The sequence below is a fragment of the Clytia hemisphaerica genome, unplaced genomic scaffold (assembly GCF_902728285.1).
Source record: "Clytia hemisphaerica strain Z4C2 unplaced genomic scaffold, Clytia hemisphaerica genome assembly, whole genome shotgun sequence".
Lineage (NCBI taxonomy): Eukaryota > Metazoa > Cnidaria > Hydrozoa > Leptothecata > Clytiidae > Clytia > Clytia hemisphaerica.
The window spans coordinates 306099-378187 of NW_027103555.1; the positions used below are offsets into that span (position 1 = coordinate 306099).

The window sequence follows — 72089 nt, forward strand, 5'->3', positions numbered from 1 at the left end:
AATCATACATGATCAATCTAAGTATCAATTAGATTCATGCTCCCTGGTCAGTAAAATGTGGTTCTATGCATTCATTTTCGGTATTTTTATTCTGGTCTGTAAAATATTTAGGTACCCCACAACCTAGCCCAATTGGCTACCCTGCTTTTTAGACCAACCCAGCCAGGGTTACCATTTTACCAAATATTCTTATCTGACAGGGTCAACTTTTTGAGCTCCATTTGCCGACGACAATATCAGAATTCTCACAACAATATGAAAAAGAAACGGAAAAAATTGAAGTGCTCTCTCCCTCACTCAGTGATTTTTTACATCTTTTTAATGATAAAAAATCTTCCGCGAGGACAGACCTTGAAGTTACAACACACGTAGAGCCGCTTTGTGTTATGTTATGATAAAATTACAGAGAGTCTGGTAATAGTCGCAATGGAGTGCCGTCCAGTGTGGAAACGATGCAAAGTCCACGCCGAATTGTTATTTGATTAAAGTGAGGTCCACGCCCAAAGAAGTTCGGCTTGTGGAAAGGCGGGCAAAATTGCAGGGGGAGTAAGCCCCTAACAGGACTAGGGCTGAGCCTTGGTGGGGGTTCACAAAGAAAGGCCTGAGATTTTGATCTTCTCATGCCTAAAATTTGTAGAAAAGCGCTTAAATTGCAATGGCAACGACTGCATGGTCGGAATGTGGGGAGGAGAATGCACCAGTCACCTTATTTGCAAGTATTTTCTATTTGATCTCAGAAGCTGGTCCATACCATCCATTAAAAAAAGCTTCTGGTACTTATGGTTTCTCTGGAAATGGAAACTTTTTTGCAGCTGTACACCGGATGCTCTTAGATCGGATGGCCAAAAGTCACCTTATTTATTTTCTCATCCCCGCATCGCTAAAAGTCACCCTGGAAGACAGGGGTTCGGTTATCATCTGTTAGGGTCAGGGTTGGAGCTCGAGAGTCGCCATAAAGGACGGAAGGTCCTCATAGGGGCACTCGTACCCTGTGACTTAACTTAGGATCCCGAAGGGATCCTTGTAGGGGCATTGGTAGGGTTGGGAGTTTCATCTATATATAGAGATTTGTCCGTTCTATATAAGTTCTTTCAAATTGCGGAATTTGGTATGCGACGATGGCACAGTGGATAGAGTATTGGCTTCCGGAACCAAAGGTCTTTGTTTGGCGAGGGTTCTACGGTTCCCATACGGTGCGATGATTTGATTGGACGAAATATGATTGACAGATCAAAACCTAGAAATCTTAGATGGTTAGAAAATAAAAAACAAAGTCTCAGACAGTCAGAAAAGAGAACAATAGGATAAGAGATAGGAAATAAAAAAAAGTGAAGATTGGCCATCCGATATAACATCTACCCTGTACACGATCGTGTTCAAAAATAAAGGCCTGTTTTGTGACATTTTCAAAGTTGGCTGACAATTATGTTAATAAAATGAGTATTTTTGGTGGCTAACCGTTTATTTTTTCACCAAGGATAAGTAGAATGATTAACCTTTCCAATTGTTTTGGAGCGAAATTAAGTGGCTTACTAGGTTACAAGATATTTCAATATAATCTATGAGTCGTTTATGTGGCTGACAACACTGGTGGCTTTTTGAAACCAACCAGTTTCAAAATGTTGCACTTTTATCTGTTTTGAGATAAGGCCGATGTAAGTTACATGTGAGTTTACCGTCGTCAACTTACCCGAAAATAGACGCGGCATGATTTCATTATTCATTATTCATTATTTTCCCAACAGCACCTTATCCACCATTTCTGCTAACCATTCTCTCTCAAAATAAAAAATTTTGCTTCGCTTCAACCCTACGCATGTTTTGCGAACGAAAAATAAAGATTGATTGCTACAGTGGCGCTAGATTTGGCAAAAAACTAAAATGGCCGCCAGGGCGGTTAGGCAGATAGATGGGCGTGACGCCCGCTGTAGTTGTAGGATTGAGGGCGGTCACATTTTCTGTAAAAAATCTTCTTTGTTTACCCGTGTTTACTCTGGGAAAAAGGTCATGCGTAGAGGGAATCCTGCGTAGAGACGATTTTAACAACGATGGAGGTTGTAGTTGTAAAGAAATATAGAAATAATGAAATTTTGAGCAGTTTATCGAAATAATGAAATTTTCATGCGGGTGCTTTTTAGAGATGCGGGCGGCCGACGGTAAACTCACATGTGACTTTCATCGGCCTAATATGATACCTCTAGTTACCGATTCAAACAAACCATTTCCTCCTTTGAGGTGGCTGACAAAATACATATTTGGACCTGGAACCACACACTTTACTCATTTTACCATTTTTTTCATCAAAATATGTTCTTTGTGTAAATACCGATCATCATATAAAATTTCAACGTTATATTTGAAATATTTTTCAAGTTATTCAAGAAATACTATATTTTTGTCAATTTTTGAGTTCACTAAATGTCACACTATTTTTGAACATGATCACACCAATGGTTAACTTTTTTCCTATCATTTAAAAGGTGACAACCATCAGACTCTCTGTAATTTTATTGTAATTATGCAAGCCACCACGTGAAATCTTTAGCTACACGTAGACACCTCGTAGTCCTATACAGGGTGTCCCTAATTAAAGTATCGAGTTTGAACATGCGATTGAGTAGAAAAGTTTGTGTGTGTTATCGCTAAAATATAAGAACGTTCTCCATCACACAGGCTTATTACAAAAGGTAGTTACAACCTATAAATTAATCGTAATGACAAAGAAAAAAGAGGGAGAGCTTAAAATACAATTTTGTGAATACACACATAAAACGTTCATTGATTACGATTTGTTCCTCGCGTCGTTCGTTGATTATCGTTATTTCCCCCTCTTTCGTTGATTATCGTTATGCCACCCTCGTTATGTCCATCCATTTCCTCTTCCATTTGTCCATTCTCGTCGTCGTCTTCAAATCCTTCAGAGAGGTCTTGGCTTTCCGATGGCAGACCGAGGTCCTTCCGTACCTTTCTCCGCTACTTCTTCTCTTTCTCCGCCTTTCTTTTAAATGCTCGCCCTCTTCGAGCTTGTGAGGTCGATATTCCTTTATTTTTTGCGACCTTCCTATAGAATGAAAAGAGTTTCACTTGGGTAAAATTAATACTTAAATCTATATAGCCTAACCCAATTTCAAGTAATTTAGGGGTCAAAGTAAAAGTTGGGTATAAATCCTAAAATACTTCAATTTCACCCTATAGATAAGAACAGGATAAGAGCCGAGCCTCATTAAATCTAATCTTATAAAAAAAGTGCATTCGGTCGATCTTGCTTTTATCGCATTCAATCATGGTCTTTCGCACTCCCTTAGAAATCTCCACCTTTGTTTCCTTTGTGATATTCTAGTGCAATTCTTACAAGTTAAACATTTTTACACTTTCACACGACTCCATCATCAACATTGATGTTGTGGGGGAGGGGTTTACAAACAGCTCTGTCTGGGATTATAGTAGAATGGATAATGTTATATAATTCGAAATCTATCAAAAGTAATACGCAATTGAAAATTCACTGCCAGCTAATTTGAAATGTACTTTAGGGATTAACCAAAGTTGCAAAGAAGCACAGCATTTTATGTGACATTTTGTCCAAACTAAACTATCTAAAGTATTTTGAATTAGTTTTTGTTATCGTAGTCATAAAAATTTTATGTATTTTTATAAAAAATCTCAATGTTATTACCATTGTAAGTATTTCTTATTTTGAATAAAGCGGATAATTGACAATTATCATGTTCAAATTATTTCTGAATCATCTTGTTCCTTTGCCTTCAAATATCCCTATTTTTGGTCAACTGAATTAAGTCATGGTTGATTTTTTCTTCGAGCGATGCTTTTTAATTGACCTAGATTTATACTGCCCTTTTTATTATGGAAATTTTAGGTTTGTTGATTGGCTGAATTTAATCGCACAATATAATTCATTTTAATCTAGAACTGTTAACTTATTCCTCTCTATAATTTACTGGAAGGATTTATTTGTCCAAGTATTTTTATCATTTCAGAGAAAAATACAAAAATGATTGAAAAATGACAAATTCCTTAGCTTATTACAGATTTGAAGCCGTTTTACTGTTATATGGCGTTGACAACTTGTTGAAGTGGTTTTCCGGACACAGAATAGCGATACGATACATCGTTTGAAAACCTATCAATATGGACAATGAGGTTTTCTTCAGTATTGGAGAAAATACTGGATTGGAGAAATGGATTATTTCCCATTAAAATGCTGCGATGCGAGGTATTATTCATTTATTACATTTTAAATTTGGTTTTGATGTAAGAAACTTTTTTAATGTGTATGGGAATGTTACAGGTTACTCTTTCTTTGCAAAATTCTGTAAACATATCTCATAGATTTTTTAATAGAGGGGATGCCAATTTATTGGGGGGGGGCCTTTGTAGAGAGGTACCAACATTGTCCTAAAAAAGGGAAATAGGAATGTAGCCTCGAGACATAAAATAAATGAACAAATCACTTCAAAATCTATTGTTTATCACGGAAAGTAAAAGCTAGGCAAATCAAAAAATATTTTTAATGATTTTTTCAGCTTGATAATCAGGAAGCTGTCTATGCTAAAGAAGTTTCTTTTAATATTGGCTCCTATGGTCCCAAATTGGCATTCGAAATGAGGATCTCTGAACGTGTAAGACCTTTCGTTATTTTACGATTTAGTTATTTTGTAAGGTATGAAGGGGTAGGTGAAATGCATCAAATTGTCAATACTTTTTGTAAGTTTTCTTTAAAGGGGGTAAAAGCAATTAATGAGGACACCTTGATAAAATGGTATTCCGATGGTGGACCGGCGGCCGTCTCCGCTGAAATTCTAAAGGAGATGCATGGCCAATTTCCCATTGGATAGGACTGCTAGTCAGCCTTTGATGTACCGCATCGCCAATCGGAATCAGCTACCCTGTCCGAAGCTTGGAAATAATAAGGTTGGTCCTGCCTATCCCCGAAAGCAAAGGCTGGAGTTCGGGCCTCAAGCTCCGGTGTGACGCGGTCTGGGGAAATTCTGTAATCAAATCCTCCCTGATATTAAAAATTCTCCTGGACTTGGGGAGCTTTAGCGTGTCGAAAGAAAATTTCTACATCAGGTGCCAGATAAATTACTTATAATAAATAAATATAACTGGACGCTGTTTCCTCTTGCTCATCGGTTGACTCTATTGTTTCTCTAGAGCTTTTATGGTTTATCGACGGTTATGTATAGACCATTGATTGGAAGGACATCGCCTTGTTGGATTTGATTGTTAACTTGGAATAGAACTTCAAGAGTGAGGTAATCGAAGCATGCATATTGGAATGTGGATAATGGAAACACTGAATGTTGGAATCTTAGAGCTTTGGTCGTAAGATATCTCTTTTATCTATCATTTTGTCGTAGTTTTTAGAAAATTTTGAATTTCTATTGCATTGAACTAGATATTAGCCCATTTCGATTCCTTAAGAGGAATTTATGAGTTTAAACATTATTTTGAAAATTATACAAAGCTAACCGCACTCTTTGGGGGGTGTCTCTGGCTGAAATGGGATTGCATGTAGTCATTTTTGGGCAAAATATTTAAGTAGTGAGACCCAATTTTGCTACTCAAAAAAAGAGGGAGACTAGGGAAACTAGTGGTTGTTTCGATGAATTTCCTGGTATATAAGGTTCTCGTAATAGTTTACGTTTTTATAATTGTCTTTTGGAAAACTCTCTTAGCATGGGAGGTGTGTTTCTGTAATGCTTCAGATGGTGTGGTAAAAACGAATCTTCGCTAGCATCTTATCAATAAAATAAATGAGATATTCAACATTTGCCATGGTTGTTGTAGCCTGTAAACGCTTCACGGTCGCACCTTTTTTTGGTGACCTCACCCACCACTTCAAAGTATTCAACTGTTCAAACTTTACTTTGGCTTTTGAAGTCAAGTCAGTCATAATTTTCTCAATCAAAGCTTTCAAATGTGGCACAGCGTGTGTATAGTCCGGGAGCCAAACCCTATATCTCCTTAAATAAGCACTTTTGCTTAACCCAAGATTCTACAGGATAAACTATATATTTTTGGAATCCTCAACAATCCTAGCTTAAGAAATGGTCGGTCCCCAAAGTTAACTCCTGGTCAATTTTTCATATTGGGCCCGAGTTTAGGGGGTACTTTTTACCCTTTGTAAGGATTTGTTAAGGAAAATATCTTTCCATGTATGATATAATTTGCTATATCTCATGAATGAATTGACCAATTGCTTTGAAACTTTGCCAAAAGTTTCAAGATACATTGGTGATCATCATTGGCAAAAGATTTTTGCAAAAAATTATTTTTGGGGGTTTACCTGGGGCAAAATAGGGAAAATTTGGGTATTTTCACTGAATTTTGACACTTTATAAGACTGGGACCTACCAAAACAACTTTTAATGAGGCATAAAATTTGATGCGATACACCAGAAAAATTTCTTGTCAACTGTATTTAGTTTCATTTTTGACGCTCCAGGGGGTAAAAATGCCCATTTTATTGAATTTTTACATAATTTGAGCAATTTTCACTGCTTATTTCGCCTAAAATATTTACAAAAATAGATTTAACTTGATCTTTGTGTAATATTCTCTGGAAAATTACAATTCTGACTGGAAACATCACATTCAGAGTGCAATTGGACAAACCAGGGGGTAAAATTGTCCGTTTTAGTGGATTTTTATCAATATGATTTTTGGGCCCATTTGACCCATTAAAAAGTATTAGGGTGTACGAAATTTGATTTTTAACTATTGGAGACATTGATATTTTCTGATAGATATTAGAGGAAAGCAATCTGTGGTTTTCATTATCTGGCATCAGGGATACAGGTGTCAAATCAGGGAGTAAATATGCCAATTTCTAGCTCGCAGTTGCCTGAGTTTGGATGTTTTTTCTTGAGAAGTTTCCTCAAAATCCTAAATTTTTATGATAAAAACCAGCCTTAATAAACTTTAAATTACCACACAAAACCTTCCTCAGTCCTTTTAAAGACAACTACACAAATGTTCAATGCTTTTAATTGAAGTTATGGATACGTGGCTACATAGTTACAGTAATTTAGTGTAATTTTGTCAGCTTTTACTTGCCGAAACGGTCACTACTGCCGGTTTTTGAGTAGAACTTGTTATTTTGAGGAAAGCTACTGTTAAAAAGAAAATAAAATAGCGGAAGAAAAGAGAAGTCACCTCAAAGCATGACCTTAAAGAGGACATCAAGTTCAACTTTCATCAAATATGATTTGGCTTTCTTCGTCAGTCAGGTCGTATCCCGGCAAAATATCACTTTTATTTCTACGTCTTCTAGTAATTATTTATCAAGTACCAGACTCCAGATAATAATTGTACTTAAAACACTGCTAGTATGGACCATTTTTGGGAGGTCCTGAGAAGCAATGCAAGAAATTTCAGAGCAATAGCTAACAAAGTTACGCTTAATCACTGTAACTATGCAGCTTTAACTTCAGTTAAAAGCATCGAAATGTTGTGTAGTTGTCTTTAAAAGGACTAAGAAATGATGGAATGGTAATTTAATGTTTCTTAGAGCTGTTGTCCATCCTAAAAATTTGGATTTTTGAGGAAACTTCTCAAGAAAAACATCCAAACTCAGGCAACTGCGAAGTAGAAAATGGCATATCTACCCCCTGATTTGCCACCTGTATCCCTGATGCCAGATAATGAAAACCACAGATTGCTTTCCTCTATTATCTATCAGAAAGTTTCAATGTCTCCAGTAGTTAAAAATCAAATTTCGTACACCCTAATACTTTTTCATGGGTCAAATGGTCCCAAAAATCAATAAAAATCGATAAAAATCCATTAAAACGGACAATTTTACCCCCTGGTTTGTCCAATTGCACTCTGAATGTGATAGTTTCAAGTCAGAATTGTAATTTTCCAGAGTATATTACACAAAGATCAAGTTAAATCTATTTTCGTAAATATTTTAGGCGAAATAAGCAGTGAAAATTGCTCAAATTATGTAAAAATTCAATAAAATGGGCATTTTTACCCCCTGGAGCGTCAAAAATGAAGCTAAATACAGTTGACAAGAAATTTTTCTGGTGTATCGCATCAAATTTTATCATAACACAAAGTTTGTGCCTCATTAAAAGTTGTTTTGGTAGGTCCCAGTCTTATAAAGTGTCACAATTCAGTGAAAATACCCAAATTTTCCCTATTTTGCCCCAGGTACACCCCCAAAAATAATTTTTTGCAAAAATCTTTTGCCAATGATGTTCACCAATGTATCTTGAAACTTTTGGCAAAGTTTCAAAGCAATTGGTCAATTCATTCATGAGATATAGCAAATTATATCATACATGGAAAGATATTTTCCTTAACAAATCCTTACAAAGGGTAAAAAGTACCCCCTAAACTCGGGCCTAATATGAAAAGTTGACCAGGAGTTAGCTTTGGGGACCGACCATTTCTTAAACTAGGATAGTTGAGGATTCCAAAAATGTATAGTTTATCCTGTAGAATCTTGGGTTAAGCAAAATGCCATTTTTCAGGTTTGGCTCCCGGACTAGTACATAACACTTTCTTCTCGGAAACACATAATAGTACGTTTCACATTTACCACAATCAGCATTGATGTAATTAAAAAACAAGAGCCGTAAATATGCGGATAAATATTTCCTTTGCTATATAAATAGTGTCCCAGAAAATATCCCTCTTCAAGTTGAAGCCATCATGTAATACTGTTTTTATTCAGAGTGATATTCTATCGTAGAAAATCATCTCAAACACCTTATTAAAGCGTTTTATATTGAGTTTTTATCTTTTCCTGAAAAACTGGAAAAACAGCATTTTATATTTATATAAAATCGTGAAGGTCGATAAATTTTTAGATTGTATTAAAAAGATTAAAGTAAATAATTGATGTTATAATGACATTTTATACAATTTAAGGGAACTAATTTTCCTCGGGAAGAGGTTGAGTGTTGATCTGATTTTGTTGTGTTCTTTTTCAACCGCAAAAGCTTTGAAGCTTTCCCACTGTGCATTCCATTCACCATATTCCCTTGTTTCACATGAAGATTTGAAAAGTCCATGATCATCCCTTTTACAATTCAGATAGGGGAAACACATGAACTCACGGTATAAAGACGGGTATTTCATTTTTTTAATGGAACTCGAGATAGATTTTGATATTGCCTCAACTGCTTTGCATTTCCGTTTACTTAAACTAGCCATAACTTTCATTAAAGTGCCACCGCAGCAAAACGAACATGCAGAGTTGAATTTGCTTTCAAAAGGAATGGTATTAGCCCTACAGTAATTTTTGACTTCTCATCTGATCTGAGTCAATTCAGTCTTCAAATGCTAACAAATGGGTCAAGGGAGTGATTTACAGTTATAGTTTCAAAAGTCCATTTTTTTGGCGTCTACTTAGACGTTAACCATTTAACCGGTATAAGAAGAGTGATAAACAAGTGCGCAAAATTGTAAGCTATTTGTCCAACTATCCTTAGACTAGACGTGAAGCTATGAATGCCGTCCTCAGTCGCTTTAGGCTCCCTGCGGTGGCAAAGACTTCCAAGTCGACGTTTTTCCATTCGAGGAGTGCATTTTGGGGTTTTTCTTTTTCTGAGACGCTTAGGCGTTGTTGGTCAAGAGTTGAAGATGTTGGAAGATCTGCTGTACAGTATATGGCCCCCAAAACGGAGACGGCCCCCTAAACGGTGGTCTTCATTTAAATGAAGATTCTGACCTGTAGATTTATCAGAATTAGACGATTTTTGTTTATTTTGAAAGAATGTTGGTCATACTTAAAACTGAGCACGTTTTTGATGGTTTGAGACAGATTCAAAATAACATATTTGCGTCTGAAGGAAATATTATTTTAACACCAAACTTAGATAAAAATTGCACAAAACTTACTCTAGCTCCTTGCATAGTGAAAATAAGTTTTGAAAATGGGGTATAGGAAACTTTCCACACATAATGCCGTTCAGAAAATGCAGATACATCTGTGACTTTAGAGGATGTGTAAAAGATATAGCATCTTAAAGGTCAACCAGTATTTTGGGGCCCTAGAATCAGCATTGACAAAACCGAAAATTCTAAATATGAAAAACAGCAAAAAATCTTGGAATTCCATTTCTATCAGCTTGAGTTAATAGCTTATAACAAAAAATTAACATGATGTAAAAGATTTTTCGCTGAATCAGCAAAAACGACAAATTCTGTCATTTTTTTGCAAAATATAGGAGAAAAATCCCTTAAAAGCTTAATATTTTCAGTTTCAGTTAAGCTGTTTTTCTAAAATTTTCACAGCATATTCCATACATGAATGGAACTATTTTCAAAAGAGATTGCTTTTCAGAAACTTGATTTAGACGTTGTTGAATCAAAATTTTGATTTTGAAAATTTCTAAATTTTCAGTTTGGACTTTGCATCATCGAAAATCTTGAAATATTTTATGAAAATCATAAATTTTACATCCATCGGGTTGTAAATTTAAGGGAAAACACAATATGTTCATAGTTTCTCCCCCTATTACCACTGGGCTTAACAATTTGATTTTAACTACACCTACGTTTTGGGGGCCCCAAATCTGCGTTTTCACAACCAAAGGTATACTGTAAAAATTTTATGAAACAATATTATGTCCAAAATCCTCTAGTTCACATTTCAAAACAATGGTCAAAATTTTGTATTCACATCTTAAAGATATATAAAGTAGAGATATTAAAGTTTTTCGTGCAGCAAAAATTTTTTGTAAAACCTCTTTTCCTCTAGATTTTAAAATTTAAAATTTCTTAAATTTGATTGACGTTTTGGGGGCCCCATACTGTAACAGGAAACGATTTTTTCTTGGTCTTACTGGAATCCACGGTTGTGGTCCTATTGGTCGAAACCAAACTGGTTCGGTTTCGACTGGTTCGGGCTCGACTGGATCTTCTGGATGAAGTTCGAGCATTGTTGGTAAGGCATCGCCCAGGTCTGAATCATCATCAACATAGCCCGTCTTCCCACAGAACACAGTCAGAAATAAAAGGGGGTTTTGTGATATTTCTACCTTCTGTCATATCTGATACCATATCTGGTGGGATTTTGAGGTTACCATATCAAAACTTTGAAGAACTCAAGTATAGAAATTTCTCGTTGTTTTAGAAGAAACGCGAATTTAAGAGGTTACTTCAATCCTGAGTAATACTTAGAAATATGATGTGGTTAAATTGAGTTTACCCAAATGAGGTTACCTCATTCTAAAGCCTACTAAAGCTCAAAATTTAAATATGCCTCAAGTAGGCCTCGTTCTAAGCAAAAACTAATTTGGATTTCTTATAAGCTGTATTTTTGGGGCTAAATTGAGGTTACCAATTCACAATTTTCATAAACTCCTTTATCATCTAATTGGCTTCAAAAAAAGTGGATATTTTGTTGGCAATTGGTTCAAATCAAATGATAAAGGTAATAGAAGCTAAATTCATCATGAAAATTATGACTGATAAACAAAAAGGTTGTATATTTAAGGTTACTCTTGTAGAAAAGCACCATTTTCACTGTAATCCTGTGTTAAGCTAAAGCTAATAAGGCTATTAATCAAAGATCAATATTATTTGTTTTGCATGACTATAACATCAAATCATAAACTAAATCACATCTCAAGATGGATTAGAAGAAATAAGTAGAAGAAATCAGAATCTTTAAAATTCAAATTTTGATGGGTTTTTGAGGTTACTACAATCGACCGAAAAGTAACCTCAAAAATCACACCAAATCTTCAATATTTTTCGCCCCTTTTTTGAACAAGTGTTGCCATGTCAGTATAGAGTATGCTCTCAAGTTTTTAGAGGTTAAAATAGTTTTTACTAAAAGATGTGGTGTTTCAAAGGTTACCCTATAAAAATGATGGTAACCTCAAAAATACCCCATAAAATCTTCCGAAAAATTTATGACAATACCGTGTTAAGACATCGACCCTGGGTGTAAAATTTCAAAACCTAAAAATGATTATTTATGATTTTATTCTAAATTTACCAAAAAGAGCCATTTTTTGACTTTCCAAAAATGTCACACAATTTTTGACTGTTCCACTCTTCCAGCTTCCGTTTCTTTTTCTTAGAAATAGCTTCTACACTTTTTTGGGCTGAAGTTATCAATATGTTTTTGAGTTTTTTCGTGTCGCATAAAAATGCTGTTTAGTCGTAAAGGTTTTGTTACATACTGAACAAGAAAGATTTTCCTTTTTTGTAAGTTGCTTTGTATTTCGATTTGTGCAGAGTAGTACATGTCTCCGGAAAGTCTTTTCGTTTACAAGAAATCTATTGGTGACATACAGTACATGTTTGAGTTTGTTTTTGGTTATGCTTTGTTTTTTTGTGTCTGGAAAGACTTGCTGGACAAGATAAAACTTTATTACAATGTCCACATTCAAGTTTCTCATTGTTCGAAATATTGGAAACTTTCATTTCTTAAATTTCTTATTTAGCTCTAAAAAATAAAACTAGGTCACAGTGTGGATGTAAACCACACTACGACCGCCTTCCATCACGCATCACGGTTGCAAAAAAGTGCGCGCACATTATTACGCCTACATGTCATCTCCAGTACATTTTAGATTATTCATTGAAAACAGATTACAATATAGTCATTTTTCATGTCTCGATTATTCAATTCCGAATAAAAGACATCCAGGGAAAAAAAAGAGAAACACCTGGGTAATCTAGTTAAAAAAAACCGAAAGTAAATGGTACACAAAGTAATGAGCCAAGGCAAAACGAGATTAGTGTACCACTATGAAAGAAACCGCCTCCGGCGGTCGAAAAAAAATTCGCTTGGTTGCTAAAGCTACACTGATAAGTTTTTCTACCTGCATTAAAAAGTGTGCAATTACACAAACAAAAAAACATTTGAATTGCATCCAAGTGTTTGAACGTCGAACGCCTAAAGGGTTTTTATGAAATTGACAACCTTTGCTCTAACGTAGGGTTAAAAATTTGAGGTTAAAATTAAAACTCTATGTTAACCTTTCTAGCAAAAGGTAAACTATCGATTGGGTTTTGTCGATTTGATGGGCTAACAGGATATTCAGCGTGGTTCTGTCTGCGGGACATGTTTCCAGGGGTATTATGGGGTTATCAAATTGTCTAGCTGGAGGTCTCTTTCGACTACGAGGGTTGGATTTGCGTTTCTTGAAAGGTCTCTATTTATAGACCTTCTGCGTGAATGGAGGATTCAATTTTTCTCAGATGTCCCAGGATGTCTTTTCAAGGTCAAGGAGATCTTGGAGGAGATTATCTTTCTCGCTGTAGTCAACCTCAATCCCAGAAGCCTTGAGCTCTGCATTATTTTTCTTTTTAAACGCTTCCAGTGATTTGCCTAATCTGTCCTTGACTGTCCTGATTTCATAAATTTCATCACCAGGAAATAGCTCGTTCATTTTTGAAAAGACATTAAGCCCATTTAACCTTTCGCTCTTTTGTTTGTTTTGTGGTATTAAAAAGTTCACAAGAAAGTGTCTCTTTAAATAGGACAATATATCGTGCATCGTCAAACTTTATCTTTTTCGTTGATGGCTTTGACGATGTTATGTTGGTGTAGGAGGTGTTAGAAGGCTTGGTTATATTAGTGATGGTGGACGTTGGAATTTTAAAAGCCTGATGAAATGCTTAAGGTTTGGTGGTAGCAGGCGTGAACGTGGCGACAGGTTTAGCTGTGATGGTGGTAGTGGAGGAGGCATACATTTCTTTTGGTACAATTTTTCTGTCGGGGAGGAAATTGAGTGGCTTAGTGGAAATAGTAGTTGAAAAAAACGATTTGGCGACAGCAGAAGAAGTATAAGAGGTGGATGGTGGAAAAATGTAAATAGCCTTTTTAATGCGGTGTTGTGGTGACGTGGTGATCTTAATGGCAGGTCTTTTTTGGCAAGTAGGTAAGAAAAGTTTGTTGGGTTGGGTGACATTTTGGTTATTTGTTGTAGATATTTTGTTGACACTGAAAATGATAAAGAAAAGTTTTGACATTAAAACCAGTCAACCGCCAAGTTTATGTAAAAAATATTTGCCTTTTGATGTCTTTTATGTATGAAAAAAAATCATTGTCAACACTACAACTTCTGCTGATAATCAACTGCAGAAATACTTACACTTCGACTCTGTATAACTTTCTTTGACCACCCCCAAGTCTTTGCAAGAATGTTTAGAAAAAAATTTTAAAAATCTACAACTGCGGGTCTATTTTATTCGTGCTTCACTATCGATGTTTGACCCTAATTGACTCTGCCCTTATCGCTCGAGCTTTGCTCGGCCAAAACAAATCATAGATCCTAACTGATTTCTATGACGTGAGATTGGCATATTTCACGTAATAAACCCAGGCTTCAAATTACAACGTATAGGTCAAATTTCACGGGACAGAGCTAGCCTTTGAGAAAAACTCACGTCATAGATTCTGTACGTCGTAGATAGCTTCTTGCTTAGCCTCGCTAATATTAAAACGAGAACATTTCGTATTGAATTCAAACATTTTGTTTCAGACAATAAATTGTTCCTAAAATAAGTTTCTAAAAAGGGAGTTTTGTATTTGATAAATCTCCATATTTTTCAACATCAGAAGAACTTCTTGTAGTTTTGTTTGCTTGACTCATAGTTCCAATAAATCGAAAACAAAACCAGTAAAACAGCAGAATAAATGTATCAAAAAGATTTCATCCAAAGTACAACAAAAAACTTGCAAAAAACTTTCAACAAGCCTTCAAAGTTTTGACACGTCAGCAGAGCATGTCCTTCCTCTACCGTGGTTAGGGTTAGGTTACACCTAATTGATATAGAAACCAAAAAAAATCAAGTAGCTTCCAAAGATGTAGCTAGCTTTCTAAACGGGCACTACCATGGCAAAATAGACAAAAAATCTTATGGTGTCCTATTGAGAAGGGTAGAATTGAAATTCTTGTCGATACCTTGACATACTCAGCTTCCATGCGAGCTTTGGTTTTGTCTCGAAATCGCATGATCTGTTCACTCTTCTTTTTCTTTGCACATAAAATTACAATGTAATCTTCTATTGTACAATGGTACGAAAAGGCAAATGTTGCTGAAAAATAAAAAGGTATAAAAACTCCTTCAGTAAGTTACCAGGAAAATCTTGTCAATGATGTGAACGAAAAGAAGAAACCACAAAAGAATGATCATCTGAAATAGCTGATTTTAAATACAAATTCACTTGACTTTCAAATCAAACTTTTTGAGTTTATACCGGTGGGCTCTTTTTGGTAAAAATGCCACCATTGTGGATTCTGTACTTCAATTTCATCATTAGCTTTTTACAGAAATCAACTGTGTGCCACAGGGCTGTCTCTTTCTTTGTCTCGAATGTCGCTGACTCAGGTTCTTTTTCCTCAGGTTCTTCGTCGTCAAAGGTGTACCTCAATCCATTTTCACGAAGCTGGGTTATGGATTTTTGTAGGTTGTGCGAATTTCTGTTGGTACATAACCATGGGGTAGCTGAATGTTGATGAATTCGTTCTTATATGGTCCTATATCAAAATAAGTAAACATGGTCTCAATTCATTGTGTTGAAAACGTCAACAAACAAACAAGCAAAAAGATTCAGCAAAATAAAGGATAGAAAAACAAGCTTTATCTGATTTAAAGGCTACCAAATCTGTCACCTTCCCAAATGAATTTCAAAATGGCAAACTTTTGAAAAACATAAACAATTACCTAGACAACCTGTTTCAACTTTGACAGTATAAAATCTGTCTTTTTCAGCACTTTCTCGTTTCTGGTTTTCAAAGTGGAAGGCGTTATATCGAGATCACCCTGATCGTAGATCACGTCATTATATTTGGAGTGATTTTATCCGTTTTGTGGGCAACTATGAAGTATGCAACACCAATACTTGTCTTGTTATTGTCATTTTTAGTCGTGGTGGCTGTGCAACTTGATATAAAGAGTTTCACACCAGAAACTCCTTTTAAGGTACTGTCTGCTTTTGATTGAGTAATTTGTAAACTTTCTCCACTTCCGGGAACATGCATCGCACGACAAGCGATGACCTGATCTGACTCATCAATCTAAGAGAAATCATTTAAAAGACATGCTAACCATGGCTGGAACGAACAGCTGAATAATGCAAAACGTAATGCTCTCCTCCGTCTCCTCCGAATGGCATGGGTGTGGTATGGCCTGGAGACGAATATACCACTTCTTTAAGGTAGTAAAATATCAAATTTAAAAAATATCACACCGGGTTTTTTTTTCTTCAAAAAAATCAAAGTCCTAAGCTCAAAAAATACGGCTTAACGGTCTTTCCAACTGGATTGCTTTGACATGGGTGTATAACATCTGTGCCAAATTTCATGCTTTTATCACCATCTGAAGTATTCTTACGTTTTTATGTGCAAACAGACCTCACTAAACAAGCCATTCGTGTAAATGTGTTTGGTATAAAAGCAAATTAAGTAAGCATACCGGATTCGTACTTTCTCCGCCTGCTAAATATTAGAATAATGACACTGATAAAAATTTCCAGATACGAACAGAAACAATTCAATGATTTCCAGTAGGAAAGTCTGTCTGACTTGATTTGAACACTTTTTGGGTGTAGTAAAGCAATGTTACCGTCAATTTTGATATGTTGAATCGTTTTTGAAGGGTGATAAAAGGGTCACGAGCTTCAGAATAACGTTAGGTAAATCTTAACCAATAAAAGAACAAACTTACTTTTGCTAGTTGAACGTGCTGTTGATGGCGGGGTCGGTACTCCTTTTCTTTTGAACTAAAAGAGGCAAGAGGTGATTATATTTTTTTGATTATACATAGGTTCGTGAAAAAAGTAGTGTCGCGCCACTTCTATAATAGTTTACATGGAAATTGCATAGAATTGCATAGAATTGCAGCACTACAAAGTTCTGAAACTTTAGCGTCGCCAAACTCCGCAACGTTGTTAAGTTTCGCAACCTTTCTGGGCCCTTTCTGCTGCTAAAATTGACAACGTTCGCCTTTGAACCAAAAACGGGTTCGCAGGGTGACGAACGAACTTATCAGTACAAAAAATTGCATAGTATCGCAGTCCTGTAATATTCTTCAACGTTGCAGTTTTTCAAAACGCTTTTCACAGGGGCGTGCTTCTATTCTATTATGGCCGAAGACTGACGTTACAGGCAAAACTCTAAACCCCAAAAATAGTTTAAAAAGAGGATTAACGGCCAATTAGCTTAATCTTTGATTAAATTTCGATTAACACAAGACCGTCGGACCGTCGGTTGTTCGAATAAATAGGCTTAAATCTGTATTAAATCCCGATTAAGTAGGCCAAAACTTATCACATGCATTGGTCTTCACTGATTGAGTGAAACTATTAAACATGAATACCATAAAGAAAATTTTCTGTATGTATAGAATGATCTAAATAAGTAGTTTTCTTTGCCTGTATCATCAATGAACGATGAAGAGGTGAAACTATCTAGACCTTCGAAGGAAGGGCGTTCTTCGAATAGTGAGATTACTTAGGTCTCTGCTTCAGTTGCGGGTTTCGTTGGAGGACCACCGCCAGTTCTATTAATGTCTTTTTACTCGTTGTGAGTAATTTTCGCATCAGAGACTTTTTCATTTTACTTTGATGTCTTTAGTGGTCCAATTTGCAACACCGAGAGCATTAACTTCATAAGTTATGTCCTCCCAGAGAGCCTGTTCTTCTACAATCGTTATTGAAGGCGAGAATTTTCCTTCTATCGTGTTCAGGCTAGCGTCAGTTCAGCGAATCTAAAATTGTGCAGATTCTATCAAACACACTTCCGATATGCACGTCATCGACAAAGGTAATAAATCTTTTAAACTAACTAAAAGTCCATCCAGTTTTCTTCCACCCAATACTAAAATACCCTTCTTTTTCATTTTGACATCGCTTACGTCTACTTGCTTGTTTTGCCCTTCTCCGATATCATCCAAAACTCGACCAAAAGTCAATCGTTTGTTCCATACGATGGCGTCAAGTTGACCGTTTTCAATCTTGGGTGGATTGGTTGATCGTAACTCCATTTTGTAAAATGTTCTCCGCCTCTCCAATTATACTAAGTTCCCTTTCCGAAATAATAATTTTAGAGGATGAATCAATCACTGAGTCACCACATAATTTAAGAGCTGACGTTTTGACTTGGAATTTCAGGTGTTATTAATTTAATGGTGTTTCTATGTGCATTCAATTTTTTTCCCAATTCGTGTTTCGATGGGTCCCATGGGTCCCAGGAACACAAAATCAGGGCGGAGGTTGAAATTTTCACGAATTGAACAATATATATTTCTCATTGTTGCCTCATTTAGTTTCTCCATACTACTTGTACCTTTAATCTTACCGTATTTAAGTTCTTGCGGAGTGAATTTATTCTTCATTGTGTCAATTGTTGCTTTAGCGATTGCCTCTATTTCTTCTGTTAAAACATCCTTGGCCGACTTTGCAGCATTATTGACTGCCCCACTTTGGTTGATACCATTCCCAAAGAGTTCCTCCATGTAACCACCAGGCAAGAAAAAGTTTTGTCTGGTATCTTCATTTCCTCTTTCTATGTCTAGATTGTCCAGTTCTTTTTCGACCTCATCGTGATGAAGAACTGGCATTGGTGGTTGATGGTTAGTGGTTGGGGGTTTCTTTCAAGATGCTCATGATTGTATTGATATCCTTTGCTTGTTGCTCCATCACCCCACGCATTCTAACCAACTTCAAAGAAAGTTCATCAATCTTCTCACATGTATTTTTTTTTATCTTTGCTGTTCTGAATGAAACGACCACTACTTCTTGACGAAACAACATAATCTGTTGATTCCGGTGTGAAAGACATACGTGTGAAACTGCTTCGTGTGGTGTTGAAGCGTTCATTGAATAAACTGGAGTGTTGGCAGAAAATGGAACAGTGGCAAAACCAGACAAAGTAACAGTGGCAAAAGAAGACAAAGGAACATTGGTGGAACCAGATAACAAAACATTGGAGGAACCAGACGACAGAACATTGGAGGAAAGGTCCTCAAATTACCATCAAATAGCTTGCCTTTAACAACCTTGGAAAATTGGGCGTCGGCTTCCTTGGATAAGTTGTGTTTCAGAACCACTGCATCATAAATAAAGCCATTTTCACTCTTCTTTTTTTTCCACATTGATGATGTCACGTTAATAAGTAATAAGTAGTGTCACGCCACTTCTATAATAGTTTGGTAAATTACATAGAACTGCAGCGCTGCAAAGTTCTGTATCGTCAATGAACGATGAGGAGGTGAAACCATCTAGGCACCGCCAGTTCCATTAATGTCTATTTACTCATTGTGAGTAATTTTCGCATCAGACTTTAAGGTTTTTCCATTTCGTTTCAATGTCTTTAGTAGTCCTATTGGCAACGCCGGGGGCATTAAATTTCCAAGTTATGTCCTCACAGAGAGCTTGTTTTGCTGCATTAGTTATTGAAGGCGAGAATACCCTTTCCTTCTATCGTGTCCTGGCTAGCCTCGTACTCCTCCAAAATAATTCTGATCTCATCAGCAATAAACTTTTCATCTGGAAGTTCACCAGAGTCTTGATTTTCGTCTGGGTCAGGTACTTCGTCCACGATATGCACGTCATCGACTCTTTTATCCTGTTCACGAGGAACAATGGGCTTAAACTAGGCGAACATCACCTCCACTTTGTCTGGCGAGTCAAACATTTAGATAGGACTAATTAAATAAAGTTCTCACCTTGTTAGAGTAGCAACTACCGTTGGAAACACTGAAAGTAACAAAGGTAGTAAATCTTTTAAACTAACAAAAAATCCATCCAGTTTTCTTCCACCCAATACTAAAATACCCTTCTTTTTCATTTTGATATCGCTTACGTCTACGTGCTTGTTTTCCCCCTCTCCGATATCATCTAAAACTCGACCAAAAGTCAATCGTTTGTTCCATGCGACGGCGTCAAGTTGACCGTTTTCAATCTTGGGTGGATAGGTTGATCGTAACTCCATTTTGTAAAATTTTCTCCGCCTCTCCAATTATACTAAGTTCGCTTTCCGAAATAATAATTTAAGAGCTGACGTTTTGACTTGGAATTTCAGGTGTTATTAATTTAATGGTCTTTGTATGCGCATTCAATTTTATCCCAATTCTTGTTTCGATGGGTCCCAGGAACACAAAATCAGGGCGGATTTTTCACGAATTGAACAATATATATTTCTCATTGTTGCCTCATTTAGTTTCTCCATTCTACTTGTACCTTTAATGTTACCGTATTTAAGTTCTTGCGGAATGAATATATTCTTTATCATGTCAATTGTTGCTTTAGCGATTGCCTCTGTTTCTTCTGTTGAAACATCCTTGGCTGACTTTGCAGTCTTATTGACTGTCTCACTTTGGTTGATACCATTCCCAAAGAGTTCCTCCATGTAACCACCAGGCAAGAAAAAGTTTTGTCTGGTATCTTCATTTCCTCTTTCTATGTCTAGATTGTCCAGTTCTTTTTCGACCTCATCGTGATGAAGAACTGGCATTGGTGGTTGGTGGTTGGTGGTTTCTTTCAAGATGCTCATGATTGTATTGATATCCTTTGCTTGTTACTCTATCACCCCACGCATTCTAACCAACTCCAAAGAAAGTTCATCAATCTTCTCACTTGTACTTTTTTTATCTTTGCTGTTCTGAATGAAACGACCACCACTTCTTGACGAAACAACATAATCTGTTGACTCCGGTGTGAAAGACATACGTGTGAAACTGCTTGTGTGGTGTTGAAGCGTTCATTGAATAAACTGGAGTGTTGGCAGAAAATGGAACAGTGGCAAAACCAGACAAAGGAACGGCAAAACCAGACAAAGTAACAGTGGTGGAACCAGATGACAAAACATTGGAGGAACAGGACGATGGAACATTAGAGGAACCAGACGACAATGGGGCGACAATTTCGCCAGACGACAACGAAACGACGGTTTCACCAGACGACAACGGAATGACGGTTTCACCAAACGACGACAGAGAGTTGATTTTGCCGGACGACGACGGAACAACAGTTTTACCAGACGACAATGGAGCGACAATTTTGCCAGACGACAACGACGGAACGACTGTTTCACCAGACGACAACGGAATGACGGTTTCACCAAACGACGACAGAGAATTGATTTTGCCGGACGACGACGGAACAACGGTTTTACCAGATGACGACGAAGCGACGATTTCACAGGATGACGACGGAGCAACGATTTCACCAGACGACGAAGCGACGATTTCGCCGGACGACGACGGAACGATGGTTTTACCAGATGACGACGAAGCAACGATTTCACCGGATGACGACGGAGCAACGATTTCACCGGATGACGACGGAGCGACGATTTCGCCAGACGACGACAGAGCAACGATTTTGCCGAACCAAGGGGCGACGATTTCACCGGATGACGACGGAGCGACGATTTTGGTTGGAAGGGAGGAAAAGGTCCTCAAATTACCATCAAATAGTTTGCCTTTAACAACCTTGGAAAATGGGTGTCGGCTTTCTTGGGTAACTTATGTTTCAGAACCACTGCATCATAAATAAAGCCATTTACACCTTTTTTTTTTTAAGAAACACACTTTTAAGAAACATGAGGCTCAGAATGCCTAAAAACTAATAAACATGCTGAGGCTGAGAATGAAAAAATAGCATTTTTTAATTCGTTTTTTTAAGAACCTTCCAATCAAGGTTCCAGAAATATACATACATAACAGTTAGAAACACTTGAGAAAGTCAGAAAATCAATATAGAAGATTACCGTATTATCGACATGCGTCCTTCAAGCTTGACAAAGTTTAGAAACATGTAAGAAACATTTAAGGCTCGAAAGGCCGATTTCTTAAGAAACATTGAGGCTGCTTGGTAAAACTAGTTTCTTAAAAAAAAAACGTGTACACTCTTCTTTTTTTCCACATTGATGATTTCACGTTAATAAGTAATAAGCAGTCTCACGCCACTTCTATAATAGTTTGGGAAATTACAAAGAATTGCAGCGCTGCAAAGTTCTGTATCATCAATGAACGATGAGGAGGTGAAACCATCTAGGCACCGCCAGTTCCATTAATATTAATGTCTTTTTACTCATTGTGAGTAATTTTCGCATCAGACTTTAAGGTTTTTCCATTTTGTTTCAATGTCTTTAGTAGTCCTATTGGCAACGCCGGGGGCATTAAATCTCCAAGTTATGGCCTCACAGAGAGCTTGCTTTGCTGCATTAGTTATTGAAGTCGAGAATACCCTTTCCTTCTATCGTGCTCTGGCTAAAATAATTTCCAAAATAATTCTGATCTGATCACCAGTAAAGTTGGTTTTTCTTGGTCTTTTTCCTTCCTTGCCAGTCATTTTGTTTGAATTTCTTTGTTCCTGAATGAGTTTGTTGAGGCTTTTTAATAACTTTTATCTGGAAGTTCGCAAGAGTCTTGATTTTCGTCTGGGTCAGGTACTTCGTCAACGATATGCACGTCATCGACTCTTTTATCCTGTTCACGAGGAACATCGGCTTAAACTAGGCGAACATCACCTCCACTTTGTCTGGCGAGTCAAACATTTAGATAGGACTAATTAAATAAAGTTCTCACCTTGTTAGAGTAGCAACTACCTTTGGAGACACTGAAAGTAACAAAGGTAGTAAATCTTTTAAACTAACTAAAAATCAATCCAGTTTTCTTCCACCCAATACTAAAATACCCTTCTTTTACATTTTGACATCGCTTACGTCTACGTGCTTGTTTTCCCCTTCTCCGATATCATCCAAAACTCGACCAAAAGTCAATCGTTTGTTCCATGCGATGGCGTCAAGTTGACCGTTTTCAATCTTGGGCGGATTGGTTGATCGTAACTCCATTTTGTAAAATTTTCTCCGCCTCTCCAATTATATTAAGTTCGCTTTCCGAAAACTCGTCGTTGCCTCATTAACGTTGTTATTCCACATCCGTGTTTGGTGATGTCTGTAAACCGAGATGCCTAGTGTATCAGCTAGATGGATATATTTATGGATGTATGGAATTTGGATTATTCTACCTACAGCGCGAATTGGCGAAAGAGGATTTGAGCGATGACGTCCATCGTGAAATTGCAGAATATTTTGTTATTAAATTTTTCTCAACTAATAAGCATCTGAAGGTCTATTATCTGGTTTTCCGATGCAGAAAAAAAACAAAAAAGTTGAGATGCATAATAACACAGTGATGGTCTTTCTCTTCACGTTTATTATTTTTTCTCCAAAACTTGATACAACAAAATAAAAATGCTACAAATTTCCTTCCACATGACCAGCATTCTGGTTGATGCAATCATAGTCCGGGAGCCAAATCCTTTATCTCCTTAAATAAGCACTTTTGCTTAACCCAAGATTCTACAGGATAAACTATACATTTTTGGAATCCTCAACTATCCTAGTTTAAGAAATGGTCGGTCCCCAAAGCTAACTCCTGGTCAATTTTTCATACTGGGCCCGAGTTTAGGGGGTACTTTTTACCCTTTGTAAGGATTTGTTAAGGAAAATATCTTTCCATGTATGATTTAATTTGCTATATCTCATGAATAAATTGACCAATTGCTTTAAAACTTTGCCAAAAGTTTCAAGATAGATTGGTAATCATCATTGGCAAAAGATTTTTGCGAATAATTATTTTTGGGGGTTTACCTGGGGCAAAATAGGGAAAATTTGGGTATTTTCACTGGATTTTGACACTTTATAAGACTGGGACCTACCAAAACAACTTTTAATGAGGCACAAACTTTGTGTTATGATAAAATTTGATGCGATACACCAGAAATATTTCTTGTTAACTGTATTTAGTTTCATTTTTGAGTCTTGAGGGGGTGAAAATGCCCATTTTATTGAATTTTTACATAATTTGAGCAATTTTCACTGCTTATCTCGCCTAAAATATCTTTGAAAATAGTTCTAACTTGATCTTTGTGTAATATACTCTGGAAAATTACAATTCTGACTTGAAACTATCACATTCATATTGCAACTGGACAAACCAGGGGGTAAAATTGTCCGTTTTAGTGGATTTTTATCAATTTTTATTGATTTTTGGGCCCATTTGACCTATAAAAAAGTATTAAGGTGTACGAAAGTTGATTTATAAATACTGGAGACATCGATACTTTCTGATAGATAACAGAGGAAAGCAATCTGTGGTTTTCATTGTCTGGCATCAGGGATACAGGTGTCAAATCAGGGGGGTAAATATGCCAATTTCTAGTTCGCAGTTGCCTGAGTTTGGATGTTTTTCTTGAGAAGTTTCCTTAAAAACCTAAATTTTTAGGATGGAAACCAGCTCTGACAAACTTTAAATTACCATTCCATCATTTCTTAGTCCGTTTAGAGACAACTACACAACATTTCGACGCTTTTAACTGAAGTTACGGCTGCATAGTTACAGTGATTTAACGTAATTTTGTTAGCTGTTGCTCTGAAATTTCTTGTATTGCTTCTCAGGACCTCCCAAAAATGGTCCCTACTAGCAGTGTATTAAGTACAATTATTATCTGGAGTCTGGTACTTGATTTGTCAGCTTTTACTTCCCGAAACGGTCACTACTGCCGGTTTTTTAGTAAAACTTGTTATTTTGAGGAAAGGTATTGTTAAAAGGAAATTAAAATAGCGGGAAAAAAAGAGAAGTCAGCTCAAAGCATGACCTTAAAGAGGACATCAAGTTCTACTTTCATCAAAGATGATTTGGCTTTCTTCGTCAGTCAGGTTGTATTCCCCTTAACCCGCAAAATATCACTTTTATTTCTGCGCCTTCTAGCAATTATTTATCAAGTACCAGACTCCAGATAATAATTGTACTTAATACACTGCTAGTAGGGACCATTTTTGGGAGGTCCTGAGAAGCAATACAAGAAATTTCAGAGCAACAGCTAACAAAGTGACGCTAAATCACTGTAACTATGGGGCAAATTGTTTCGCTGCTATTTTTCACATCTTTGCCCCAAGTGCCACCAGGTTCCAAATTGTTTCTACAAAATGTGTGTAAAAGTGGTAAAAGTGCTTACGTTTTTGCCACCTGATTCCAAATGATCGTTTGTGTTAAAAGTGGTAAATTCTCAATCTTCACCAAGCAAAAGTCGAATTTGATTTGTTTCACGCAGTTTGTGTGAAAAGTGGTAAACAAAATGGCAGCTTTCGAGCGCATAAATTTGATTTTAATTTCGCATTAATTATCCGTCGCTATGATGTAATCAAAACAATAAAAATGGGGCGCTTATTTGTAAACAAAAAAAAATTTTGAAAAGTAAACAAAGATAGATAGATAGAGCGTTCTTTATCTGTGTATTCTGTGTAAAATCTTCAAATCAATAAATATGGAATGTTTCCAGCGATTGACCGACGTTGCAACCGTCCAGGACAATCAGTCAACAAAATCTTCGTTATCAACGATCAATGGATCCGACCTGACAGCCTTAGGCTTAGGGTTGAAAATGAATGTTCCAGGATATATTTATAATAATTACTTGGAAAAAGAAAATAAAGAAAAAAAAACAGAAAACAGAAAACGAAAAAAAAATAAGTCATCAAAAGTTGGAGATCCTGAAGTGAGAAGAGCAGTTAAATCCATGAAAAAATCTTTGAAAAATGTGAGTATTTGGAATTTTTTTATAATTGATATTGACAATTTTTTTAAAAGAACAATTCTTATCGAATTCTGGAGGATTAATTTGCCCTGTATAAGATCCTAAAATGGCCGTTAAATAATGTAACTATATCTTCTTGTTTTAGGCCGAGGTACCTCTGAATGAAAAGAAATCTAAATTCAAACGGCTAATTTTCCACAATTCCGATAGCGAGGATGAAGAAACCGAAGAAACTGTCGATTTTAATAGCACGAACGTCAAAATAAACATTGCCACGCCTAAACGCTACATCCCTAACTTTTCTAAAACGCACAAAACGACATCCGCAACACACAAGGCACCATCCTCTACAACCTCGAATCTTTCTAAACCAACACAATCCGAATCTGATCATGATACCGAATCCGACAGTGAGTCTGAGCCTGACGTTCCCATGATCGAGGAAGAGCAACCAAAAGGTCTTGGGCAGTTTGCTTCATGGAGCAAGTCTATCACCCTCGTTTTCATCAATGAATACGAAAAGAATTACGAGAATTTTCATACAGGACGATACCGAAAGAAAGAAGTTTGGGAAATGATCCACCAGGGAATAAAAAGAACGATTAAATCTGGAAATCCGGTACCATCAGCTACACAATGCAAAACAAAGTGGCGAACACTGACAAAAGCGTACAATGGGTAATTTTATTTACTTATTTACTTATTATCTTAGGGGCGCTTAGGGGTATTAAGGCAAGTGGTAAGAAAAATGCTCACCTCCCAAGTTTAATTCTACTCTAGGGAAATTCCGAAAATCAGCCAAATACATTATAAAAAAGCATGTGTCAGTATTATTCGTTAAATTTAGGATATTTATGTGTCTTTTAGGGTGATGATCAACAATCGGAAACAGAGTGGGGCGACGAGAGTCACTTGTAAATTCTACGACGAGCTTAATCAAATACTGAGCAGAAAACCAAGCACCAAACCAGTGGATGAAATTGGAAACGTAGCGCCCTTCAGAAACACTGATTCATTAGAAAACTTAACCAATGATGCGGTGGTACCTACAGAGGAACAATCTGTTGAACAAAGAAGCGCGGAACAGCATCACGAAAGGCCGAAGAAAAGAAAATACACTTCTACAGTAGAGTCATCGACGCGTTTTTTGACGAACTGGCTTGACCAATGGACAACAAAAGAAGAAAAAAAAGAAAAGGAAAGAGAAGAGAAACTAGAGAAACGGTTCGAAAAATTAGAAAAACTAGCAGAAGAAAAAAACAAAATTTTGAAAGGGCTACTACAAGCAATAACGAACCAAAAAGACAAGGAGTTACCTTCGGATGAGGACCATTGGGATGATTGATGATATCATGATTTATTAAACATGTGTACAATTTTTTGAAAATACTTGTTCCTTTCGAAGCATGATTTTATTTTATTCCAATAAGAGTTGTAAGTTATTTCTTAAATAATTTTTTATATTTACAATATGTGAATTAACAAGTTTAATTGTCATTAAAGAATAAGAATAAATAAGTTACAATAGTTAATAATCATATTGTGAAGAAATTATATTTCTCTAACATCGTACAAAAAATTTATTTCAGTAAATTCTAAAAATATTTATTAATTATTGCTCAACTTTTTGAAAATTATTGTCATGTCATGAAAAGTAATGCAAAAAAAAAATCAAGAATCCAAGTATAGCTCTTCAGCAATTTTGTCACGATAAGCTTGATAGTCTTCTAATCTGGAGCCCACTGCGAAACGTGGAACATCTTCAATATCATCAGCGTCATCATGCGCTTCTCTTTCGATAACAACAAAGGAGTTATCTTCCTCGTGGAAAATACAAAAATTGTGTATTATGATGCATGTATATATAAGTTGGTTAATATTTGCAATGTTGTCCATTTCGATGTGATTTAGTCTTTGAAATTTTCCTTTCAGGAGACCAAATGCACGTTCAATGGTTACACGTGTGGAAGATAAGACATAATTGAAATGTCGCTGGACAGGATTAAGTCCCTTTCCCGATTTTTTATAAGGTGTCAATAAGGTTGGGGAGAGGGGATATGCACTGTCACCAAGAATGTAACTTCCATCTGGACACATTGTCTCAGGGCTTTCTTCAATTTGTATCGCTATTCCTGAGTTTTGAAAAACTTTGCTGTCGTGAGCGCTACCAGGCCAACCACAGTAAATGTCAATAAATGCTAACCTGTGATCACATATTGCCTGAAATATAAAATGAATTTTTTTTTTGACTTCTCAGGCAAACTACAGCCTGTGAAAAAATCGATGAATCAAAAGGCACGGTTTTTCCGGTTTTCCCACCTCTTTTTGGCAAAATTCTTTAAACTTTCACTTTAGAATTATGAAAAAGTGCTGAAATTAAAATGTTTGTTTCTTCTCCATGAATATATTTACCTGCAAATTAATCGAATAAAATCCTTTTCGATTGTAATACGTTTCAAAATCTTTGGTTGGCTTCTTGATCGGTATGTGAGAGCCATCAACGGAACCAATTATTTTGGTCAAGCCCTTCTTTGAAAATACCAGCATGGTTTCTTTGGCTTCATTTCTGCTTGGCCATCTGATAAGGTGCTTGAGATTATTGATAATTGCTTTACCAATCCTATCAACACTTAATGTCGCAGTGGTCGTGCAAACACCAAAACGATCTGCCAGGCGGATGAAGTTGTCCTGTGTTGCAGCATACCAGAGGAACATCAACAGCTGGTCTTTGACTGCAGTCATCTCCATACCTGCAAAAAATGAAAATATTTTCCAAATTTTGATCGATTCAAAAATATTTTTCGGCTGTGGCCGTGTATCAACTAAACCTGACTGAGTGAGATTGGGTTTAGAATAAGCATCAGCATGCTTTAGACATTAACAAAAATTATTCTCCCTTACACAAAAAAATCCATACCATCCAATATACATAACTATACATACATACCTCCACTATTTTGTTTCAAAAATATCTCATCCATGCAAATTGCTCCCAGTAAAGTGTCAAAGGTCGATCTTGTCATTCTAAACATTGCTGTATTCGGGTGGTAGGTATCGATGAAAGGTATGAATTCTTTATGTTTACTGTATTTTTCTCTGGTGCAGCAACCAGGCAACATCTCAGAGAAGGCAGCTGTAGTTGCCATAACCATTCGTTTTTTAGAGGTGCTTGGCTCTTCTCGTAATATTTCCATTTCATTGTCATCAAATAGACTTAGAGCAAGAGCTGAGATGATTTGTCTACGTTTTGACATCATATTATAATTGATTGTTTGTGTTTAAGTGGTAACTTTTTAACCAGCAACAACAAAATACTTGTGAGTCCTTTTTTCACTTTCGATTTCGATTTTTTGTTTACATTTTTTACATAATTTATGGACGTAACCAGAGAATAAATTTATTCGCAAGATGGCAGACGGCATAATTTATGCTGAACCGATTGAAAATGTAAAGTAAAGACCTAGAGTGAGGCCGCGTAGCCTTTCGACGGATGAGGGATTTTTGTTAGAAGGACCACTGTTTCGGGCCTTTATTGAAAGAAATGTGGTCTTGGTTTTAGACGTTGCCTGGCACAAGTTAGCTGAAGGAGCCACTTTTCACACTTTTTAAAAATGTTTCAACGTGATGGTGGCAGAAGTGGGAAGAAGGGCAAAAGTGGCAAAAGTGTAAGCGAAACAATTTGCCCCTATGCAACCGTAACTTCAGTTAAAAGCATCAAAATGTTGGACTAAGAAATGATGGAATGGTAATTTAAAGTTTGTTAGAGCTGGTTGTCTTTAAACGGACTAAGAAATGATGGAATGGTAATTTAAAGTTTGTTAGAGCTGGTTTCCATCCTAAAAATTTAGGTTTTTAAGGAAACTTCTCAAAAAAAAACATCCAAACTCAGGCAACTGCGAACTAGAGATTGGCATATTTACCCCCTGATTTGACACCTGTATCCCTGATGCCAGATAATGAAAACCACAGATTGCTTTCCTCTATTATCTATCAGAAAGTATCAATGTCTCCAGTATTTAGAAATCAACTTTCGTACACCTTAATACTTTTTTATGGGTCAAATGGGCCCAAAAATCAATAAAAATTGATAAAAATCCACTAAAACGGACAATTTTACCCCCTGGTTTGTCCAGTTGCACTATGAATGTGATAGTTTCAAGTCAGAATTGTAATTTTCCAGAGTATATTACACAAAGATCAAGTTAGAACTATTTTCAAAGATATTTTAGGCGAGATAAGCAGTGAAAATTGCTCAAATTATGTAAAAATTCAATAAAATGGGCATTTTCACCCCCTGAAGCGTCATAAATGAAACTAAATACAGTTGACAAGAAATATTTCTGGTGTATCGCATGTTACGAGTGATTAATCGTTAATTGCACGACAAAACATACGATTCCGAGGTAATCGTCAGTAAATAATCATTAGTAAATCATAGGTTTGAAAAAGAATCTTTTTCTAACTTTTATATTTTTGTAAACATTCGAAAACCTCCTTTTTTTCTTTTGTTTAAAAAGAAAACATTGCAGTGTAATTTTTCTTTGTTCTTTTATATTGAAGAAAAAAAAGTTTTTGTTTTTTTATTATATAGTAAAAAAAAGTCTCTGGAGAGAAAAGAATAAGGGGACAAAAGTGTCCCCCCGCCGAAGAGTGCAAAAAGTGGTAATAGTGCAATTAACGATTAATCGCACTCCTCTAAACCAATCAGATTCGAGTAATTTCGCACGGCTGACGATTAGTACTAGTAATCGTATGGTTTGGAGTGCAATTAACGATTAATCACGAGTAACAAAGGAGAAAATAGTAATTTGCACGAGTCCGAAGGACGAGTGCAATTACGGTATTTTCTCCTTGTTACGAGTGATTCATCGTTAATTGCACGACAAAACATACGATTCCGAGGTAATCGTCAGTAAACATTCGAAAACCTCCTTTTTTTCTTTTGTTTAAAAAGAAAACATTGCAGTGTAATTTTTCTTTGTTTTCAATTAAAAGAAGCTATTGTAACGTAAAATGTGTTTGTTCTTTTTTATATTGAAGAAAAAAAATGTCTTTGTATTTTATTACATAGTAAAAAAAAGTCTCTGACACAGGACTTGGGAGAGAAAAGAAAAGAGAACAAAAGTGTCCCCCCGCCGAAGAGTGCAAAAAGTGGTAATAGTGCAATTAACGATTAATTGCACTCCTCTAAACCAATCAGATTCGAGTAATTTTGCACGGCTGACGATTACTATAATAATAACAATAATAATAAAATATAAAGCTATGTACAAATATTAAAAGTGCATGTGGGTGAAACATCCTTTAGAGCGCTTACAAAAGAGCCTAAATTTTCTTGAGATTTGACAGAAGATGGTAATTTGTTCCAGGTAGAAGCAGCTCTAAAATCGAATGTGTTTACTCCAAAGGCACTGTTGTGATTTTTATATAAAGGGAGAGACAAGGTGTGACCAGAACGAAGATTATACTTTGATTGTAATGTGACAAATATACCATGCATTATGCGAGGTCCAAGTCCATGGAGAGATTTAAAGTTCCACGTGCATGAAGACAAAATATATTCATTGTCGAGAACTTCAGCTGTTGTTGAATCAGGGATACCTTCGCATAAGAATTGCTTCCATACATGACACATTTCGCATTCAACCCATTATAGGCATCATCCTCTTCAGTGACTATGCATTTTATGCCTGTACATCTGTGAATTTCGATTCGTGCGCTGTGCCTAGACTTAGCCCTACCCTTTGTAAAATGTCTTGCCACCTCAATTACTTCGTTTGTGTCGCCAGCTAAAAAAGCTTCAACTCTTTCAGAATAGTTGTACCGGTCCGTATAAATAATGCCAAGTTTGCGCAATTCTACCTCAAGTTCAATAAATTTTTCGCTTTCTTCACGCCAAGCTTTATCGCGATTTTCGTTATTCTCCTTCTGGGCTAATTCCGCTGCATCAAGCAACTGGCATTTCTTCAACATTAGCAAAAACAGTCTTAACGTAACGTCAAGCATTATGTGAAGAACTGGCGGAACCACATCATCTAAGGAGACAATGGGAGACAACAGAGCGTGGTGTATGTTCCTGTGGAGTTTGCCGCGGGAACGACGATTTAACCTACCCTAAGCACACTGGAAACTGTCATCCTTATCATCATCCTCATTTACACTCATCTCATCGTCAACCCCCTCCCTCGCACAAGCGCCCTGACCCTTTCGACCCTCTTTACGATCGTCAATCACATTTCCTGTGTACAAGGCTAAAAGATCATCAACAGTGCGGGGGTAATATCCGGGCAATCCTCGGGGGTATGTAGTCTATCATGGTTCTTCAAATGTGACATTCCACTTAGGGCTAGGGTAAGTTGAAGAAAAACCTTGATGTCCTAAGCAGTCATATCCACGAAATGGTAATCACCAGCTAACAACTATGAATAAATAAATAAATAAATAAGATGTTAATAAGAGCATTAAAATATTTTAAAATTTCAATTAATGCTTAGTAACGAGGAGAAAAAGAATGAATATGATTAATGGAAAACCAAGAATGCAGCCTACGTGCTGTGATAGATGGTGCTTGAGACTAGGTTCTCAACTTCAATTGAGCTAAAATGATCAGATTTGGATGAAATTTGGCACACTTGTTCCTTGGGTGAATATCTGGGGGTGTTTTTTGCATTTTTTGAAAATTTACATTTTTAAGAGTGTGATCACGAGTTTTCGCCAAAACGAGGCTAAAACTTTGAGGCAGGCTGGAGACTTCAAAAATGATAGGATTTGGTTGAAATTTGGCATACTTGTTCCTTTCTCTGGGGGTGTTTCTTTTTTTTTTTGAAAATTTTTATTTTTAAGGGTGTGGTCACGAGTTCTCGCCAAAACGAGGCTAAAACTTTGGGGCAGGCGGGAGACTTCAAAAATGATAGGATTTGGTTGAAATTTGGCATACTTGTTCCTTTCTCTGGGGGTGATTCTTTTATTTTTTGAAAATTTTCATTTTTAAGGGCGTGGTCACGAGTTCTCGCCAAAACGAGGATAAAACTTTGGGGCAGGCGGGAGACTTCAAAAATGATAGGATTTGGTTGAAATTTAGCACACTTGTTCCTTTATCTGGGGGTGTTTCTTTTTTTTTTTGAAAATTTTTATTTTTAAGGGCGTGGTCACGAGTTCTCGCCAAAACGAGGATAAAACTTTGGGGCAGGCGGGAGACTTCAAAAATGATAGGATTTGGTTGAAATTTAGCACACTTGTTCCTTTATCTGGGGGTGTTTCTTTTTTTTTTTGAAAATTTTTATTTTTAAGGGTGTGGTCACGAGTTCTCGCCAAAACGAGGCTAAAACTTTGGGGCAGGCTGGAGACTTCAAAAATGGTCGGATTTGGTTGAAATTTTGCACACTTGTTTCTTGGGTGAATATCTAGGGGTGTTTTTTTCATTTTTTGAAAATTTTCATTTTTAAGGGCGTGGTCATGAGTTTTTGCCAAGACGAGGCTAGAACTTTTGGGCAGACTGGGAACTTCAAAAATAATCAGATTTAGCCGAAATTTTGCACACTTGGTACTCGGGCGAATCCCTGGGGGTGCTTTTCATTCTTTCAAAATTTCCATTTTCAAGGGCGTGCTGACGAGTTTTCGCCAAAACGAGGCTAAAACTTTGGGGCAGGCTGGGGACTTCAAGGGCGAATCCCTGTGGGTGGTTTTCATTTTTTTTAAATTTCCATTTTAAGGGGGTGGTCATGAGTTTTTAGTTGAAATTTGTTACAATTTTACAATTGGGCCTACGAATGATTTAAAAACACTGAAGTTGAGCCCAGTGCGGTTAGCACTTTCGACAGTTTGATATAGAGAAGTACTAAAAAAAGTACTTAAAGCTAGCAGAAAGAATTTAAACTTGAAGTAGCCTCGGTGTTGGGGTAAGCATAGGGCAGGCATAATGTGGTAGCAGACTACTAAATATTATAAATATTTAAATAAATAATATAAAATTAAATAATATTTTTACGATTAAGATATACAATTAAAATGGGATGAAAATTAAATATAAAATAATAATGACCTAACCAAAGTGGTCTTCAAGTTTGTTTTTGAAAGATGAATGTCCTTTTGTTGTCGTAAGTCCACCAGGGAGATCATTCCAGAGTTTAACTCAGGAATTGCAACTGCTCCGTGAATGATGTTATGCATCATTGTAAGGTTGCGACTTTTCCTTTTAGTTTCTAGGGTTTTCCATTCTAAATCGTTCAATATTCTCGTTGGGCTGGGAGTGATGGTTCTAGTCAGCATAAACAAAGCGAGCAGATTTCCTTTGTATCGTTTCAATTCGGTCTCGCAGTCCCTGATTGCTCTCTCCGATAGGGTTCCAGACAGTAGATGCGTAGTTGAGAATTAGGTTTATGTACGTCTTACAGGCTTTTGATTTTGGTGGCTTTGGTGCATCCTCTCAGATTTCGCTGTAAGAAGTTTCGTATTTGTGTACCTTTTTTGCAAACCATATCAATGTGTGTATTCCATTTCAAGCGTTTGTTAATAATGACACCAAGATATTTGGCATTGTCGACACTTTCAAGAATCACATTGTGAATGGTGTAGTCAGCGAGAAATGGTTTTGTTTTATTAGTTATACGCAAAAGTTAAGTCTTCCCATATTCGGAGGTTATTTAAGTCGTTTTGTAAAGTTATTATGTCTTCAAGTGAAGATATGGTTCGGTAGAGATAAGAATCATCTGAAAATAATCGTATCTCTGACTCCATACAGTACCTGACCCCGAGAATGTAGTAAACCCCGAGAATGTAGCTTTCTCATTTTTTAGCATTGTAGCCCTAACGATAGTTCAACTTCATAAAAATTTGTTTCAGAGCATACTGTTACATCTTACTGATTATTTCTGGACAGAAAATTTTAACTTAACGAAAATCTGAATGGAAGTTGATTGGATATTACCCGAACTGAGACATTTTTTAGATAAATCCTCTCTAAATCGAAATCTATTGGAATTAAGTTATGATGATAGGGTATTTTCTTAGTCCTAATGAACTAAGGAAATGGGGAAAATAGTCCATTTCAATATTTACTGTTCTGATTTAGATATTTTGACGAAAATGTTTGACCTAACTTTTGGGGTTAGTTGACCTACAATTTGGGGGCCTTTATAACCCGACATAAAAAATCTGTCAAATTTTATAAAACTTGTTTGTTGTACTTTTATAACATGAAAGCACTACCTGAGAGATGATTAATGTTGAAATTTTGAGCTTTTACGACGTGTCCCAGACCCGTTGGGGCCCAAGCCCAATCAGAAAATTTGCCTAAGTTTGGAGCAATAGAATTTCTATTCCAATTTGGACTTAAGTAGAAATTTTTGGACCCGATTTGGGAAAAAGTTCCACCGGGGCTGTGAGGCAGGGGTGTTGTTACATTATTCACATATTTCAACACAAAATTTTCAACCTACAAAATAAAAACAACTTTCTTGTCTCTTCTTTTCGTCCTTCCTTTTATTTCTCCTCATTTGTAGTACGATGAAATTAATATATTTGTTAATTTTTTGTCAGCGTTTATTTTTTTTATTATTATTATTTTTATTTTTTTTTATTAATTGTATTTCAGGCACTTCCATATATCTCAATGGCTATTCGTCCTATTTATAATAAGTAAACTAAATAAATAAATAAATTATTATGTAAAAAAAAAGAAATTATATATAACTTTCAATTGCAAAAATATACGTACGACCAAAAGTTGATTCGCTGAATTGAGATCCAAATTATAAATTGAAGCTTGGATAAAATTGTACAACTGCCCTATCTGGGCAAGTTGAAATACAGAGCTATATATCTCAGTGAGGCCTATTCACTTCTGAAAGATATAACTCTGCAGGCAAGGCTTAGAACTCGGAGAAATTCTAAATGGTGGAGACTAAGTATAGTATCAGACAGTATTCATTAGAATTGGATTGAGAAATATGAAATAAATTAAAAATCAATTAAAAAAAAAAAAAAAAATTTATCTTAAACAATAACTATTTGTCGGAACAAAAGAAGAGCAAAGTAGTGTTGTTGAATGTGAGATTGATGCTTGAAAATAAGCTTGTGAAAAAAAGAAGTCAGATCGTGATCGGCTATTGAAGGTAAAAAAAAAAAACTCGATTGCTTGAAAAATGGCTAAACATGAAGTACTAGAAATATAATAATTCAAATTTGAAATATAGAAAATAAAATATTTATTATCTTATCGACAACTTGGGAGACTAGAGACTTGAAAGAAAATAGACAAAACTAGAAGTAAATTGCAGCTTGGATTGGAGAATTGTGGAGATATTGAATTGTTGTTGATAGAAGTCTTACTAGTAGTAGTAGTGATTGTTGAAATGTCGAATTTGTCGAGTGTCATAACTAATGTTGCAAATATATTGCAAGACTCACATCTAATAAATATTTTTTTAAAGAATTGCGAAATTTATAGAATCAACCTCTTCCGAATAGCCTTTGGGAGATCATTCAAAAGGCGACTTGCCTTACCAATAAAAAGTTTTTCAGATACATTACATACATAATTAGAATCAATCTCTTCAACATTACGTGTTGGTCTCCAGCAGCTCTCAGATGGAAGCCCTTTAGGTATGATGGGAAATCCTCCAGATGAATCGACTTGTGGGCAAGTTTTAAGAGTTCGAATTCAACCCGCTGTTGCATTGGTAACCAGCCAAGGTTTATACGTCCTCAGTTGTTGAATACTTTAGCGTTACAAAGGATGCGCTTTCGACATAGAAGCTTATCAAGTTTTTGAATTGATATTGCGGAAGGTTCCAGAATAACGAGCAACAATAGTTGATCCTCGGTACATAGTGCTTCTGCGAGTTGCTTACGTAAGCGATACGATGCAGTGCAACGAAGGTATCGAAGAACATATAGCTTTGCATATACCGATTGACAAAGTTTGTTAACATGACCCTCCCAGTTCAAATTTTCGTCGAACTGAACACCAAGCAGTTTATATACGGTAACTCTGGGTAACTCTTTCGACCAATTGATTTGTGTGATGAATATGGAAGGTCGGATGGGTTGGGTTAGCGAGATCGTGCAGCTTACCCATTCTGGAAGTCGATAGGAGCATGATCTTTGTCTTTTTGTTGTTGAAAGTATGAATTTCACTTAGAGAACAATAATTTCCGATGAATACCGAAATTCCATTCTCAACAACCGAATCTTTTCACCTACATTCTGGGGGTTAAAAAGTGAAAAAAATCCAATTTTCAGAATAACAAAATGCTCTTTAGAATATTTTTTTCGCATAAAACATTTCTAAGATTTGCTGTTAGAATTAATCCAATTGAAAAAATATCAAGATTTTACTATTACTAGATTTAAAGCCATAAAACCAAACCTATATTCTGGGAGCTATAACAAAATGGAAGTCAACTTCAAGGACCAAAAAAATTGGTCTATCTATCAAAAGTAATGAAACTAACCCCTGGGAAAGGATTTTGGGAGTTCAAAATTTCGTTGAAAATATTCAATATCTTGTAAAATGCAAATCTACATCTTTCAGGTGTGATTCAAATTTCACCTACATTCTCGGGGTCAGGTGCTGTAGTGCTCAAGTTTGTGGCAAAGTTTTGAATGGTCAACCTTGTCGAAAGCTTTGCTGAAATCGAGCAGAATCGAATCAACTTAACACGGTACGACTATTCAACCCCCATCAGCTCAAACCCTGAGTCTGAGACGAAAGTCTTCATCCTGCAACTCTCTCAATACATCTTGAAATGGCTTAAGTACTATGGACGAATTCCCCAAACAATCCGATGCAAGATAAAGTGCAAACATGTGAACATCGTGAACTGAAAGAACTTGATCATCGAAAATTACCTCAAAATGCAGTTTCATTCGCTCGCCCTCTTTGCCCCACCCCCCCCCCCCCAAGAGCAACCCAACTACATTTTCAGCACTATCTTGGTAAGATATTAGGTCTTTCTTCACTCTTATGTTCCTCACAATGGAAGTAATGAAGTTTACTAGCTCCCCATATCTGAGAACTCTAGCTGGCCAATAAGCCTCTTTCTTACCCAGAAGGCGCATAGTTTCAACTTCAACGTAACTTCTTAGTGACGGTAATGAAGCCAAAACCGTCAGTGTCATGAGAGCATTTAATTACTTTATCATGCGAGCTTTTTTTGGAGATTGCACTTTTTAACTGTTGGGGAAGGACAAGGATTGGAGGCAGCTCCGTTTGGAAAACTGGTTGCTTAGTTCAAATTGAAGATTGATTGAAAAATTACAATTAGAACAATAAATTAGAGAAATTGATCTTAAAAATGACAAAGTAATGGCTATGACTAATTGAGTGAATATAACATAATTGAATGCTTAAATGAACTTAAATTTGACTAACAAAAAAATGCCTAAAAATGACCTAGCCTAATGTCTAGACCTAAACGGACCCAACCTAAATGGCATGAAAAGGAGCACAAAAAGCAAACAGAAAGGCACAAAGGCAAACAAAAAAGGCAAAAAAGGCAAACAAGAAAGNGGGGCTGTGAGGCAGGGTGTTGTTAATTATTCAACATATTCAACACAAATTTCAACCTACAAATAAAAACAACTTTCTTGTCTCTCTTTCGTCCTTCTTTTATTTCTCCTTTTGTAGACGATGAAATTAATATATTTGTTAATTTTTTGTCAGCGTTTATTTTTTTTATTATTATTATTTTTATTTTTTTTTATTAATTGTATTTCAGGCACTTCCATATATCTCAATGGCTATTCGTCCTATTTATAATAAGTAAACTAAATAAATAAATAAATTATTATGTAAAAAAAAAGAAATATATATAACTTTCAATTGCAAAAATATACGTACGACCAAAAGTTGATTCGCTGAATGAGATCCAAATTATAAATTGAACGCCTTGGATAAAATTGTACAACTGCCCTATGGGCAAGTTGAAATACGAGCTATATATCTCAGTGAGGCCTATTCACTTAAAAGATATAAACTCTGCAGGCAAGGCTTAGAACTCGGAGAATTAAATTGTGGAGACTAAGATAGTTATCAGACAGTATTCATTAGAATTGGATTGAGGAAATATGAAATAAATTAAAATCAATTAAAAAAAAAAAAAACAAATTTATCTTAAACAATAACTATTTGCGGAACAAAAAGAAGAGCAAGTAGTGTTGTTGATGTGAGATTGATGCTTGAAATAAGCTTGTGAAAACAGAAGCAGATCGTGCTCGGCTATTTAAGGTAAAAAAAAAAAACTCGATTGCTTGAAAAAATGGTAAAACATGAAGTACTAGAAATATAATAATTCAAATTGAATATAGAAAATAAAAATTTTTTCTTATCGACAAACTTGGGGAGACTAGCGACTTGAAAGAAAATAGACAAAACTCGAAGTAAATTGCAGCTTGGTGGAGAATTGTGGGATATTGAATTGTTGTTGATAGAAGTCTTACTAGTAGTAGAGTGATGTTTGAAATGTCGAATTGTCGAGTGTCATAAACTAATGTTGCAAATATATATTGCAAGACTAACATCTAATAAATATTTTTTTAAGAATGCGAAATTAATAGAACACCTCTTCCCGAATAGCTTTGGGAGATCATTCAAAAGGCGACTTGCCTTACCAATAAAGTTTTCAGATACATTACATACAAATTAGAATCAATCTCTTCAACATACGTGTTGGTCACCCAGCAGCTCTCAGATGGAATCCCTTAGGTATGATGGGAAATCTCCAGATGAATCGACTTGTGGCAAGTTTTAAGAGTTCGAATTCAACCCGCTGTTGCATTGGTAACCAGCCAAGGTTTATTACGTCCTCAGTTGTTGAATACTTTAGCGTTACAAAGGATGCGATTCGACATAGAAGCTTTCAAGTTTTGAATTGATATTGCGGAAGGTTCCAGAAATAACGAGCAACAATAGTTGATCTCGTAACAAAGTGCTTCTGCGAGTTGTTACGTAAGCGATACGATGAGTGCAACGAAGGTATCGAAGAACTATAGCTTTGCATATAGATTGACAAAGTTGTTAACATGACCCTCCCAGTTCAAATTTCGTCGAACTGAACCCAAGCAGTTTATATACGGTAACTCTGGGTAACTCTTTCGACCAATTGATTTGTGTGATGAATATGGAAGGTCGGATGGGTTGGGTTAGCGAGATCGTGCAGCTTACCCATTCTGGAAGTCGATAGGAGCATGATCTTTGTCTTTTTGTTGTTGAAAGTATGAATTTCACTTAGAGAACAATAATTTCCGATGAATACCGAAATCCATTCTCAACAACGACTTTTCACCTACATTCTGGGGGTTAAAAAGTAAAAAATCAATTTTCCGAATAACAAAATGCTTTTAGAATATTTTTTTCGCTAAAACATTTCTAAGATTTGTGTTAGAATTAATCCAATTGAAAAAATATCAAGATTTTACTATTACTAGATTTAAAGCCATAAAACCAAACCTACATTCTGGGGGCGATAACAAAAATGGGAGTCAACTTCAGGACCAAAAAAATTGGTCTATCTATCAAAAGTAATGAAACTAACCCCTGGGAAAGGATTTTGGAAGTTCAAAATTTCGTTGAAAATATTCAATATCTTGTAAAATGCAAATCTACATCTTTCAGGTGTGATTCAAATTTCACCTACATTCTCGGGGTCAGGTGCTGTAGTGCTCAAGTTTGTGGCAAAGCTTTGAATGGTCAACCTTGTCGAAAGCTTTTCTGAAATCGAGCAGAATCGAATCAACTTAACACGGTACGACTCTTCAACCCCCATCAGCTCAAACCCTGAGTCTGAGACGAAAGTCTTCATCCTGCAACTCTCTCAATACATCTTGAAATGGCTTAAGTACTATGGACGAATTCCCCAAACAACCCGATGCAAGATAAAATGCAAACATGTGAACATCGTGAACTGAAAGAACTTGATCATCGAAGATTACCTCAAAATGCAGTTTCATTCGCTCGCCCTCTTTGCCCCCCCCCCCCCCCCAAGAGCACCCCCCCCAACTACATTTTCAGCACTATCTTCGTAAGATATTAGGTCTTTCTTCACTCTTATGTTCCTCACAATGGAAGTAATGAAGTTTACTAGCTCCCCATATCTGAGAACTCTAGCTGGCCAATAAGCCTCTTTCTTACCCAGAAGGCGCATAGTTTCAACTTCAACGTAAGACTTTGCGTCTTTAACATAAGAGAGCATAACAGACTGTACAAGCCACATAGATCTCTCAGATGGAAGGATTTCGTAGCCGTGGTTTGATAAGATGGTTCGTAATGAACGAAAGGTTGAGTTAAGGGCTCTGACCATAGTCCAAAAATTGATTTTGGTATTTGAACATAAAAGTTATATTTCAGGTTCCTTAACACTTTTAACAAAGAAATTCCTTTATAAATTGCTTTTTAATCGAATCCCTTAAGAGTAATTAAGAATTTAATTGCAAAAATTACGTCATGAACTTTAAAAAGATGTTAATAATATGTTGCATCACCCTCTTTTACAAAAAGTGCTTAGTTTTAATGGGTAATTAACTTTTTTGTTTCAAAATTTCTTTACACTGTCCGCAAAGAATTGAACTATTTTAAATTTTGCGGAAAATTTTTCTAAAAAGATGTGTCAAAAGTTATGACTGTTTTTTTAAGCAAAATTCAGATGAAAAATTGAAAAACCACTATTTTGAAGATTTCGAGACAAAGAAGCATTTACAAAAATTTTCCGCAAAAAGTTTTATTGTTCGGTAAAAGATACACCATGTACTGCGAAAAATTTTCCAAAATGTTTTTTCTTCGCCGAAACTAAGCTCTTCAAAGTTGAAATACTCTTCCTTGCAAAAGTCTTCATTTTCTTCTTCATCAAATTTTTTCAATGCAATTTTTGAATTTTCAGATTCAGGAATAGTTTGTCTAACAAAAAATGTATAACATGCCATAGTTTTGTTGGTTACATCAGTCAGAAAACACATTTTAAACACGGCAATTATGAAAAATTCACTATGGTCAGAGCCCTTAAACAAGCGCAACATCGACCGCAATCCTACCACCTCTTCTGGGCTCAACTTACGATCAACAGTAACCCCCACATTACCCAAGGCACTTACCTTAGGGTCCTTGATGAACTTTCTCAAATCAGGAAACTTCTTAGTGACGGTAATGAAGCCAAAACCGTCAGTGTCATGAGAGCATTTAACCACTTTATCATGCGAGCTTTTTTTGGAGATTGCACTTTTTAACTGTTGGGGAATTTGAACAAGGATTGGAGTCAGCTTCCGTTTGGAACTGGTTGATTATGTTCAAACTGAAAGATTGATTGAAAAATTACAATTAGAAAATAAACAAGAGAAATTTATCTTAGAAAATTGACAAAAGTAATTGATGTTTTTTGGATAATTGAATATATGACTAATTGAGTGAATATTGACAATAATTGAATGCATTAAATGAACTTAAATTTGACTAACAAAAAAACATGCCGAAAAATGACCTAGCCTAATCAGGGGGGGTACAGCCGCAGGGTACTAACCCATAGGGTACTAACCTGATTTTTAAGAAAAATTGTCTTAGGTACCACCACCCCCTTTTTAGTACCGGGTACTTACTTTTTCTTAAGGAAAAAGGGACCCCCACCCCCCTTTTAGTACCGGGTACTTACTTTTTTTTAAGGAAAAAGGGACCCCACCCCCTTTTTAGTACCGGGTACCAGCTTTAAAATTACCAAGGAAAATAGGAGACACCACCCTTAAAACTTGCCAGGCATTAAGCATGGTCCCAATCTTTCAAAAGCCAGCAAAAGCAGCTCTTTGTTGTTATGACTTGTATATACCATGTTTTTAACTCAGATCCTCTTAAAAGTTCTTTAAATCGAACACAACTTTTGATTACAAAGGTAAAACAAGGAAATTCCTTGGCAAAAGTAAAATATTATATAGCTGTAATAACGGCAATAAAAGTATATATCTATCAGAAGAAGTAAAAATCAAGTTGATAAAAATTGAAGAATAGTATGAAAGCTTGGATTGGATGAATTTCCTTATTTTTTCTTCAATAGATTGGTAATTTATTCAAATTATTCAAAACTGTGTCAATCTTATGAAAGAAGTTGAAATAGAAAATAGTTGCATTGTTGGTTCTGGTTGGCTTTGCTTAGTTGACCTGCCTCCGTCTTAATTGTCATAAACAGACAAACAATCAGACAAACAAACAAATATAAACACAAATAAGCTATAGGGTATAATATAAACTGTAATAAACTAAAATAAACTAGCCCAGGCTGTAAGAATCATCAGTTTGGATAAGAATTTTATTGTTTAAAAGACAGATTGTATCACTTTGGATGCAACAGCTTGTAATTCTTTTCATCAGAAGGCAATGACAAACATATACCTCGTTCTAACTTGAGATATCAAAGACGAACTATCCTTCTCACTAATTAAAACAATACTGATTTTGAACAATAGCTTTCTTTACATTAGCTATTTCAATATTTGTATAACTTAGTGGTCATAAAATCCTCCTCTTAGAAAGTAGGGAAAGTACCCATGAATTTGAATAAAATAATTCTTTATTGATAGAAACATAACAGTTCTTTTTTCTGAAAACTATTGAAACTAACAACCTCCAAACTTCCCTACATACTTGATAAGCAGGGAAAGTACCTTCAATTGGAAGGGGGGACTTTTCAATACTGTCAGATACTGTAAGCCATAACAAGGAAATCTTTCTCGTCAAAATCCTGAAATTTGAAGACAAAAAATTAAGCAAATGTACCATATTCAGGGCCTGAGTACTTGAAGAAAAATTGAAATGATACCCACCCCACCCTAAAATTGGTACCGGGTACTAACTTAAAATTGGAGATATACCCACCCCCACCCCAAAATTAGTACCGGGTACTAACTTTTTTGAATTTCCAAATTAGACACCACCACCCGGCTATGGGTTAGTACCCTGCGGCTGTACCCCCCCTGGCCTAATGTCCAGACCTAAACCGGACCCAACCTAAATGTGCATGAAAAGGAGGCACAAAAAGCAAACAAAAAAGGCAAACAAAAGCAAACGCTGTTTTCTGCTGTTTTTTTGGGTCAATCTCTTATTAACTTTGTATCATAACTTTATATTGAATAAATATTTTAGTGAAATTTCTTCACAGTGGTGACCTCCTAAGATCAAAGAATCTCTTCAGTGAAAATGAAAGTTATAGCACTTTTCTACAAGATCTTCATTTTCTTTTTCATTTTCATCTTCGTTTTCAGAATTTTTTTAAAGACTTATATTTCAAATTGTTCCACTCACAAATATCTCTCCAACGATACCAAATTTATAAAGATTGAAGAATTCCTTCAAAAGTTATAGGTGAAAGAAAAAAGAGTGCACACTTATCGTGAACAGACTTTAAATGAGTTTTCGTATTTTTGACCTAATTCGATGAAAAACGTCTTTCCTAGATTTACTTTGGAACAATTTTTGGTATTTTCGAGTTAGAATAATGAAATACTAAATTCATAATTTTTCAAAAAAAAGTCTTTGATGATTTGATTGTTGATTGTTTCATTTTCTGCTCTCGTTTCTTGGAAATCTCTTCGGAGATCTTCTGAATCAGTGGGATGACGTTCGATGATTCGAAAAGGGTCATCTTTTTGGGAGTCTCGATCGCGTCGTCAATCTCATTTTGCAATGGGGTGGAATTGGCTCATCATCAAAACACTCTTACTCTTAATCTATCTCACCCTACAAATTTCTGCCATTAACATGTCATATATTTTCAATTTAAATGAAATAAATATCATTAGTGTTACTACTAGTTTAAACTAATTTTTTTCTGATTTTTTTGCATGAAAGTAGGATACCATCATAGATCAAAGATGGCTCGAGATGATTTTTGCAAAAAAAATTTGTTGGCTCAAAAAACGCATGTTCATCTATAAGAATCACCATTAATAAGCATACATCAATGTTCTTAGTCAAATTACTCAATTTTTTTATGAGATAGATGTTTCGTTTGCTCATGAGGGCGCTTACTTTTGAAGAATATGTGTGTTTAGACATGAAATTTTGGTTGCTTTGCGTGTTTTTATAGAAAAACTGGCCAAATTCGATATTTATTTATAAGCACATCGTCAATTACTTAGGTATTAGCTTTTCTCGAGATTTGCTCTTTCATTCTTTATGATTTTTTGCACAAAGATGCATAACTATAAACCCTCGAATGTGACGGAGCCCGATTTTCGAGAAAAAAAAATTGGGGGCAAAAAACGGCTAAAAAAAGGGTTTCTTGGACTTTGTGAAATATTGGATTATAGTTTTTTTCTGATTTTCAGCATGAAAGTAGATAAAAGATGGCTCAAGCAGGTTTTTGTAAAAAAAGGAATCTTTCAGCTCAAAATACGCATCTTTATCTATAAGAATCACTATTAATAAGCATACATCAATGTTCTTAGCCAAATTACTCAATTTTAGTCTTGAATATGAAAGAATATTTCAAGAGCATGAAATTTAAGTTTCTAAGCGTTTTTTTTTTTATAGAAACAAACGACTAATTTTAATAGATCGTCACTATTGTGTTCTGAATGATTGTTTAACGGTCATGCTCATGCAGATATCAATTATATATGTGTTAAATGCATAACCAGGTAGGTCCTTAAAAGTATCACTTGTTTTTGTCTAATGAGGTTTTTCTCGAATTAGATTTCACAAATAAATCCGGCTTGGTATTCTAGCCTTACTTTCAAAGATTTTTCCTTGCAAAAGTACGAAAAGAAAACGCTAGAGAACATTTTTTTTAAATGAGATTGATAAACATTTGAAAAAATCAGATACATTCGAGCCGCCTATGACAGTTGCTCTTTGCGGATAAAGCTAGAACATCAATTGTTTCCTGAAGCAAAGGAAATACTATGGTCGCTCTCCACCGTTTTATGAGTCATTTATCCAGTGTCTCTTATAATTCCTTGCTAATCCTGATGTGTTTTCTCTGTAGTATCATCTTTTAGGACCTACCCCCGGAGGTCCTTTAATTTAGAGAATTTAACATTTGTTCGTTCGTTCGTTTGTCTGTTACCAGCTTTTCTCGGGATTGGCCTGCAATTGTTTTCTGATTTTTTTGCATAGTGATGATTTTTGGGCAAATTTGGGCCAAAATCTGCCTAAAAATTGGGTTTTTTAGACTTTTACATAAAATATATATATTTTCTTTGACCGTAAAAACCGGATTTTCTCATTTGGGGAAATTCCCTTTTGTCATTCTTAGGGAAAATAAGCATTTCTCGCGATTGACCTGGTATTCTTTTCTGATTTTTTGTACAACGATGTAAAATGGTATTGTTTGAAATCTGATAGAGCCCGATTTTCGAGAAAGAATTTGTTTGGGGCAAATTTGGGCCAAAAAGTGCCTGAAAATTCCTTTTTTAGTTTTTCCTGATTTTTTACACAGTGATGCGAAATTGTAATCCTTAGAATGAAAGACTTCAAGATGTTTTAAAAGAAAAAGTTTTAGCCAAATTTTGCATTTGTGGAAGTTGCTTCATTAGAATTTATCTTTAAAGAGCTAGAGTTATCTTTACATGAAAGAAAGGATTGTTTTTGTGTGTGTGACCAAGGGGGGGGTCGATAGTAAAATCTCAGACATATATGAGTAGTAAAAGGGTTTTTACTAATTTTTACATACCACCACCCAGACTCTTGGAAGAGGTATTTTACTACCCTGGTAGTAGGAGTTTTTGGGACAATTTGTCATGGATACCACCTATTTTTTTGGTTGCTTTTGGGACTGATTTTACAAAAAAAGCTAAATAAACCAGCTGCGCTGGAAGCTCCGGCTTAAGAGATTAAAAGATGTGAAAGATGAGCTTGTTGAGTTACAGTAGTTGTGTTAGAATGTAGCCCACAAACTACTAATCGGAACAGATCAGAAAGCAAAGTAATAATTCTATTGCAGAGCGAGTATGACAAATAATCTTAACAAATAAATAAACCAGCTGGAAGTTTAGCTCTTCTAAGTGATTACACATGCACTTTCTTGCCTAAAGAACCAACCCCACCCCCACCCACTCATCCTCGACTAAAAAGTTCAAAATTGGAGCTAAAGGAGATGAACATTTAGAAGTGAATATTTCCAAGTTCTTATACTGTAAATTAATTTTTTTCTAAACTTGCCAATAGCGAAGCCATGATGCGCCGTTGATTTGATTGTCCGGATAAAATTTTTGGGAGAAAAATAGCCTAAATTAGAGGCCACGACTTTGAGCTAAGCATTAGTTTTTCTGTTGGGATAATACTTGGAAGAGTAGGATAAACCAAATAAAATGGCACAATAGTGTGTATGTTATAAATAGTGGTATATTTGGAAAAAACCTGTTTCCTGTTTGAAAAATCTTCAAAAGGAATGGTCGCCCCAGCCAATGAAATTACTTTATTCATAGAAATTTTAGCGAGACTAATTTTAGCGTTTTAGCGAGTTCTCCCTATTTTCGCTAAAATAAATCTCGCTAAAACACACCAAATCGCCAGATCGCTAAAATTTAACTATTTAAATATACGTAGACTGGAGTCGTTTATAATGCGTGTAATACTAATAATACCAATACTAATAATAATAAAACGGGATTTAGTTTGTATAAACGACTGGAAGAATCCGGTGTTCCAGCCTTATAGATACAGGGGCTAGCTACGCAGAAACTTGCGTAGCGAGAAAAACAATTTATCAAGCAATAAACAAACTCTCAAAACAAAATCAACTCAAATGAAAAACTTTCAATACACAAATCCACACACATGTATTTCTCAAGAATTATTTTGAGCGGGAAAAAATTATAATTGCAAATATTGACACTTTTCTTTTGTTTGGAGTTAGTGCACAAAGGTTTCTAGACGACTAAAATTGTTCCATTCATTACTTTTTGCTTTATTTCTACTATGTATGAATTAGTCGTCTAGCTTGCTAGACTAAAATATACGCTAAAATAAGTCTCGCTAAAATTTCTACGATTAAAGTATGACAAAGTCCAAAAAATAATTTTCAGTTATAACACTGTGAAAATTTCTCCGATCTTGTTCAAATTTACACAGGAATTGTGTTTTAGTATACTTTACTGAATTCTCATAGTGATATGTTTGTAAAAAATCTGTGTCGGGTTTGAAAAATCAAAAGTAACGGTCGTAAGCCGCGATGAAATTACGACAAAGTCCAAAAACGATCATTTCAGCCATAACACTGTGACAATTTCTCCAATCTTGTTCAAATTTAAAAAGGAATTGTGTTTTCGTATCCTTTACTAAATTCTCATAGCGATATGTTTGTAAAAAATCTGTGTCGGGTCTGAAAAATCAAAAGGAACGGTCGCCAGCCGCAATGAAATTACGACAAAGTCCAAAAACGATCATTTTCAGCCATAACACTGTGAAAATTTCTCCAATTTTGTTCAAATTTAAAAAGGAATTGTGTTTTAGTATCCTTTACTGAATTCTCATAGTGATATGTTTGTGAAAAATCTGTGTCGGGTTTGAAAAATCAAAAGGAACAGTCGCCAGCCGCGATGAAATTACGACAAAGTCCAAAAACGATCATTTTCAGCCATAAAACTGTGAAAATTTCTCCATTCTTGTTCAAATTTACACAGGAATTGTGTTTTAGTATTCTTTATTGAATTCTCATAGTGATATGTTTGTAAAAAATATGTGTCGGGTTTGAAGAATCAAAAGGAACGGTCGCCAGTCAACAATAATAATGATGAATACAAAACAGGATCATTTTCAGACATAAACATAACACCACAAAAACTACTCAGATCGTTTTCAAATTTTCACTGTAATGTAGTAATTTTAGTATTCTGTTTTAAATTCCAATGGATGTGTCAGATGTGTGTTTGAAAGTTTCATTGTCAAATTACCAACAGAATCTTATGGTTAGCCATATGCAAGATTTTTTAAGCACTCGATCAGCTGACGATTCATGGCAAAAATTTCTCCAAAGTCTTTCCACATTGTTAGAGAGCCAGTATGCATCAAAATTCTCATAAATCATGTCCAAAACATCATGAATAATGATGAAAATGATCAATTTTTCACTGAGATTTGCCAGTATTTGCTACACAGTCAACTAGTCAACTTTCGGCAGCCATCTTTTTCTTAAATACTTTCGGCCAATCAAATCACAGTATTATTTGAATCGGGTAATCCGTTTTTATTAAATCGGAATAGATTATCGGATTAGATAAACAAACAAAAAATGTCTTGAGCGTCGTCGGACGAGAGAGAATTTAAGGCTCCTAGGCCGGAGCAAGAATGATTAATTCTGTGACACATTTTTCACTTAGTGCAAAAAATAATGTTTTGCCCTTAGAATTAAATTCTTTTTTATATTGACAAAAAATTTTGAGAATTTTTTGTTTGCAGCAATCAACTTTCCAACAGAAAATTTTTTCAAGGTATAAAAACTTTTTCAGAAAAATCATCTAAAAAATTAAAAGAATTACAAAAATAGCTAAAATTTGCTAATTTTACCAGTTTTAACTACCCAGGTAGTAAATTTTTTTTTCGATTCATCGTCACACCACCACCGTAGTAAACGTCATTATGTCTGAGATTTTACTACCGACCCCCCCCCTGGAAAGCCAGTGTGAAACAAACTTCGTCATGTTTTTCGAGCTTACGTATCTCTATATCTGATATGACATTTACTGCATTCCAGGAGGTAGATGATACAGGTGCTTTTGTAGATCTCGCTGTCGAAAATCTGAATTGTTTTTCAGTTTGTTGGTGGATGAAGCTTGAGATTGAAGTTTTTTCTTTGTATAGTTGTATTTCAGGGAATCTGGATTTTGGTCCTTCTTTTTAACGCTATGAGAGTTTTTATTTAATAGCCTCCTCGGAGGAGGAAGAAGTTATATCTGATCGCCAAAAGTTACCTTCATGTTTTTATTTTATTTTCTTATCTCTGATCCTGTCTTTCTCTTTTCTGACTGTCTGAGTTTCTGAGACTTAGTTTCTCAATTCTGACTAAGTTTACATACCTGTATCATATTTTGACCAACCACATCATCGCACCGTGCGGGGTTCGAACCACCATCGCAAAGAAAGACCTTCAGATTCGGAAACCAATGCCTTATCCGTTGAGCAATCGACGCACAGCAAAATCACGCAATTCATAACATATTATACCGAACTGGCAAAAGACAGGGGTAATGTTACTATAATATGGGTAAAAGTACCCCTTTTTTAAACCTGACTGAAATTCGAGCCGTTACTAGCAACCCTGCGGGGCCCAAGGCGCCGAGTATGCACCCGGCACAGTGACAAGCCGTTACTAGCAACCCTGACCCTACCTAACTGTTAGTTAATCAATTCCAAGCAACAAAACCCCCGGAAAGGTGACTATCAGCGATCCGTGGATAAAAAAATAAAAAATAAAATGAAGGTAACTTTGGGCGATCCGATATAACTCTCTCCCTCTGAGGAATACATTTTTCATTCTAAGAAGGGATTGATTGCATTCTTCGGCGTTAGTACAGGTCTCAAAATTTTAAAAGTAGGTTCCTCTATTCTATTCCTTGAGAACTTTAACTTTGACTGATCTTTTCGTCAAAAGAGGATGATTGACGATTCCCAAGGCGTCTTAAAATGCCTTTTGCGTCAGTGACGAAGCTTACTTTCTTGAATACCAAACTGTTGAGTTAATTCCATCTTATTTAGGAAATTTTGAACAGCTGAGAGATAAGTTTTTAGGATTTTACTTTAAAATCTGCACCGTTTCTTTCCGGACACACTGTATAATATATATGACACTGCATCATGCATATTCCATTTCAAAAAAAATTAATTTTGATGAAAATTAAGATTTCCCGAGCGATTCCAAAAGCATAGCATCTTCTCTCGCGGTTCAAAGCTTATTTTCTCCTTTTTGACACCCCCAGAGACACTCCCTTTTTCTGCAATCTAGCCCTTTTGCTTCAATTTATTTTTTTTTATCTTTCAAATGTAGAGGAGATTCAGAGGTTAAAGAGGTTCACTTAAAATATTCACCACGAACTATAGCTAAATTCTATATTCTGGTATTTTTTTTAACAAACAAAATTTTGATAAAGCACATAGCTTTTGTAAAATTTTCAGATTATTTTGATTTTTTAAATATTTGAAAAACAACAATCAGACAATTTACAAACTTACAGATATTAATTATTTTAATTTACTTTGTATTTTTTACGAACTAAAAATTTTAATAATTTTTCCCACTAATTATTAAAAGTTATAAATATATTTACAAATCTCTTTAAAGTATCGATGGTTAAATTTTTTTAACACAACTTCTCAGCCAAACACAGTGTGTTATTCCTTTTGTATTTTGAGTAACGTTCTTCGTGCTGCATTTTGTATTCGGTCTCGAATAATTTCTTGCTTCTGTGATGGATGCTCCTCAACTCTGAAAGAAAAAATGACCCGGGGGGGGTACTACCCTTGTCGACCGACGGGGGTGCTCCGCTGACGTTCGAAAAATGGACCCTACGTGGGACTCGAAATTTGCGAAAAAAGTGACCCTGAATGGGACTGAAATTCCAAAATTTTCTCAAATTTTCTACTTTTTCCCCAAATTTTCCAAAAATAGGCACCCTACGGGGGACTGATTTTTCTATTTTGGTGTTTTTGCGACCCTACCTGGGACTCGTGGAGGTCAAAAAAGGTACCCTGACCAGCGGAGCATCCCCGTAACCCATCTTGCCCTAGTACCCCCCCCCCCCCCGGGAAAAATGATTTGTTCTTATGTAAGAAATTTCGGCTTTTCAGTCTTCTGTTTCATCCTAGTCTGAATCGCAGACCTCTACAAAACCCCAGGTAGTATTACACCTATAAGGAGCACGAATCCGTTAGTGGATGCCAGCTGCCTTGCTAGTTTCACTTATAGTCTTTTTAGAAAATTATACGTGAAATTTTTAAATACCCTGATAATCTTTCGATGATAAGATACATTAGCTAAACTAAACTTTTGATTTGAGTCTGTTAGCATGCTTTGTTGTATTGTGGTATAAAATCAACTTACGCTTTCAGAAAGGTTGCACAGTCCTTATGTCCATAGGTTTTTGCTATGTGTCTTGGAGTTGCACCAGCATCATCTTTCGCTACCACAGTACCTGAATATCTGATCAAGAGTTTCAAAACCTCAATGTTACCAATTTCGGCGGCGCAATGGGCTGGTGTCCATCCGTCATACATACGTAATGTTGGGTCCGCACCATTTTCAAGAAGGATCTCACAACATTCGATATGACCTTCAACAGAGAGCAGAGGTATGCATTTAAAACTGTGTCTGGTTAACTGAATATGAGACAGCCTTAAGTTTTCTCTTTATTGGAACATGCTCCTCTCCTTTTTTCAAATTCTCGTCTTCGCTGACAAATGTAAATATCTAAGTTTGGAAAGTTTTGTCTTTGTGTCACAAGCAGCTGAAGCAGTAACATAGTGGGTCGACTGCGGTAAAGCGGTAAAGTGGAGAGGCAAATTTTAGGAGAATGTTTTATGGAAAATTTAGGATTATGTTTCTTCTTTGTAGGTAGGTAAAAAATGCTAATCTAACAGCGGAAGATAGTAAAGGGGTGCTTTTTGGTGAAATCTGTCTTTTGGCGCCATTTCAACCTACGAATTTTTCATCATTATAGCCGTAAGCTTTAAAAGGTTAATACCTCTTGAAGCAGCGATATGTAAAGCCGTTCGAAATCCCCATTCTTCATCAGGTTTACTAATTTGTGCTTTGATATAACTCAAAGCCACAAGCCTTTCAAGTAAATGACTATTCCCTAAATACGAAGCTTCATAAAGCGAAGTATCGTCAATCGTGACAAAAGATCTCCTTGGTCGTCGTGACATTTTTCGCTCCATATCAGATTTGATAATCTAACATGGTAATAAACCGCCAAAGAACATCACAAACGACTGATTAAATTCTAATTTCCCTGACCAGAAAATATAATACTAGTTTAAGATTTTTAGATTTATCATTTTTAACATTATTTCTCTTGATTCTTATTATCTTTCACCAAAACCAAGAAACATATGATACGATAATTTGTTAAAAGCACTTTAAAAACTGTCACATATTAAGTGTAAAACCTTTGACAAGTGCTGGTTTTACACCCTTATTTTTGTTGACCAATATTAGTTTACAAATAAGTATTTTTAAAGCTTCGATAGTCAATATTTTACAAAAGAGGGTTTCAATTTAAAAGTCTGTCGCTAAATTTCGCGATTTTTCGACCTTGTGTTTCTGCGAAAGTTTGTACACCTAAAGTAATGCTTCATTCAGAACTTGTACTTATCAATTCTCTTGAAGCTTGAAGGTTACAAAACAAGTAGGCTTATTCTCAACGAAGCTATTGTTACTACTAACCTAGTTTGCAGTAAACAAAGGGGGGTACCTGACATTTTCGACAAAGGAATTGTATCGAGCTGATGCGCAGCCAGTACCCAACTTTATACCGACCCAATAACTTAGTGATCATTGTTAAGCTGCCAACATCGACGCGAAAGGGTTCAAGTATACATTTATCAATCTTCGGTCTTTGCTAGATACCAAGTGCGGCGTAAAAATCAACAAATTTAGCACTCTCCCGATTCTTTCAAAGATATACATATTATGTTCATTTTCCTCAAAAAAGACTGAGATTCTCTCTTTTATCAGGTTCAGTTGGACACAAAATGATCCGCACGTCAGTAAATAGGTTTATATTGAGCTTACATTTAACTATATTGAGGAGCTGTAAAACAAATTTTCCGTGCTTATAAAAAAAAAGGTTAAAATTTTATTCAGTTTACCTTTTTGACAAGCAATATGTAGCGCAGATCGTCCACCAAAATCATCGTCTTGTAAATTCACATCTTTATGTTTGGAAAACTTAAACAACTTTCGAAGCTTCCATGAATCATTCACACTGGCACAGTGGTGAACATCAAAATCTTCGTACGTAAATGTACATTGGTTTGGATTCCGCGATGGATATTTTTTCAAAACATTTCTTTCACCGTTAAAAACCATTTCTTCCGATGTGTTTCTATTTGTTACAGTAGATGTTCCACTTTTGACCGAAGAATTTTGTTTGTGGTTTTAAAGTTCTGTTCGTTTGAATTTTACCGTGTATATTTTAAATCAAAATTTCGAACTCAAAGAAGATGTCCTTTATCGTTTGCTTGAATTCAACAATATGCAAAATCGCAGTCTGTCATTTTTTCGCAACTTCTCTATTAAAAATCAGAATAGGAGAGAATTCGGAGAGAAGAGCAAATTAATTTACCGTTGCGAATTGGGATTTTTAAGCATCGAATTGAAAATTAATTGAAACTTCTATTTTTGGCATGGAATATATTGAGCTTTTTGAGGCCTGAAAAATATGAGGCTGTAATACCTTAAGGTGGGAGTCACATGAAGGATTGAGAAAATTGAAATTTTACATTTTTCATCATATCTTTTGAAGCAGAAAAGATTTCTATATGAAACTTTCCAGAAATGTAATATAACTATAGAGAATGTGAAAAATCAAAAAAAAATTCTAAAAATAGCCAAGACGGGGGTAATATCAGCCAGGGGGTAATGCACTATCAAAATACTATGGCAACCTTTTAGAAAAATCTATGAAAGCTATTCCAAAAATTTTTTTTGGAGGTTGCTAGTAATTGGATAAGCTGTGGAATGAATGGAAATTTTTTTCAAAATTTCATTCCAGGGGGTCTGGAACCTAAAAAATGGAAAATTTAAGTTTTTTCGAGTTTTGAAATTGAAAAGTGATTTTTTCAAAAATCTACTCCATTCATTCCATAGCAAACCATATACGGAGCAACTCCTGAAAATTTCATGATCATAGCTCTTTCCAATCCTGAAAAAACGTTGCCAAGGTGTGCGAAAACCCCCTGAAACCTATTTTGAGAAAATGGTCCGTAAAGTCAGAAGTGAGATATATATCTCTATTTCTCTATAATAAATCAACCGTTTTACAAAATTCTTTCTGTGTTTGACTAAAATGGAATAAAGTACTACTTTATATACTTTAGAAAGGGCTCTGAAATACCAAAATAGTCCAGAAATTCCAAATTATCACTTTCACGTGATGCGCGCCAATCCTTAAATTTTGCGCCAAACTCCACGTCAACATCGATTTAAGTCAATTTTAATGTGTTTTCACAACAAAAACCACATTTTCAATGTAATAGATCATCCTAGTATATTTTCCTCACTGCATCTGTCAGTTATAAGTTAATTTAAAGTTTATCTGTAGTTAATACAAGAATCCACTTGGACGTTGGACATCACGCCGTGCACAATTTCTCCTCGTGAATGTAAATAATCCAGAGGGTGTACCAGACCTTCAATAATTCATCACACACAATTGTTAAACCAGCCTCCAGGTTTTCATTATCTTTAACACTTGGATCTTTGAATAGATACATCATTAAATATGCCTTCGGTCCATTAAAATTTGTTCTTCGAGGTTTTTCGGTGTTCATCAGAAACGTTGAGTTTGGGAATCAAGTCTTTGGTTTCACCTAGCTCAAGCTTCCTTAGTTGGGAAGAATGACATTAAAGAGCTAAAAATGTCATCAGTCAGTCCAACATTTCCAAATTAAAACAGCTTTCATAGTCAAAAACACTGCTGACAGCCTACAAATTTGTGTGTTTTTTAAAAATATTACTTTTTTGGTTACCATCTTTAATTACGTCATATTAGGAAATCCCGCGGAAAAGAGGCGGTATTGACTTAGACGCCCGAAAAGGGCGTAAAAAGATCTTTCGTTTGGTATGTCATGATCCTATGTTTAGATCAGCGATAAAGAAGTTGGGCCCTAGCAACGGGTATGATTTTTCGTTGCTAAGGAAAATACTTCAGATCAGCGTCTAGAAAAAGGCATACCGGATAAGTGGGATGGGGGAACCTGGGAACCTAAAGTGGGAACCTAAATGAACACCTGAAAAGTGGGATGGGGGAACCTAAGTGGGAACCTAAATGAACACCTGAAAAGTGGGATGGGGGAACCTAAGTGGGAACCTAAATGAACACCTGAAAAGTGGGATGGGGGAACCTAATGGGAACCTAAATGAACACCTGAAAAGTGGGATGGGGGAACTTAAGTGGGAACCTAAATGAACACCTGAAAAGTGGGATGGGGGAACCTAAGTGGGAACCTAAATCAACACCGGAAAAGTGGGATGGGGGAACCTAAGTGGGAACCTAATTTTTTATTTTTTTTATTTTTTTTTTTATTTTTTTTTTTGTATAGCAATATATTTCGCACGTCTATTGACCTCCTATTAAACAGAACTTCTGATTTTACATTTTATAAAGTTTTTTCTCCCTTTCTTTTATCAAACGCCCTTTGAAGACTTGTAAGGATGGTGCTTCAACAATATCTTCTTCTAGATCATTCCATCCAAGGTTTCACACTTCTGTAAAAAAGAGAGTTGCTTTGGTAGCCTCTCATACCGTCATTAGCAAAGTTCCTTTGAACCTCGTAATCATGCTGACGTCGTGGTCGTGTTCGAGGAGTAAATTTCTCTGATCTTATAGACTCGTCATAAATGTGGAGGTTCTTGAAAACTTCCACCATATCACCAACTTGCCGCCTGGTCTTTAGGCTTGGTAGATTGATGAGTCGTAGCCGATCTTCGTATGAGTAGTTTCTATAGCAACTAACTAGCTCTTCGTTGGACGCCCTCGATTGATTGCATTGATATGTTTGATTAGCCTTGGAGACCATACTACATGTGCATATTCCAAATGGGGTCTGACAAATGCAATGAAAAGCGTTCGAAACATATCTGGTGAGAGAAATTCGAAGCTCCTGCTAATCAAGCCAACGATAGAGTTAGCTTTCTTGATTTTACTGAATATTTGGGCTTCAAAGGTCAGGTCACTATCGATTATCACTCCTAGATCTTTTTCTTGGTCAACATGTTCTAGAACAGATCCTGATAGGGATGGACATATTTGATGCTCCAAAATTTACCCAGTGTTAAAACATGACACTTGTTCGGATGAAATTCTAAAAGCCTGGCTTTGACCAAATTTTAAACACTTAGAGTGCACTTATTCTCATTTTTGCTCATTTCCACCCTTACAGTGTACTTTGGGAAGCTTGGAAAAAAGGGTCGCACGTACGGTAGGTCGTTTACCTTGAGTGCCCCCCCCCCCCCCGTGGATCTATGCTTATGTGTATTGAAACGTGGCAAGTCGTGCAATATGTTCTATTTTACTATCAAACATTTTTAATTAATGAAGTGTATTCACACGCTGTACTGTTTGGTTGGTACAGAAAGAAAAACGAGCTAGAATCCGTTAAATGCTAAGCGACCCCAGCCCTGACCCGAAAATTGGAGCTGCTAATAAAAAACAATGTGTATTGCATCAAGAGTGAACAAAAACTAGATCGTAAATAATGTTTTACTAGATTCTGTATTCAAGCAAATTAGATCCGTGCAAAAGAAAGAAGAGGCTCTAAGTTATCCATCGAGCTATGAACGAACTTCTAATTCCTTCTAGATTTGAAGATATGACGGTTTAAAGTTTAAAGTCAATTAAGTCAATTTACTAAAAAGAACCTTTCAAAAAGATGCACTATAAAACTGTTGATAAATAACATGCTGCTTTTTGAGCTAATTGAATAAATAAATTCCCTTTGTTTTATTTTCAACATTATTGTTTGCGAACCGTAATGTAAAAAGTAAATAACTGGTGTTCTTATTATGATAAAAGGTTTTTTCTTTACTTGCATATAATATCTTTCTTATCTTTATGTATTTGTTTTTAAAGAAAAATATTTCAATTCTATTAATAATTAAACAACTTAGGTTCCCACTTAGGTTCCCCCATCCCACTTTTCCGGTGTTCATTTAGGTTCCCACTTAGGTTCCCCCATCCCACTTTTCCGGTGTTGATTTAGGTTCCCACTTAGGTTCCCCCATCCACTTTTCCGGTGTTCATTTAGGTTCCCACTTAGGTTCCCCCATCCCACTTTTCCGGTGTTCATTTAGGTTCCCACTTAGGTTCCCCCATCCCACTTTTCAGGTGTTCATTTAGGTTCCCACTTAGGTTCCCCCATCCCACTTTTCAGGTGTTCATTTAGGTTCCCCCATCCCACTTTTCAGGTGTTCATTTAGGTTCCCACTTTAGGTTCCCCCATCCCACTTTTCAGGTGTTCATTAGGTTCCCACTTTAGATAAAAAGAACCTTTCAAAAAGATGCACTATAAAACTGTTGATAAATAAACATGCTTTTTTGAGCTAATTGGAATAAATAAATTCCCTTTGTTTTATTTTCAACATTATTGTTTGCGAACCGTAATGTAAAAAGTAAATAACTGGTGTTCTTATTATGATAAAAGGTTTTTTCTTTCTTGCATATAATATCTTTCTTATCTTTATGTATTTGTTTTTAAAGAAAAATATTTCAATTCTATTAATAATTAAACAACTTAGGTTCCCACTTAGGTTCCCCATCCCACTTTTCCGGTGTTCATTTAGGTTCCCACTTAGGTTCCCCCATCCCACTTTTTCGGTGTTCATTTAGGTTCCCACTTAGGTTTCCCCCATCCCACTTTTCCGGTGTTCATTTAGGTTCCCACTTAGGTTCCCCCCATCCCACTTTTCCGGTGTTCATTTAGGTTCCCACTTAGGTTCCCCCATCCCACTTTTCCAGGTGTTTCATTTAGGTTCCCACTTAGGTTCCCCCATCCCACTTTTTTTCAGGTTCCCACTTTTCAGGTGTTCATTTAGGTTCCCACTTTAGGTTCCCCCATCCACTTTTCAGGTGTTCATTTAGGTTCCCACTTTAGGTTCCCCCATCCCACTTTTCAGGTGTTCATTTAGGTTCCCACTTTAGGTTCCCAGGTTCCCCCATCCCACTTATCGGTATGCCCTGAGATACTCAGGAATGTAATGCTACGCCTTAAAATTTTCAAGGGGTCAGAAAGGGTATAGGGTCATGAAACGCGCAAAATCTCGAAATCGATAATTTTTTCACCAAATCTCAAAGCTTCATGTGACTCCCACCTTAAGTGGATAAATTTTGGCGTGGATTTAATTTGGCAATTGGCCAAAATACGATTTTCGGTGGGGGTTTTATTTGGCGATAGATCAATTTCGTAAAATTTGGTGGAGATTTAATTTGGTGAATTGGAAATTTTGTCACACTAAAATGGGTGAAAATTACTCCACTCCACTTAAGGTATACAAACTCAAACCCAGTTCACTTTTTTATGAAGTCTATCAGTAAAATCAAAAAGTGGTGCAAGTGGCTCTGTGTACGAGATTTTGTAATAAATATAAGCAAAATAATATTCTTCAAACTTTGTGGATTTTCACAAGTGAAATCAAGAAAGAAAGGGTTAGTGAGGGCTGTACTGAGAAATATTGCCCGAGGTCAAGTAACGACCGAGCTAGCGCTTTATCCAGGAAAAATAGCGAAATAAAGCAGAAAAAACAAGTGAAAAGAGATAAAAAATTGCTATAATTTCTGACGTCAGCAATAAAAAATGAGAGAAATGATGTCAACGCATTGTTCATTTTCCTTTGAAAAAAATGACGTCACAATGAATTTTCCTAACGAAACACTAAACTAAAACCGTCCCAATCCTTTTTTGACGCATTTTTCTATTGTCTATTTGTGCGAAGAAAGGACTGGGACGGTTTTAGTGGGATAAAGCGGACAAAAAAAAATGCCCGCGCGACTACGGTCGAAAAGGTGTATAAAGGATTGCTCGGTAGACGAGCGAATGGGGCACAGGCACTGACCTTTATATACCCTGGACAAAGCTTCTCAATCCCAGCCAAGCAAAATCTTTGATCGGAGTTTTTTGAAAATTGGTACCCTAATGTCGGACGACAAGACTTCGCAAACCTTGAAGATTGACACAATCTTTCCGTTAACACCTGCTGAAAGTATATACAAAGAATCAAAAATGTATAAAAACTTTGCAACCTTCAATTGTCAAGGACTATTAAACAAGACGAAACAAATGAGCCTTGCTGACGATTTTTATCACCACAACCTGACAGCGATGATGGTACAAGAAACACACATGCAGAACACAGGCATGATCAAAATAACATCGTCATCCGGAAAATCTTTACATCTTTACTACTCTGGACATAAGAACAAATCGATAGCAGGAACAGCCATTATTGTAAACCCGACTCAAGAGTTTCATTCAATCCGATCTCAGAAAGATATGCCAATGACATTAAAAACCAACACCAACTCTGTTACCAACATCGTCAGTGCTTACGCGCCCAACTCGAATCACCACCAAAAACCTGAACTGACCCGTACTTCTACTGAAACTATCATCGTTCCCCAAAACTTTCAAAGCGAAGAGCCCTATAATAGGAGTGATTCATGCTAAAACCGAGCGGTACCTAACACTACCCAAACGAAAAGTTTGGTAAATTCGCCTAAAAGTGACATAAACATTAATGGAGAAAAATGATCGAATTCTGTATGCTTTATAACCTCAGAATTACAAATATTCTTCAAACCAACCAATCCACCTTACCACCTGGGAGTCACCTATCGATATAACCACGTTATGGACTCGAAAAAATAGTCCCAGAAGAAAACCGTACCTAACCAAATAGACACATCCTTGTGAGAAAAACGTAATACAAAACCACTAGACTCCAAAGCAACAATCCCAAAGTCCCAAGTCAGACCACAAACCAGTAATCGCCAAAAAATAATCGTCAAATGGAAATACAGAAAAAAAATCCAAAAAATATTGTTTCGAAACCTTCAATGTAATGAAAATAATACAGACCAAGAAACATAACCAGTTATAAATACGAATAATGACGACAATAGCGCGAAAATGATCAGTCCGCCGCTAACCAATCTATGTGGGACAATATCGCAAAAACTTTAAAGCAAGCCGCTACCAAACGATAGGCTTCGTTAAAAAATCCAAGAATCCCGTCAACGTGGAAGTCAAGAAACTTTCGTTACTCAACGAAATATCAACACCGAATACAATCTGTAAACACCAAACAAGCAGAAAACTCCTCAGCAATTTCGCAATCGCATCTAGCTGAAATACACACCACATGAATCTAGAGAAACGAAAAGTGAACCGAAACACCGTGAACTCGAATCTTCCACGTAACCACAAGATGTATCAAGCTGTCAGAAAATCAAAAACATAAACCACCTGAAAAGCTTCTTATCAAAGGAGAAATGGACTAACCAGCAGACCCAAAGAAAAAGTGAAATAATAGCTACATACTTCAAAGGAATTTTCTTCAAAAATCAAGAACAACCAACAATCGTACCACCAACACCTATCTCGCACGTTCACATCAGTCGAATCAAACAAGCTTAAGAAAATAAGAAACAAAACCCAGGATGGCTGAAATACCATTGAACTGATAAAATTTGCTCAGAAACTATCCACCAACAGATAGCCACATCTATAACAACATAGCGAAACAGGAACATACAAAAGAGATCACGTACGGTATCCTTAAACCCCTGCAAAAACCCAACAAAGCAAAGACCACCATCAAACTACGACCAATCGTTTCTACTTTCATCACTACGAAAAATCCTTGCAGCTTGCATTATCACCGAATCAGAGACCGACTTTGACGCAGAATACCACTCTTCAGCAGCCTACCGAGCGAACAGATCCACAACTGAGCACGTCTTCGCGGCAAAACTTGTAATTGAACGGACTATAACATCAAAATGTGAAGCCGTTCACTATACTTCTTGATATGAGCAAGCGTTCGACAGCTTAATAGAAACAAACTGCTGCATGACTTGCAATCTACCATCTCACCAACGAACTCCACATTATCGCAGTCCTCCTTAATGTATCGCTCAGTGTCAAATGCAACCCAAAACTCTAAGCTCTGAGTTCGCAAATGACACCGGGCACCACAAGGAGACTGTGTAAGTGCTAACGAATTTACGTACTACCTAGCAAAGCACTACCCGCTGAAAAACCACCAAATACCAACCATCCTGATGCACTTCCTACTGTCATCCATTCCTGCTGACCATCTACAGACCACAATTACGCCATTGTCACGAAAAGAACAAATCGATATTGAAATGGAGTATGCTGACGATATCGGGAAAGTAACTTCAGACTATCGCGCACTGCAAAAGTTAAGCAGACCGTCCCACAGAACTAGAAAAACGAGATCTATATAAATCAGGACAAAACGGAACAATTTACCATCACAAGAAATAACAACGAATGGAAAAAGTGCAAATATCTCGGCAGTATGCTTGATACATCAGAAGACATCAAAAGAGAAAAGGAATATCGATTTCAGCTGCCAACAAATTACGAACGTTGTTCTGTCATAAAAGTTGACTACACAAACAAAAATGTCATTCACGACCTACATCGAACCGATTCCTGTATAACTGCGAGCTGTGGAGTTTAACAACCTGCCAAGCCGAAAATTCCATTGATGCATTCCAAAGAAGATTGTTGCGAACTTTCGTGCTAAATGTGAGCTGGCCAGAATAGTGAGAATGCCAAGTGTATCAAATACCAACGCGGTAAATTGGAGCAAACGTATCAAAAGTAGAAGACTGAAGTGGCTGGGAACTGTATTACGAGCAAATAGTTCAACACCTATGAAAAAAGCACTCGAATATGCCAACACTAAGTACCAAAGACCGCGAGGGAAACCAACTACAACTTGGCTCAGTGTTGTCAAAAATGACCTTAAAACATTAAATATTGAATGGGACGACGCAATAGAAATTGCAAAAAACACTAAGGAGTGGAACATTATCATAAATCGTTGATAGTTATAATACAACTTTTTTCTACTGCTTCTTTTCGATAAGGGCTACTTAGACTACACAATATATTGACGAACAATATTCGACAATATGGTTTGCGGACCGTAATGTACGAAGTAAACAACTGGTACTCTATTATAAAAAGGAATTTTTTTTCGGTAAACAATCCCCCTATATTGTTAGAATATTGCAAATCAAGCTGACAATATATTGCGGACACCTTTTCAATATATTGCCGGCACTCAGCAATATATCGACAATATATTGCCCGATAATATATTGTGTAGTGTATGTAGCCCTATAGTTATCGACAAAGCTGATAATGCCTCAATTCCTTTCGTCGGGAGATATTTTATTATATATTTTTATTCTTTGTACCTACCGGTAATGTAATCGTTTTTTACGGAAAGACCGAATTGAATTGAAAATTGACCCTAATGTCGGCACTACTCGATAGCGGTGTAAATGCATCGAGAGCGCTAGGTCTACTTTTCCTCAAATTCTTTTGATGATGTAGCGGCGTTAGACGTTAATTTTTAACATTGCAATGGCTTCTCCTTGGGTACCAATTCTAAAAAAACTCCAATCAAAGATGGCAGATATTGTTTGGTCCAGGATTATATAAAGGTCAGTGGGCACAGGGAACGATTTTGGGTGCGGTTTGCATCATTAGATCTCAGTCCCTCCAAATATTAGACAATTTTGGGAAGACTGGAACCGAGCTGTACCAATTTTCACGATTTTCACGCGAATACGAATGAAAACGAAAGTGGTTGCCATTTTTATTTAGTGGCAGTTGACTTTTTGCAACTTTGCTGCAGTGTGCAGGTGTGTGAGTGGTGATATGATAAATACATCCCATCCTGCCAATTTTCCAGTCCAGTATTCCTTCATTTTCTATCGAAAGAATGACCTCTTCAATGAGCCGATAGGTAAGAACTTTCAGAGGGCTATAACTGACGATGCTCTCAAATCAAACAAAACAGTTTCTTACTCTTTTCTTTCAATTCTTAATGCAAGCCATTAATGGCTATATTATTTTTCTGTTGAGGTATTTTCAAGGAGAGGACACAGATAAAAAAGGTATTTTAAATAGGATTGACCCTTTAATACTTTTATTATATGTTTATGACTAGAATGTTTGATTTAGCTAGTTCGACACAGCCAAATAAACCACTGGCTGTCCTGTGTTATGCAGTATAGGGCATTTTGTAAAATCGCTCGAATGTTTTACATCGCGACAAATAATGGGGTTTTTATAATGGGGTTTCCATGTTTTGAAGTTAAAGAATCGAACGTCAGAAAAGACGGGGTAAACGTTCGAAAATATGTCAAAAACAAGACAAGAAAATTAATTTGTGATTTTTCCTAAGTAACAACGCTTATTTATTCATTTTTCATACTTCTTTGATGAAAGAAGTATATATTTTTGAAAAGTAAAATACTTTGTCTATCATTTATTCTTTTTTTGAGCTCTTTACTCCAAGGATTCCTCATTTTGTCAGCCGTTGAACTTCAGTGCTTTTTTGAACAAAATTCTTAGACCCTCCTGTGTTTCAGGGTTCGTAGAATATCGTGGGCATTTCTTTATCTTGCTAAGGTCAATCTTTCTTTGAAATTCAATCTTAGACCTTTCCAAAAATGTATAACAAATACAAAATTTCAGGTATGCGATGTGGTGATTTTTCACTTTGAAAAACAGAGACATTTTTCCTTGAATTCCCCTAATGTTTGTTTACATGTCAGGGAAAACCAGTTAGGAACATTTGGCGAGTTCCTGTACGCGGCCGCAATCAAAAAAATCATAACGTCACTCAGTAAAAAACGGCGTTCGTGTCTTTTCGCACTTTTTTTAGCCTAGACGATGTAGCAAACATAGTAAGTATAAGCACACTGTGCTTTTAATTGGCTGACAATTTCTTTTGCGTCGGAAAAACTTTTTCAAACTTTCAGCGATGATTGATCAAACTGTTACAATGAAAATTATCCAGCGCATTTTTTATCTTCTTACCTTCTTCATCTTTAATGAAGCACTCGAAGTTTACTGAAAGTAAGCACATAAGATATTCTTATAATTAATGATATTGATTTAAACACACTTCGATATGCGCTGCGGTGGAGTGCATGACGTAACTCGCGCGGCAACTAACTCGCCTTCTGTTGGAAGATCATTTTGGGCGTTTTGGCGTTACCACCCTCGACGCAGCGAGCGCCTTTGTCTTTCCGCAACTCTTTCCACCATTTTAGATGGCCTTAACAATAGATCCAAAAGGGCGCCATAATCTTGGAAGATAATTTGTTTTGGTCTCCGGCTTTGGGAAGTAGCAATGTTTTTGGTTGTTTTCGATGGAAAATGGTAAGAAACTTAAGTTTACAAGTGTCATTTAGTTTTTGCTGGCTTATAGAATGGCAGGATCCTGGATGGTTTCCCTAACTGAAAACCCGCATTTAACAATAGCAAAAAATTTGGTGGTCAAAACATTCGAAAAGTATAATTAAAGGGCTTTCCAAATATGTATAATGTTATGGGGTTTCCTTTTGAAGAATGTGGTGATTTTCGAACAAGAAGAGATGGCATAATAAAAACTTTTCTAAAATCTAGATTTTGACGTAAAGGGCATAGGAAATTTTGGCATGAGTATTTAGTTTTTAGTTTTATAAAGAGTTCAAAGCATTTAAAAATCCAAAACATATTTTACATTGATCAACAAAAGTAAATTAAACATCGAGCTGGGTTTGATTTTCAAACTAGCAGCCTAAAATTTTCAAATATTACTGGAAAATATTCTGGAAAACAGTCTGGATGAAGAACTTCGAAAAAAAATCCCTTTTTCGCACAAATGGCCGGCAGTTGTTTCTAGCTACTCATTCTTTTTTGCCATTTTTCATCTCAAAATTAAATAAAAACTTACTGGTCATCCTTGGTTGTTTTTTATATCCAAAATTGAATCACCATTTGATAAGAATAAATTGTAGATAAACAAAGGCTGCCTTCGATAACTGAATTTTGAAGGCAGGAAAGTCTACTGTGAAAACTGAAGCAAACAAAGCATTCCATTTCTATACATACATACCTCTTTCAATCTAATCTCAATTTAAGAGCCACATTCTCTAAGAACCAGGTGGTTTTGGACAATTTTGTTAGTATGAAATTTTGTTTGCCTTCATTTTTGGATATTTGGTAGACAATAGTGAAAAACTCAGAATCCCAAAATTTTGGGTCCCAAAAATCCATAATGGCGGCTTGAGAAAATTTTAGCTTGAGAAAACTGGCCAATTCTGGTCAATTTGAGATAATACATTTTTTAAATGAATTACTCTTGGGTACCTAATAGCCGTACCCAGTCAGGTGTATAAGATAAAAACTGCAATTATTGCCCTTTTCGGAAATTATTGCCAAAAACGGCAATTTTTTTAACGATGAAATGCTGAATCAGCAAAATGTGTTGTTCTTTTTTAAGGGCAAAGATGTCAGAGGTGTTTGAATTGAAAATTGTAAAATTGCATCGAGTAAAAGGTTTTTCGGATTTTTAAAAGTAATTTTTTCAATTTTTCGTTGCTCAATAACATGAAAAGTTCTAAAATAATATGTTAAAAGATCCTGTATCGATGCCGAAACACAGCCAGAAAGAGATAACAAAACCCCCGTTGTAAATTTGTTTACATATGACTCGATTTTGCTATCTGCATTTCCAACAAAAACCAGTTGAAAACAAAACTAAACGAGGCACAGTGGGCCTACTTATCGCTAGGGCGGCAATAATTGCCGAAAACGGCAATTTTCATTTATTTACTTTTTTTATTTTTCTGCTGATTCAGCATTTCATCGTTGAAAAAATTGCCGTTTTCGGCAATAATTTCCGTAAAGAGCAATAATTGCAGTTTTTATCTTAAACACCCGACTGGTACCCCCCGCTAATTATTTTTTCGAAAATTTTCCACCCAGGACATTTTTATTCCAACCCCCCCCCCCCCGCTTATTAATTGGGAAAATGTTTTTTTCCCTTTTTTGTCTTAATTCTGCTGTATTAGCCTCCTTTTCAAACATTTTCCACCCAGGACATTTTTATTCCTATTATGTTAATATTTACAGATGAATGGTGTATTGTGTGGGTTCGTCGAGAATTCCTCAGCTAAAGGTTTTCTGCAGGTTTTTTTCTTTCCTGAGATTCAACTAAGTGATCAGGGGTCTCTTACTTTCTTTCCCACAAAGAAGACTTAAAAATACATAACCTGAGATTACTTTAAGTTTATATATGTGACCTTACAAGCGATTCAAAGGACACAAAATTCTTGCTGGCTTTTAGCTGGCTTAGTTTTTGCCGGCAAATTGCCAGTTATCTGTTTGGTGAAGCTGGCAATGTAATCACAGTAGCCTGCAAATTACCAGATGACATAGGGTGGAAAAAATAAGTGCAGACAAAAAATGTAAATGAATTTTCTTTGTTGCCGGCAAATTGCAGGTACTTAAAATCGCTTGGAGATTCACATATTACTTTGCCTCAAAATTTTGCCTTAAAATTTTGCCTTAAAACTTGTGAGATCAAGTATTAGTACACGCAAAAATTTAGTACCTGCAAAAATATATACACTTAACCCTATTAGCCCCAGGAGGGGGTAGAATCTACCATGCTGGTGTTCTTTTTTGTATATTTCAGAGAAAAACTTTTTTGACGACTTGAAGCTTTCCGACTTTTAATAAAATCTTATTAAGAGTACTTGTGCAGAATTTTAGGGTCATTTTAGGTTGTCCAGATCAGGTTTTATAACTTTATTGTTAAACATGACATTTAAAACCCAGTTAAAATCAATTAATAAAACCCAAAATTGTGCTGATAACTTCCAATCAATTTATTCAATAATTTTCAAATTTTGATCATGATAGGCATTGACAATGTGACTTCATTTATGACGTCATCAAGTTTTTAAAATTTTACTCATCTTCAGCATAGATTTTTTCATAGAAAAAATCTTCATTGAAAATGCAAATTCGGAAACTTTGTTAAAGGGCAGCCGTTTATCTTTCAGAATCTTCAAACAGAATCTAAATATCTTTATTGTAACAGACATTTTTGTGAACCATATTTTTGGGCTTTTTCCGGTAGTTTGAAGTTTTGTGATGACGTCATTGCTTTTTGAATGACGTGTTCAATTTTTGGACCTACCACGGAGGTCCTTTAAATTAACTTACAGTATGTTTGTTTGTCTGCTTGTTCGTCCGTTTGTCTGTTACCAGCTTTTCTCGGGATTGGCTCATTCATTAAAGTTTTTTGCGCAAAGATAGAACGTTCTCTAAAAAGTGGCTCTTGAAAAGCAGTTTTTTCCAGAAAATTTTTTTGGTCTTAAAAATCTGATTTTCTTATTTGGGGAAATTCCCTTTTGCCATAAATGAGCATTTTTCGAGATTGGCTAAGTATTTTTTTCTTATTTTTTGCATATTGATATAAACTGGTGGAGCCCAATTTTCGAAAAAATTAATTTTTGGGCAAATTTGTGCCAAAAAGTGCCTAACATGTTTTTTTTTACTTTGGGAAAAATCAACTTTTATCGTCAAAAGGGAAATCACGCTAAAATTTTATTCACCACAGTATCTAAGCAGATCTATGACTAAAAGTCATACAACTTTAGCAGTTCAAATTAATATCAACCTTTGAGACTCACGGTAATCTATTCAAGCTGCTCACTACACTTTTTTACTCTCTTGCTATAATTTGTCCTATTTTCATCTGATTCTCATCCTAAGGTTGGTTCATTCAGCATGTTGCTTGTTTTTTCTTCCCAGAAATTTGTATTCTGTACCAAATTTCATGGTCATGGCTCTTCTAGATCAAAAATGATTTAGGGTGGTAAATTCTACCTCCCCCCTGGGGATAGAAAAATCAAAAAAGCTTGGGGTTAATAGAGTTAAGGTAGTTGGTGTTTCTTTCCGATTCCAGTCTTTTCCAAGTGTTTGCTTTATATGGAACATGGCAATGATTTCAATACAGTACACACCTAGTTATCTTAAAAGGTCGGGCAACTAAAATTTTATGTATTATGCAGTTTGTTTTCAAAATTAAATCATTTATCAACTTGTTTCAAACTTTAGGTATTCACACAATTTTGCAATTAAATCTTGAAATTTGCACAGAATAGAGGTACAGAGGTAAAATTCATGCATTCAAGGAAACAAGGATATTGCTCAGCTCGCTAAGCTTTTCATTTGCTGTGGAGTTAGCAACAACTGTTGATTGAACCCACCCACAACATAGGAAATACTCTACAGACTAAGCTACCTGACCATAGTCTATCTGGAGCAAAGTTATAAAAAAATTCTGGGAGCTGTATTTTTTTTATATACCAGAAAAAGTAGCTTGAGCCACAAGTACAAAAGATTATTATCTATGTTGTCTTTTTTTAGATGTTAAAAAGAAATCGGCTAATATATATTGTGTTGATATTACTTGCCCTGTTAAATTTTATATTTTATTGGTTTTTTACAATTGAAGAGGCTGATAGCCAGAAGCATTTAGAATCTGAGCTTGGAGTGACAATAATCATACCTTATTTTGAATCTTTTGATCACGATTTACATGGAACTGTCAGAAACATTCACTCAATTCACCATGACGTAAATATTTTGATTCTTTCTGAAAGCATCCCATATCCGTACCCTAAAATCAGTCACAAAAATGTTCGCTTTGTTTATAAGCAACAAAACCCAGCTGTTCCAAAAAGACTTTCAGATCCCTTGACATTTGTTGATACAAATTTCATTTTGGTAATGCCTGATGGTGCTCGGATGTTGAAAGATTCTGTTGAAACTTTGATGAGTTTAGCTATCAAATCTAATAGAAATATTGTAAGCTCTCCTATTGATAGTCCAAGATGTTCTTCAATAGAATTCGACATTAAAAGGTGGACATTGACATACAATAATGAACTAGACAAGAAAAGCTGTAATTTTATTGATGGAGCAGTACTACTATTTCGAAAGAACGTTTTCACTAATTTTAGTGAATCTTTTACAAATCCCTTTTATGAGTCTTTCTTCATACAAGCAAAACTGAATCACTTATCATTGAAGATTGTCAGCAACCCAAAACTATTTACCAGAGGGAAATTTCTTTTCACAAATTCTCATTTAAAATGGAAACACGAGACTAAAATTGAAAAACAACAAACTGATTTATACCAGCGTTTTGGTGTAAAGCGGTTACTAACAGCAAACGGTATAGAAAAATGGTTTGGATGTACCCGCTTAACTCAACGTTGCTTTCCATCAGTTATTGACACTCCATCCTTCTTATTTGCTGGTCGTTGGACCCCTCCTTGTTGTTTGCAAGGTTTACGTAAAACAGCACAGCATGTTTTTTCAACCATTGAAAATGCTGGTATATTCTATTGGTTAGAAGGTGGAAGTTTGCTTGGAGCTGCTCGCCATCATGATATTATCCCATGGGATTATGATGTTGATATTGGAATATATATGAATGATATTATCAAAATTGCATTTTTGAACAAAGTATGGACTGTTAAGGAAAAGTATGAAGATTTTAATGGTTATGTATGGGAGTGTGCCACTGAAGGAGAATTTATAAGAGTACAGTACAGCAAAACGAACCATCTACACGTGGATATTTTTCCTTTCTTTGAACGTAATGGTATAATGACTAAAAATACGTGGTTCAAATCTCACCGTCAAGATAAGGAATTTCCAGTGAAATATTTGAAACCGCTTGAACGTTTGAAGTTTGTTGGAGTGGATGCTTTAGTACCTAATAATTATCGGGAATTTTTGGAGATGAAATTTGGACCTGGTGTGATTGAGAACCCGAAATATCCTTTCCCTGAGAAATTGACAGGAGTCATTGCACCTCAAATCCATTGAAACACAATTTTTTCATAATATTGATCGCTTTTTGCTCATTATCAAGATGAATTGAAGGGATCAGCAAACAGGATGAAAGATGCAGATTTTTATTGAGCTTATATATTTTTATTTGTTTTTGTATTTCAGTTTTTATAAGCCAGAGAATTATTTATTTATTTTATATGTGTTTATTCATTGCTTTATAATGAAAGAAAGATAAATACTGTAGGACCTTCTAAATATTTTCTTTAAAGATGTTCTGAAAAACTTGCAAGTTCATGATCGTTTCATTTCAATTTCACGAAGTCAAATATATACGTGAATTTGCAGAAATTTGAGCTAAATTATCCATATGGAATTAATCCTTATATTTTCTATTTCAGATGAACAAATGAAAAAAAGTCAAAAATAAAAACAAATGTTGGCATGATCAATTTCACTGGTTTGCTTTTAATGACATTCTTTAAAGAGTCTGCACAGGTATTTTCCCTTGTAAATCATTAAATTTTATATTTGTATCAAAGTCATTTCCTGTCACATTAGTAAGAGTAAGCTTTTTTACCTCGCATCACCTGTTTCTCTATTGATTTCAACCTAAATATAATTATGATGACTGTTTCAACTGTCATTTTTTAATTACACACATTCCCTCTGAGGTGCTCCCTAGAAACCTACTTTGTTGATTGTAAAATCAGTGACCTATCAAATTCTTATAAAAAACACTGGCGAGAGTTTGTCTGGCCAATCTCTTTTAATAGGTGTTTATATAAAAAAATCTATATTGATCATTCTCCTTTCTGGAAGCAAACTAACAAGACCGTTTGTCTGGATAATGGCATAGTGATTAATTTGTGATTTGTTATGAGAGTTGATGTAATCATAAGTAATTTTCAATGACCAATGTTTTTTTTTTTCAGAAAGAAATTGTGTTTTTTTATTTGCACTGTAGACTCTTTTTTTTTTTTTAAGCGATTTTTAAAGATAATAATATTACTAAGAGTTGCTCTTAAAAAAGACTTTGTTACTTGGAGCATTACACTGTAGTGTTTTTATCATGTGTTTAAAAAGGATGAATTACTGTGGGTTCTGTCTGTGTTCGTATTTCGTTGTATTTGTGTTTCTTCCAGTTTTTTTTGTTTCGGAGAGTTTTTTGAGAAAACTCGACAGTTTCAACCATTTGTACCGATAATTAGCTCTAACCCTCTATTTATGACTTGCATAATTTTGTTAACTTGAAGAATTTTGTTAACTTGAAGAATAGATTTCGAATCACTTTTCAATTCATATTTTCATTCCATGAGTTTTCATTTTTAATTTGTTTACACGCTCATGTGAAAACCCTTGAAGTTGATATTTGGAAAATCGAACTAATCTCTTCTTTTGTTCAAAAAAGATTCTCACTTCGACTTTATATGGTTATATCAAATAATATTCCAGCATTGATTTTGAATCTGTGACGTTACAATAAGAAAAATATCTATCAATCGTATCGTTCACACGTTAAATATATACATTATTTCTTTTTATCAAATGTAAACTTGAGGAGGAAAAAAACTGATAGACACCTATCAGTACGTTATATCAAAACATCAAATAATCATTTGATTCAAATAAGGAGAATTATGTTTTGATGTTGACTTTTAATTTAAAATTGTGTCTTCTGATTAGGGTTTTTGTTTCATTTTCTTCTCTCAGGTACTTCAAAACCACTCATGACGGATCACCCTAAAGGTCAAGAGGTCTTTTTTTCTTCGTTTAATAATTTGATACCTTATTTTAAGAAAGTGCTTGTTTCCTAAGGTTAAATCCTTCATGACAATTTTTTTGGAACCCTTGACCTTTTTACGTGCTGGGGTGTCGATCACAGATATTTTATATAAAACACTAGATACTACTGCTACCCTGTCTGAAGCAAAATAATCCGCC

The 72089-nt window shown here is 35.7% G+C and overlaps 3 protein-coding genes and 1 long non-coding RNA gene across 5 annotated transcripts; 3 read left to right on the top strand and 1 right to left on the bottom strand.

Moving 5' to 3' along the window:
* The first annotated feature begins 4002 nt into the window (after positions 1-4002).
* Positions 4003-5420, top strand: LOC136800429 (uncharacterized). The gene is made up of 3 exons (XR_010845707.1): positions 4003-4234; positions 4545-4640; positions 5176-5420. It is a non-coding gene; the product is annotated as an uncharacterized lncRNA (long non-coding RNA).
* A 19842-nt stretch (positions 5421-25262) lies between these two features.
* Positions 25263-26968, top strand: LOC136800441 (transcriptional regulator ATRX homolog). The gene is made up of 3 exons (XM_067057099.1): positions 25263-25549; positions 25692-26224; positions 26414-26968. The coding sequence occupies exons 1-3, from the start codon at positions 25277-25279 to the stop codon at positions 26889-26891; spliced, it is 1284 nt and encodes a 427-aa protein (XP_066913200.1). The 5' UTR covers positions 25263-25276; the 3' UTR covers positions 26892-26968.
* A 23731-nt stretch (positions 26969-50699) lies between these two features.
* On the bottom strand, positions 50700-53724 carry LOC136800442 (ankyrin repeat domain-containing protein 66-like). Of its 2 annotated transcripts, none has more exons than XM_067057100.1 (3): positions 53328-53724; positions 51559-51787; positions 50700-50943 (listed from the first exon to the last, which is right to left on the bottom strand). In XM_067057100.1, exons 1-3 carry the CDS (start codon positions 53545-53547, stop codon positions 50850-50852), a joined length of 543 nt encoding a protein of 180 aa, XP_066913201.1. In that variant the 5' UTR covers positions 53548-53724; the 3' UTR covers positions 50700-50849. The 2 variants fall into 2 exon arrangements, with proteins under 2 accessions (XP_066913201.1, XP_066913202.1); XM_067057101.1 differs by lacking the exon at positions 53328-53724 and adding an exon at positions 52199-52561.
* Positions 53725-68683: 14959 nt separating this feature from the next.
* On the top strand, positions 68684-70344 carry LOC136800444 (ribitol 5-phosphate transferase FKRP-like). The gene has a single exon (XM_067057102.1). It carries the CDS (start codon positions 68712-68714, stop codon positions 70179-70181), a length of 1470 nt encoding a protein of 489 aa, XP_066913203.1. The 5' UTR covers positions 68684-68711; the 3' UTR covers positions 70182-70344.
* The last annotated feature ends 1745 nt before the right edge of the window (positions 70345-72089 follow it).

What these genes read in the sequence shown, in the direction of transcription:
- LOC136800441 (XM_067057099.1), top strand. Translation starts at nt 25,277, where the DNA reads ATGGAATGTTTCCAGCGATTGACCGACGTTGCAACCGTCCAGGACAAT. An exon ending in TGAAAAAATCTTTGAAAAAT is followed by an intron (nt 25,550 to 25,691) that starts GTGAGTATTTGG and finishes TTCTTGTTTTAG; the next exon opens with GCCGAGGTACCTCTGAATGA. An exon ending in CTGACAAAAGCGTACAATGG is followed by an intron (nt 26,225 to 26,413) that starts GTAATTTTATTT and finishes TGTGTCTTTTAG; the next exon opens with GGTGATGATCAACAATCGGA.
- LOC136800442 (XM_067057100.1), bottom strand. Translation starts at nt 53,547, where the DNA reads ATGGTTTTTAACGGTGAAAGAAATGTTTTGAAAAAATATCCATCGCGG. An exon ending in ACATATTGCTTGTCAAAAAG is followed by an intron (nt 51,788 to 53,327) that starts GTAAACTGAATA and finishes TCTCTGTTGAAG; the next exon opens with GTCATATCGAATGTTGTGAG. An exon ending in TGTGCAACCTTTCTGAAAGC is followed by an intron (nt 50,944 to 51,558) that starts GTAAGTTGATTT and finishes TTTTTCTTTCAG; the next exon opens with AGTTGAGGAGCATCCATCAC.
- LOC136800444 (XM_067057102.1), top strand. Translation starts at nt 68,712, where the DNA reads ATGTTAAAAAGAAATCGGCTAATATATATTGTGTTGATATTACTTGCC.